Raw genomic sequence first — 72,089 nt, 5'->3', positions numbered from 1 at the left:
TGAAATGCTTCTTGATGTCTGAAAAGAGAGAACAGCATTAAGTATGGAAGAGATCTTCCTATCAGGGAGAAAAACTCTTTCATTCAAAGTATCAACATTGAACCCTAGATACTCCATATTCTGGCAAGGAGATAAGGAAGACTTTTCCCAGTTTACTAGCCACCCTAACGACTGAAGGAAGGCTATGCAAGAGTCAAGATGGGAACTCACTAAGCTTGCAGATGAACCCCAAATCAGTAAATCATCCAGATAGGCTATGATATTAATTGATTGCATTCTCAAAACTGCAAGTACTTCTGCCATGACCTTAGTAAACAACCATGGTGCTGAGGCTAATCCGAAGGGGAGAGCATTAAATTGAAAGTGTCTTACCTCTCCGTCCAGCAGGACTGCAAATCTGAGGAATTGCTGCGAGGACAGGTGGATAGGAATGTGCAGGTAAGCATCTTTCAGGTCCAGGGATGCCAGGAAGCAGTCCTTCTGTAAGAGACGAATCACAGACAAAATGTTGTCCATCCTGAACCTTCTGTATGTTACTGACTTGTTTAGACCCTTCAGGTTGATAATGAAGCGGAAGTCCCCTTGAGCCTTTTTGACCAGAAATACTGGCGAATAGAACCCCTGGCCTTTCTGACATGAGGGAACCTCCCTGATTACCTTCTTGTGGAGTAGAGATTTTACCTCGTTCTGAAGAGCAAGCTGTTTTAGCCTGTTTGAAGGTAAGGGAGTGAGAAGGAATCTCTGAGGAGGCGTGACATCGAATTCTATTCTGTACCCTTCTAATACAATGTGTAGGAGCCATGGATTTGTTCTGTAGAGCTGCCATGTCTCGAAGAAGTGGGAAAGTCTTCCTCCCACTGGGAGCCTGATGTCATTGTCTATTTGACTTGGTAATCGGGGGGTTGTTGGGCTTGTTCCTCTGGTTCCTATAAGGGGCCCATCTCCTTTTTGTGTTTGCTTTATCGTTACTCTCTGGCTTTGATGGCCCACGAAAGGGCCGTTTAAACTGAAAAGATCTCTTCCTAGTGGGAAAGTTTTTCTTTGTGTCAGCTGTTCTATCTAAGGTCTCGTCCAGTTTAGAACCGAACAAAAGACCCCCTTCACAAGGAATGCCGCAGAGTTTTGACTTAGACGAGTTATCGCCTCCCCAAGTCTTAACCCAAACTCCCCTTCTGGCAGAGTTCACTAGAGCAGTGGTTCTTGCTGTTAGCTTAACAGAGTCATCAGCGGCATCAGTAAGGTAATCAGCTGCATTAAACAAGTTGGGAAAATCTTTGAGTATCTCCTCCCTAGGTACTCCTGAAGCAATCTTGGCCTGCATCTCTAAAAGCCATGTTTTCATTGATCTACCCACTGCTGTGGATGCAACTGCAGGCTTGAAGGTCAGAGAGGAAGACTCCCAGGCTCTACGTAGGATATTGTCCATCTTTTTATCGATGGGATCTTTAAGATTCCCGAAATCCTCAAATAATAGGTCAGTCTTCCTTGACACCCTAGACAATGATGGGTCAAGCTTTGGCGGAGGACCCCAAAACCCCGAATCTTCGGGACTGAAGGGATAACGTTTGGACATAGATCGCGGCCAAAAGGCCCTCTTTTCTGGCATGTCCCATTCCTTCTTAATCATAGACTTGAGAGAGGAATGGACAGGAATAAAATGTGACTGGGGGTCCGCCAAGCTCTCGTACATTTGGTCGAGGGGTGTCAAGGATTTCTGCTCAGTTTTAATACCCATGGTACTATGTAAGGCAGAAATAAAATCTCTCATCAGTTCTGGGGAGAAGGCAAATTTCTGGGATTTATCTCCTTTTTCCCCAACTTCCTCTTCTGAAAGTTGTTCAAGAGAAGAAATCTCCCCTTCTGATAAATCGGATTCAATCACATCCTCAGCAGACCTCTTCCTCTTAGCACCGATAGGGAGAGGCAAATTCACAATAGAGCCTGCTGGGGATACTGGTGGGAGAGAGGCAGGAGGTGCATCAGAGACAATACTAGCAAGTGGATTAACTAGAGGCATAGTGACAGATGAGGCAGCAGCATCGGCTGCAGAGGAGGAAGCCATAGCAGAGTCCTTTATTTCCCTAATAGCTGTAGCCATCTCCGCTCTCATCCACCCCATCAAGTCTTTAAATACAGCAGGAGACTCATTTTTCACTACTTTATCGGTACAGGACTGGCATAATTTTCTAGAGCTGGAAGATACACGGTTATTGCAAATAGCACATCTCCTTTCAACCTTGCTGTCTGAGCGTTTGTCTTGACTGGAATGTGTCCCCGACTTATCCACCTTGTCAGACTTTTTAGGCTAAAATACAAACAAACAATAAGCCTATGTTAGCTACATAATCCTCTTAGCAGAAAAAAACCACCAACAAAACTAGATACTAGCTAAGCAGTATGCCTCGCAGACTACTTGCCAGAGAGGATTCAGAGCCAGGTTCCACAGATAATGCAGTAGAGGATCCTGCAGCGTCCTCCATGATCTCAGCCGACATCTGAGATATGGGAAACAAGGTGGCTTTTCAACTATCGGCAAAGTGATTTGCATAATTACCCCCAATCACCTGATACATTTCGTTCAGCTGGCGCTGTCCCGCCGCGGCCCCTGCCGCTAACTGCTCTGCAGCGCTTCCTGGTCACGTGGGACGCCTCTGCGTGACGACTTCCGGTTTCTCCGAGCGGAAGTTCCTGGAGCGCGCGTCTGCGCGCATAAATCTGCCGCCTTGCTGGGAGAAGCCTCCTGAATGCTGCTAGTCACATCATACCGCTCTCCCCTGGAGCGGACTATCAGGAGACCTTGCAGCAAGCCCCAGTCATCTGACCGGATGGCACCTTGAGACCTCTCCCTCCTTCACGTCCGGACAGGAAACTAGAACTGAAGGTAGAGTGAGAGACTATGCCTATTTATACTATTGACCGCCTGATTATGCAAATTTTTAAATCTTTTGCAGCTTCCTGTCCGTTGCTCGGAGGGAGACAAGTCTCATTAGGGGTGCTGTCTGAGCAGACGTACTGGGAAAAGGGACACTTAATCCACGCACCTGCCACACCCCAGATGATAACACCCCTAGTCACGCATACCGTAAAGATTTTATGATAAAAAGGATAAGAGTTTTATCATTCAAACCATACTGGTCCTTTATATCCTGTTTCATTTGTCTTCATATTAAAGGGGAACTCAAGAGAGAGGCTGTCATGTTTATTTCCTTTTAGACAATACCAGTTGCCTGGCAGCCCTGCTGATCCTCTGCCTCTAATACTATTAGCCATAGCCCCTGAACAAGCATGCAGCAGATCAGGTGTTTCAGTGGTTCAGACTTATAAGTCTGATCTGACAAGACTAGCTGCATGCTTGTTTCTGGTTTTAATCAGATACTACTGCAGAGAAATAGACCAGCAGGGCTGCCAGGCAACTGGTATTGATTAAAAGGAAATAAACATGACAGCCTCCATATACCTCTCTCTTCAGTTCCCCTTTAAGGAAAATATACCAGGATAGAAAGGACCGGTGTGGTTTGAACTATAGAACATATCTTTCCTATGAATGTCTTTATGGTATACCTGACTAGAGGTGTCGTTCTTTCTAATCTCAAAAACTTTGGGGGAGGGGGGGTGCATACACTCTTTGACATGCAGGCTGTCTAGAAATTCCCATTTGCCTGCTTAACCCCCTTCAGACACACAGCCAATGGGATTAAATTCACTGTCTGTTTGCTGCAGTCATGCTCCACAGAGCTGTGGAGTCAGTACAAAAATCAACCAACTCTTCTGTTTATGAAACCTCCAAGTACCCAAAATTACTCCGACTCCTTTGTCTAATTTTTACAAAGGCTATGGATTTGGTTCAAAAATTATCTGACTTCAACTCAGTTTATGAAACCACCGACTCCAGGTACCCAGAATTGCTCCAACTCCACAGCCCTGGTGCTCTGACTGGAAGAAGCAGGAAATTTGGGCACCCTTGGCAAAAACTTGGAGGGCATCATTATAAAAAGCAGTTACACAGTGAAATTTGCACACCCGCATCTACAATACAGGCACCCAGATTTCACAGTGTAACTGCTCTTTATAATGGCAGAGCCCTCAAATTATTGTTTCTGCATCAGGTGTCAGTTAACCACAGGCTTAAACCCCCTAAAGAGCGTACATTTGAAATCAGCACCGATATACTTGGGCACAGGATTCAGCCAGTATATGGCTGATCCTGCTTCTGCACAAGTCCGGCCCGTATTACTATTCCCCCTCCAGGCCAGGGGTGCTCGGATGTGCCTCATCCACGAATTCGGCAATCCGCGTGGTTGCAAAAAAAAAATCCGCATTCGGCCCCGCCGCATGCGGATTTTCGTCCGCGTCCACGCAACCACACGGATTTTCTGCCGTGAATGGCGTAATCACGCGTGGATTTCCGCCCGGAGGCGGAATTTCTTTTAACGTTAATAACAAAGCCCCCATACATGCTACAATCCCCCAAATTGCATGGATTATCGAGGTGATAAGGGGCAACATAACTTCAACATAAAAAAATCCCCCAAAATTTTTTTTAATGGCTTTTAAAGACAAATCACCACTGTAAATGGGGCTATTAATTGGTAATACGTGGTTTTAAAAAGGGATATACGCGTTAAGCAATCAAAGAGGTGAAGGCGAGTTCCAATGGCACTTGGCGGCGAAGGTACCGCTGGAGGAGGATGAGTGGCTGACGCCAAAAAGGCCCCAGAGAGGTTTTTGTAATTTATTTTTTTTTGCAGCAATTAGCAATGACATCGCAGCAGAGTTGTCAGTGGACACGGGCAGTGTGAACGCAGAGTGCAGTGGTGGTAGCGACTGAGTCAGGAGAAGGACTATGCGGGTGGTCAGTTCAGCAGCACAGAAGGACCACGGCAACATACTGGTAGTAGTAGTAGCAGCACAGCCAGGGCCGGCCCGCCCATGAGGCGGGGTGAAACTTTTGCCTCAGGCGGCACTTCTGGGGGGGCGGCACCCGCCCGTCCATGTGTGTGGAAGGCCACCCGAGCTGGAGGGGATAGCGGGCAGGAAGGGGGGTATTGGGCCTAGCGGCGGGGAGGGGGGTCGGACCCCCCCCTCCCTCGCCTGGGTCCCCCGTCCTCCGCTCCCCTCCAGCTTTAAAAAGGTCCGTGCTGTGGCTGCAGCTATTCGTAAGAGGCAACGGGCGGGGATTACTCACCTCTTCCTCGTTCCAGGCCAGCATGCGCTCCACTGACGTCACTTCCTGCTACGCCGCAGGAAGTGACGTCAGTGGAGCGCATGCTGGCCTGGAACGAGGAAGAGGTGAGTAATCCCCGCCCGTTGCCTCTTACGAATAGCTGCAGCCACAGCACGGACCTTTTTAAAGCTGGAGGGGAGCAGAGGACGGGGGACCCAGGTGAGGGAGGGGGGGGGGTCCGACCCCCCTCCCCGCCGCTAGGCCCAATACCCCCTTCCTGCCCGCTATCCCCTCCAGCTCGGGCAGCCCCCCACAACAACGGCTTGGGGGGGGGGGGGGGGGCGGCGGCGGCGACGATTTCTTTGAAAATTGCCTCAGGCGGCAAAAAGTCTAGGGCCGGGCCTGAGCACAGCGTCATAGTGCTGGCCAAAAAATTAAATGCACCCGGTGACCCGGGCAGTGTGAACGCAGACAGAGTACATTGGTGGAAGCGATTGAGTCAGGAGGAGGAGGACAATGCGGGCGGTCAGTTCAGCAGCACAGAAGGACCATGGCAACATACTGGTGGTAGTAGTAGTAGCACAGCGTCATAGTGCTGGCCAAAAAATAAAATGCACCCAGTGACCCGGGCAGTGTGAACGCAGAGTGCAGCAGCGGGAAGCGACTGAGTCAGGAGGAGGAGGACAATGCGGGCGGTCAGTTCAGCAGCAGCAGCAGCACAGAAGGACCATGCCAACATACTGGTGGTAGTAGTAGTAGCACAGTGTCATAGTGCTGGCCAAAAAATTAAATGCACCCGGTGACCCGGGCAGTGATAACGCAGACAGAGTGCATTGGTGGTACCGTGGTAGCGACTGAGTCAGGAGGAGGAGGAGGACAAAGCGGGCGTTCAGTTCAGCAGCAGCAGCACAGAAGGACCATGGCAACATACTGGTGGTAGTAGTAGCAGCACAGCGTCATAGTGCTGGCCAAAAAATTAAATGCACCCAGTGACCCGGGCAGTGTGAACGCAGAGTGCAGCAGCGGGAAGCGACTGAGTCAGGAGGAGGAGGACAATGCGGGCGGTCAGTTCAGCAGCAGCAGCACAGAAGGACCATGCCAACATACTGGTGGTAGTAGTAGCAGCACAGTGTCATAGTGCTGGCCAAAAAATTAAATGCACCCGGTGACCCGGGCAGTGATAACGCAGACAGAGTGCATTGGTGGTACCGTGGTAGCGACTGAGTCAGGAGGAGGAGGAGGACAAAGCGGGCGTTCAGTTCAGCAGCAGCAGCACAGAAGGACCATGCCAACATACTGGTGGTAGTAGTAGCAGCACAGCGTCATAGTGCTGGCCAAAAAATTAAATGCACCCGGTGACCAGGGCAGTGTGAACGCAGACAGAGTACATTGGTGGAAGCGACTGAGTCAGGAGGAGAAGGACAATGCGGGCGGTCAGTTCAGCAGCACAGAAGGACCATGGCAACATACTGGTGGTAGTAGTAATAGCACAGCGTCATAGTGCTGGCCAAAAAATTAAATGCACCCAGTGACCCGGGCAGTGTGAACGCAGAGTGTAGTAGCGACTGAGTCAGGAGGACAAAGCGGGCGGTCAGTTCAGCAGCTCAGAAGGAGGACCATGGCAACTTACTGGTAGTAGTACCATAACACCAAAAAATTAACCAAGGTAGGCACTAGGCAGGTAGTAACTGTCTGTATAAAGGCAGGCATAGTTAACAACAGCACATGCAGCAGCCACTTCATGTCCCCCTGTGTCCGACAATAGGGGCCCGGAACTCACCTTCCACCCAAGCCTGGTTGATTTTCAGGAAGGTGAGTTTGTCCACAGAGGCGTGGGAGAGCCGAGAGCGCTTCTCTGTGTGACCACGCCACCGGCCGCATTAAAGCATCTCTCTGAGAGGACACTGGAAGGAGGGCAGGATAGGAGTTCCAGGGCGTACTGGGAAAGCTCGCTCCAGATGTCCAGTCTCTTGACCCAGTACTCCAAGGGGTCCACGGGGCTGTCGGTGTCATTGAGCCCGCTGGATGACCCCATATAGTCAGACACCATGGTGGTCAGTCGTTGCTTGTGCTGGTTGGTGGTGGATGCTGTGGCGGGCACCTCTGTTCTGGGCAGCTGCACTGCATACAGGCTCTTGCTTAGGCTCTTCAGGTCTCCGGGGCGCCAGTTGCTGCTGCTGCTGCTGGTGGTTGTTGTTGTGCTGCTAGTGGCAATGGCAGGCACCTCTTGCTGGCTTGGCAGAGCAGTTACAGTGGGGGTGGAAGGCTGGGGGAATGCTTCCAGTAGTCTGCGCACAAGGGCCTCCTTCAACTCCCTTGTGCGTTGCTCGGTGGTGGATGGCGTCATGAAGTCTCCCAGCTTCCCCTTCAGACGGGGATCAAGCATCAAGGTAATCCAGATGTCCTCCCTTGAACGCATCTGGATCACCCGGGGGTCCCTGCGAAGGCAGCGCAACATGTGCACAGCCATGGGAAACAAGTGGGCCCTGCCAGCAAGATCTTCCTCGTCCTCGCCATTGTCCCATAACGCATGCCTGTCCTCTTCCTGTGCCATGTCGTTGTCCTCCTCAAACCACCATCCACATACAACGCCTGCTGCACTCTGCTCCTCCTCCTCCTCCTCATTCAGGTTAGGGACCTCCAACTCTTCCACTACCTGCTGTGAGCCCTCCTCTGAGCTGGACTGTGCTGCCATCTGCTCCTGTTCTTCCAACTGCCTCAGGGCTTCATCCCCACGCTCAATTAAATTGTCCATTGCCTGCTCCAGTATACAAACCAAGGGCACCCACTGGCACACAGAGGCCCGCTCCTCACTGACCATCTTGGTTGCCTCCAGGAAGGGACTTAGCACCAGGCATACTTGCTGCATCAGTGTCCACTAAGTGGCAGTAATCATGGGGACTTGCTGGTTGCTGGGGACACTTGGGTCTAGCATGTAGGCCCTAAGAGCCAGCCAGTGCTGACACAGCCGCCCCAACATGGCCAGAGTCGAATTCCAGCGAACTGGCATGTCGATGATCAGCCGGTGTTGTGGCCTTCCATACTGCTGCTGTAAGGTGGACAAGAGTGCAGAGGCAGTGGCTGACAGGCGGAAAAAGCGTACCACCGCCCAGGCATCCTGCAGCAGATCGCTCATCCCCTGGTAGGTGCGCAAGAAGCGCTGCACCACAAGATTGAGCACGTGGGCCAAGCAGGGGATGTGCTGGAGGTTTCCCTGCTGCACTGCTGCCACCAGGTTGGCCCCGTTATCGGCTGCCACATACCCCACTTCCAGGCCTCTGGGGGTCAGCCACCTCCGCTCCTGCTTCCTGAGGGCGGCCTGGACGTTGGTGGCCATAAGCCTCTCCTTCCCCAGGGTCACCAATTTTAAAAGGGCTTGGCAGTGCCGAGGCTTGGCGCTGCTGCTGCCGAGGCGGGCTTGCTTTCCGGGTGCAGAGGGAGTGTTGTGACAGGACCCTTCTGCATCCCCCCTGATCCCGCGTGGTGGCACCACTAGCTGGGCTGATGCACTCTTGTCCTCCCTCCCTTCCATCAGTGTCACCCAGTGGGCCGTAAAGGACAAGTAGCGACCTGTCCCAAATCTGCTACTCCACGAGGACCCGCTTGCCCACAGAGTAGTCCAGGGAACGGGCCACGTTTTCCACCGCAAACTTGTGGAGTGCTGGGATCGCGCTCCTGCTGAAATAGTGGCGACTGGGGACTTGCCACTCGGGGATGTCAAATTGGAGCAGCGTCCGCATGGCGCTCCCCTCCTGCACCAGGGAGTAGGGAAGCAGCTGTGATGCCATGGCCCGGGCCAGCAAGCCATTTAATTTGCGGATCCGCCTGTGGCTTGGAGGCAGAGGCTTGGTCAGACCCTGAAAGGTGTCGCTCAGCAGGGTCTGACGACGCTGGGATGCAGGGGAGACAGAGAAGAGAGACGACCACTGGCTGCCAGCCTCAATGTCTGTGTCCTGAGTAGCCGAGGTGGAAGAGCGCTTGCGTGCTACTACTGCTGCTGCTGTGGGGGATTCACGACCCTGAGGGAGGGATGATGCTGCTGCGCTGGTGGGCCTTCTGCTCTCAGGAACCCCTGCCAGCAGTGCCTGCTTCCTCTTAAACTCCGCATACTCGCGGCAGTGGCGGCTTCTCAGGTGGCCCTGGAGGGATGAGGTACCCATCTTGCTCAGACTTTTCCCACGGCTCAATCTTTTGCTGCATAACCTGCACACCGCATACCTTTTGTCATCAGTACATTCGTCAAAGCAATCCCACACTGGTGACTTTAATTTACTGCGGCCAGTGCAGTTTCTAGGCTAAAATGCACCCAGGGCGAGGGTGTAAAAATTGCGCCCCCCCCCCCCCCCCCCGAGCAAGGTATGAGTGCCCGCAGTATAGGTTAGCCAGGTCTAGTTTCACTTAGTATAGGTCTCCCCAGTATAGGTAGCCAAGAATAGGTACCCCAGTATAGGTAGCCAGGCATAGGTGAGCCAGTATAGTTGCCCCCGCTATAGGTTAGCCAGGTAGGTACCTCCAGTATAGGTAGCCAGTATAGTTGCCCCCCAGTATAGGTTAGATAGGCAGGCGCCCCCGGTATAAGTTAGATAGGTGCCCCAGTACAGGTTAGCTAGGTGGGTGCTTCTAATATAGGTAGCCAGAATAGTTGCCCCCAGCATAGGTTAGATAGATAGGTAGGTGCCCCCAGTATATGTCATTTAGGTAGGTGTCTCCAATATAGGTAGCCAGTATAGTTGTCACCTGTATAGGCTAGCTAGGTAGGTAGGTGCCCCCAATACAGGTTAGATTAGTGCCCCCAGTATAGGTTAGATAAGTAGCTGCCCCCCCCCCCTCCAGTATAGGTTAGATAGGTAGCTGCCCCCCAGTATAGGTTAGATAGGTAGGTGCCCCTCAGTATACGTTAGATAGGTAGGTGCCACCCAGTATAGGTTAGATTAGGTAGCTGCCCCCCCCTTCCAGTATAGGCTAGATTAGACAGGTGCCCCCCAGTATAGGTTAGATAGGTAGCTGCCCCCCACCATAGGTTAGATTAGGTAAGTGCCCCCCAGTATAGGTTAGATAGGTAGCTGCCCCCCAGTGTAGGTTAGATAGGTAGCTGCCCCCCAGTGTAGGTTAGATAGGTAGCTGCCCCCCAGTGTAGGTTAGATTAGGTAGGTGCCCCCCAGTATAGGTTAGATAGGTAGTTGCCCCCCAGTATAGGTTAGATTAGGTAGCTGCCCCCCCAGCGTAGGTTAGATTAGGTAGGTGCCCCCCAGGATAGGTAGCTGCCCCCCAGTGTTGGTTAGATAGGTAGCTGCCCCCCAGTGTAGGTTAGATTAGGTAGGTGCCCCCCAGTATAGGTTAGATAGGTAGCTGCCCCCCAGTGTAGGTTAGATTAGGTAGTTGCCCCCCAGGATAGGTTAGATAGGTAGCTGCCCCCCAGCGTAGGTTAGATTAGGTAGGTGCCCCCCAGCGTAGGTTAGATTAGGAAGGTGCACCCCAGGATAGGTTAGATAGGTAGCTGCCCCCCAGCGTAGGTTAGATAGGTAGCTGTCGGGGAGGGCAACCCGACCTCTCCCTCCCTCCGTGCTCCCCCCTCAGATGTATAGTGAGCAGCAGCAGCCAGGGAGGGAGCGCTGTATACAACATACCTCCCTGGCACCAAGCGCTGCTCTCTCGTCACCGGTCTTTTCCCATCTGCCTACACGCGTATACATACGCACCTTCCGGCTAAACAGGAAGCAGCGTGTGTATAAGCGTGTATGCAGAGAGGAGAAGACCGGCGATGAGAGAGCAGCGCTTGGAGCCAGGGAGGTGAGTTGTATACAGCGCTCCCTCCCTGGCTGCTGCTGCTCACTATACATCTGAGGGGGGAGCACGGAGGGTGGCCCGGGAGAGGGAGGGAGAGGGAGGGAGAGGTCGGGTTGCCCTCCCCGCGGCTCCGGCTCCCCCCTCCATTACAGCGCCCCCTACCAACAGCGCCCCGGGCGGTGGCACGCCCCGCACGGGGCTAGAAACGGGCATGACTGCGGCCCCCACTAGCAGAGGGTGCAGCGGAACAATGTGTGGTAGTAGTTGCCGGGGGTTGCATGGTGGTGGTGCCGGCTGAAGCAGTGTCCTGTCTACTTCCTCCACGCCCACTGCTGCCGATGCCCCTGCCCGACATATGGCGATATCCTTGCCTAGGCCGAGGTGACTCGTCATCCTGCTCTGACCATTCTTCCCCGGACTCAGCAGGCTGCGCATAGTTAGGGTCCACAACGTCGTCATCATCAGCAGCATCATCATAATAATCCAGCTCTTCCTCTGACTCCCCCGCCTCCTCTTCTGTCCCTACATCCCCAGACACAGACCCCTCTTCTTCATCACCAGAACTCAACAACGCTTGTGATTCTGGCCCGATCTCAATCTCTGCCACATCAGTCCCCAGTAAGTCCTGAGCTTCTTGCATCAGCAGGTTCCCAGATGCCGGACTGAGGGACAGAACGCTGTCAACCTGGGAGGGCTGCTGACCAGTGGGTGCTGGGGTGGATGTCACAACAAGCGTGGGACGTTGGCTGCTGCTGCTGCTTGGAGTGGTGCTCACAGTAGAGGTCTGGGAGGAAGTCATGATGTCCATGAATACGTCAGGTTCCATTTGCTCAACCACCACACGGGGACCAGAAACTTTAAAATATTTGGACAATGGCGTCCGCTGACTCGGCCCAGGCTTTGCTGCCCCCCTTTCTGCTGCATCACGACCACGTACAGCTGGGCGTCCTCTCCCTGGACGTGGAGCAGTCCCAGAAGTGGCTGAGGCAATTGAACTCCCTTTCCTCTCACCCCGCGAAACCCTGCCAGACATGTTGCTAGTAATGAATCACTGGATGCAGTGGGCACAGTACAAGGTCACTGTAGGATGCACCAGGCACAGTACAACGGCACTGAAGGATGCAGTGGGCACAGTACAAGGTCACTGAAGGATGCAGTGGGCACTGGATATACAACTAGGTCACTGAAGGATGCAGTGGGCACAGTACAAGGTCACTGAAGGATGCAGTGGGCACTGGATATACAACTAGGTCACTGAAGGATGCAGTGGGCACAGTACAAGGTCACTGAAGGATGCAGTGGGCACAGCAGTGGGCACTGGATATACAACTAGGTCACTGAAGGATGCAGCGGGCACAGTACAAGGTCACTGAAGGATGCAGTGGGCACAGCAGTGGGAACTGGATATACAACTAGGTCACTGAAGGATGCAGTGGGCACAGTACAAGGTCACTGAAGGATGCAGTGGGCACAGCAGTGGGCACAGGATATACAACTAGGTCACTGAAGGATGCAGTGGGCACAGTACAAGGTCACTGAAGGATGCAGTGGGCACAGCAGTGGGCACTGGATATACAACTAGGTCACTGAAGGATGCAGTGGGCACAGTACAAGGTCACTGAAGGATGCAGTGGGCACAGCAGTGGGCACTGGATATAAAACTAGGTCACTGAAGGATGCAGTGGGCACACAAGGATGTCACACTGTGTAATGAGATGCTTATATGCCAGCGAGCGAGCAGTGGGCACTGGGCACGGCACAAGGTCACTGACAGAATGAATGAACAGCGCTGGCAGAGAGTGGCGGTGCCGGCGGTGTGACTGGCTGCCTGCAAATAGTACAAGTGAAGTGTATAACTGTCACTGAAATAATATACACATGTGTAATGAGATGCTTATATGCCAGCCAGCGAGCAGTGGGCACTGGGCACGGCACAAGGTCACTGACAGAATGAATGAACAGCGCTGGCAGAGAGTGGCGTCGCCGGCGGTGTGACTGGCTGCCTGCAAATAGTACAAGTGTATAACTGTCACTGGAATATACAAGTGAACACTGCAGCTGCACTAACCTGCCTGCACTACACACAGATAATCCCCACTCCCACTACACTGACTACACTGCAGCACTGAACCTGCCTGCACTACACACAGTTTAATCACTAGACTCCCACACTCCCACTACACTGACTACAACTAACTACAGCAATCACTCACTGACTAGCTAACTGTGTACAGTATAAGAGCAGTGTTAGCAAAAAAAAACGCTTTGTTATTAACACAATAAATGCACTTGCTCAAACAACAATGGCCTGGAGATAATCCTCACAGCACCACAGTCTAGCAAGGACAGAGCTTTTCCATCATGGCCGCCGCTTTATATTCAGGAGGGGAGGGCATAGCTCCCCTCCTGTGATTGGTTGCTAGGGCCTGGCTGGGGCCCTCTGATTGGCCTGCAATCTGTCACTTCCGCATAGTTTGACGCATTTCCGCTAACCACGACTTCAGCGCCAGGTTTCACGAGCGTGAATGCGGATTTCTGTCCGCATTCACGCGAAGCCGAAGCAGATTTTCGTGGTTGAAAATCTATTCACGGCTTAGCGTGTCCGAGGCGGAATGCGTCAAAATGGTCGTGAATCCACGCGTAAGCGTGATCACGACCTGGCGGTGAGCACCACTGCTCCAGGCTGCCATGGATAGTGGGGGGATGAAATAATTCAGCTTCCAGTGATTGCTGGAGGCCAAATTATTGTGTTTTTTAAGCAACTTCAGCTCCGTCTTCTGACGTAGCCGACGTTACTCACTGAGCGCCGCTATAGACTGATTCCCATTACAGTCTAAGGCGGTGCTGGCTGCGCCCAAATCTGGCAGCGCTGAAAAGCACTGCTCTGCCTAAAGACCAGGCCATTTTTGCAAAATAGGCCACTGCAGCTTTAAGGCCTCACTGCAGGACCATACAACTCAGCACACAAGTACCGTATTTTTCAGACTATAAGACGCACCCGGGTTTAGAGGGCAAAAGTGAGGGGAAAAATAAATATGCTAAACCTGGTGCATCTATGGTCCAGGGGCATCTTGCAGATGTTTCCCCCCCAATTATGGTGTCCTTCTCCCATCGCCCTTTTTATCAACCTCCTGTTCGCCTTTGAGACTCCTTGTGTCCTCCCTCTGTGGCTCATCCTGTCCCTCTTTGTGACCTCTTTCCTGTGCCCCCCTTGTGCCCTCTTTCCTGTGCCCCCCTTGTGTCCTTCTGCCCCTTCCCCCCCCCTTGTGTCCTCATGTCTACCTCCTGTGCCCACATGTCCTGCCGCGTCCTCCTCCTGTTCCCAGTGTCCTACTCCTGTCCCCCATGCTCTCCTACTATCCTCTCCCCACGGATTTAACACACCTGATCTGATGCCACCGGTGAGAAGCTGCTGTCCTGGCATCCTCCGTGTTCCTGGTGTCCATCTCAGATATCTTTCAGCAGTCTTCCGCTCCCCCGTAAGGTAATTAAGCTGCGGCAAGTGCTCCGGGCATCACTCGCTTCCTTCCTTTAGTGCTGGTCGCGTCTATAGTGACGCGACCAGGAAGTACCGGCGGCTAGGTGGCTGATCTCGCGGTCTGCAACCACGTGGTGAGTGATGCCCGGAGCAAATTGCCGCAGCTTAATTACCTTACGGGGGAGCGGAAGATTGCTGAAATATATCGGAGACAGACGCCAGGCAGCTGATTAACGCAGGCATCAGGTCAGGTGAGTAATACCCGCAGCTCTACACAGGAACACTGCAGCAGGACACCGGGGACAGTACAGGGAGTCCCCAACATGGCAGCGGATCGGTGGTTTCTATCGACGGGCGATCGTAAGTTGGGGACTCCCTGTATTTGGACTATAAGACGTAGGGACTTTTTCTCTCAACTTTTGGGGAAGAAAATGCGTCTTACAGTCCGAAAATACGGTAATTTCCCACCCTCCCCCCTTTCTGCCCACCAACGCAGATTTCTGTTGGTGGGCAATAATCTCTCTCAGAATGTTTATTTTTTTTAAATAAATAAACCTATTTTTTATTATTTTACCAATCCCCCTCCCTCCTACAGCCAGCCAATCAGTGTGATAGGCTGTCATAGGCTTCAGCCTATAACAGCAGATCGCTTCTGTCTCTCCCAGGGGGACAGCCGTGTGACACGCAGCGCTGTACAGACTAATTAGACGATTTCAACGTCTAACATTCTCCTAGTGGCGATCAAGTAGGTATGCATGGGCATCAGCGAGTGCAATCTCCTGCAAAACAGGCCCACAGGACCTTACGCCGATCGGCGGTCCTGGGGCTGCCTCCACGCTCAAATGTCAGGGTTTTCTACCACAGAGAAATGACACTGTGTGTCAAATGCTGACACTCGTGGTGTTACAAATGCGGACAATCGGCTGTGTTTAAATTGCACACGTAGGCAGCAGAAAGGACGCTGGACTTCTACACAGACATGCAGTTCAGCCATCCTTCAAAAAGAGGACTAAGAAGCTGTAGGAGGATTCCTTTTTTTTTTTTTAATTTATGGTGATAAAAAAAAAAAAAGTATATTTTCATTATCAATAAATCTGCAAGCACTAAAACATCTGCTAGAACAGATTGATGGCTGAGAGTGATTGGGGGCCGCTCTACACACGCTGGCTTCTCGGAAGAGGCAGTTTTGATCTACCAACTTTCATCTAGCATCTGTATACGGAGCTTTAAGGTGCCTATAAACTTAAAGCTAATGGGAACCGTTTAAAAAAAAAAAAATCAGATCCTCACCTAAGGAGAGGGAGGCTCTGGGTCCCATAGAGCATTCCCTCTCCTCTCCCGGTGCCCGCTGCTGTCCTGGCTCCCCCGTAGCGGTATTTGACCGTTTCGGTCAAATACCGCTGTCTCCCAACCGAAGGGAGGCTTTGGAAAGATGGGCCGCTCTACACTGCCCTCTATGACACACTCGCCAGTGCGCCGTCCATCTTCGGGAGGACTCGGCTCCCGAAGTCCCCTCGGCATCGGATGAGAACAGAGGACCCAGCGCAGCACCAGGGCCACCGGGAGAGGAGAGGGATGGCTCATTAGGACAGAGCCTTCCCTCTCCTTAGGTGAGTATCTGCTTTTTTGTTTTTTAAACCAGGGTTTCATTAGCCTTAAACGGTTTCCCGCCGATAGACAGCAGATTCGATCACGGTGATCAAATCTGTTGTGAAATCGATGCGCAAATGCTGACTGAACAACCAATTTCCATCCAAAATCGATAGTTCCCATCCATCTGTCCGCGCTGAAGATTTCACTCGATCGCCGGCGGGTCAGGAACGTTTGTTCCAATGTCCGACAACCGACGCTAGCGGCAATACATTACCTGTTCCAGCAGCGCATGTCCCCGCTCTCTCCGCTGTCCCTTCTCCGTGGTGGACTCTGGCTGGCTTCACTTCTTCCTGTCCTGACAGGAAGTTTAAACAGTATAGCGCCCTCTACCGTTTAAACGTCCCCCAACAGGAACTAAAGTGACATCAAACAAATGACAGCGCTCATAGGCTGCAAATGAATTGTAGACTAACAGAGGCATGCAGAGCCCCACAGGGCTAAATACATGCCTTGAATGCAAATCATGTACTAGTCCTAATCTATAATTTGAATGCAAATTGATGCACATGGATGCAGCTAGCCATACGTTTACTTACATGAGTTTTGTACAGCAGGAGACATTGGCAGCGCTTCCAAACAGAGGCTGCACCCGAATTGACTACCTGCAATACATGTGCAGAGCTCCACAATTGTGGACTAAAATACACAACATGCATTCAAAACAGGTACAGCAAAGGACGTTAGCTTCAGTATAAATAATACGTGCACAAATTATTCCCTACTAGATTTTCCCACGGTGGTGACGGGTCCTATCGGGGAAGACCTAAAGTGAAGCTGGAGCCCAGAGCGGAGAAGAGACAGCGGAGGCCGGGGGGGACTCGCGCCGACCAGTTCAGGTAATGTATACTGGGGGGCGGCGGCACCGGCAGCTCCACAGATTGTGAATCGGTTTCATAGTGAAATCGATTCAAAATCTGCAGTGTAGGCACGATTCAAAATCTGTTTGCAGTGCAGGCAGCCAATAGATCCCTCTTTGATCAGATTCGATCACAGAGTGATCTATCTACTGGACGATCTGGTGGCAATCGACCAGTGTATGGCAGCCTTTAGTATGAAAGCACTATACGTCAAAACATGCTGCCAAGAGTTGGTTTGAGGCCCAACCAAAGTACCGAGGTCTGCTTCACACTGAATGGATCGAAAACGGACCCATGAAACATCAGTTTTTGATCCTTCTGTTAGCGCACGGTCAATGCAACGTGTCTATTGCGCTTGAATTTTTGCAGCCTCCCCAAACTTGTAGTCTGTTTGGCAGAAAGTGCAGAAGGGATCCATTCTAAGGGAGCAAGGTGAATGGATCCGATTAATATAGGATCCACTTACCAACGTTTGGATCTAGTCCGTCCACACCATTTTTAGTGCCAATGTGAACCGGGCCTTATTTATATTCACCACCTTCAGCCTCCAGTGTGAAAGAGGCCTCAAAACCTTTTTACGCTAGGTAATGCAATAGAAGATTGTGTATGTAAGCTCTCATACTACATGGAAATGGTAAAATTGGCCAATGGGTTGCCAATCAAAATTGGATGCATGTACCAGGCTTTAGTGTGCGCTGAGGAAATTTGGGATGTTCTGCTCACTAAATTCAACAAAGCTGTCACAGTTGCAAGCATGCACATTTTAAATTTTCTGCCAATTCTGAAAGTCAAAGCTACCTGCAGCCTGAAACGGCTTTTGTAGCAGCAGTGTGTTGTATCAATTTTCTTTTATGAAAATTTAGCTTTCCTTTAGCAATAAAACACGAGGCTCCTTGGCCTACACAAAGCGAAGTAACAATATGCAAATAATTCCAGCTTGCATGCAAATTTCATGGAGTTTGTATTCATCTTAACCCTAATACACACATCCAATTTTACCACTACCACATAGTAACTACCAATGTGTTGATAGAATTCAACATCGGTTGGCCCTCATACTACATGGAGGTGGTAAAATTGGTCAGTGATTGGCCAATCAAAATTAGAATTGGGCCAATCAAAGTACATTTGACCATCTATTCTTGCCTGTGAGGGGGCATGGAGATGTACAGTTACCCCCGATAGAGCACACAGTTCATAGACATGCAGGGCTAACTGCCACGCTCAGCATGGCTTCCCTGCAAGCTGTGCATTGTAAATACCCAACACCTATTCTCATTCGCCACACTGTATGCAACTTCGGCAAGGTACACACGCTAGACTTTAATCACCCAGTTGCTGGTTGGAAAGATTGTTTAGAAATCCAGCGTGAGTGCAGGTGTCCTCCAACCACACATGCAACTCGTTGGATCACCATCAACTGCTCGGACCAGAAATCTGAAGTTCAGAGCAGTATCGCCGAGCCTGACTAAGGGTAGCCGCCAGGTCTATGCAAGCACAGTAGGTGTTTGTAACTCACCTCCTCCGGGATCCAGACGCCGGCAGCCATTCCTCCTTCCGGTCCTCGGAAGTTCTCTATCTCTCTGGTGAGATTGCGGCTTGTCACATGACAATAGACAGCGATCTCACTGTAGAGGAAGAGCCCTACCCAGTGGATGGAGGGAGAATTGCAGCACTGGATCCAGGGGAGGCAAGTTATACGCAGGGCTGCCGCAAATCTTACAGTATAATTTCCTTCCCACTACAGGAATTGGAGGACCGCTTAGGAAGCCTCTGGATGATACAGAAGCTTCCCTCTCCTTTTCTAACTTTGTGACGCCTTAGATTCTTTTTAACTTGGTTCTGTGATTCTAGCGCCACACTTCTGTAGATCAGGAAACTGCATCGTTCATGAAGGTAAGCTATAAGTGAGGCTTTTGTTATACAGCAAAATCCCCTTCATTAGGCCTCTCTTACACTGTATGCTGCAAAACTGATGCACTTTCCAATAGCCGTGCATTTTGGGGAAAAAAAGACTCCTATTAGACCTACCGGTAATGGAGTTTCTGATTGTCATCCGGGACAACCTGAGATCCGGTCCCGCCCCGGATCTGTGGAAACACGAATCCAAGAAGATTCAAAGCCCCCGCCCACCCTCCATCCTCAGTGCGTCTGAAAGTATATAAGACTAGAAACACCAAGATGAAGGAAGACATAAAACACCAAAAAAGGTGAATGTACTAGATCCCAGTGATCTTAACTGTAACAAGAAAGGTGCGCAGTCGAGATAGGGAAAGGGTTATAATGTTTGTCCCGGATGACAATCAGAAACTCCATTACCGGTAGGTCTAATAGGAGTCTTTCTCTAATTGTCATCCGGGACAACCTGAGAGATAAACAAGAAAGTCTTTATAGCAAAAAAAGACTAACCTAGGGAGGGACCACCGCCTGGAGCACCTTTCTGCCAAACGATTGATCTTGTTGAGACAGTACATCCACTCTGTAGTGCTTGATAAAAGTTGATGCACTTGCCCATGTTGCCACTTGACAAATTTGTTGAATGGTGGCTCCTGCTCTTTCCGCCCAGGATGTAGAGAACGGGTTGAATGAGCCTTAATATTAGGTGGTAAGGGACAATTACTACACTCATATGTTATAGATATGGTCTGTCTAATCCATCTAGCAATGGTCTGTCTGGATGCCTGCTGCCCCTTATTTTTCCCTGAAAATAAGATAAATAGGCTGCTTGACTTTCTAATTTCTCATGATCTCGAAAGGTATACTAGCAGACATCTCTTTACGTCCAAACAGTGAAATTCTTCCTCCCTCTGTCCCGAAGGGTTGCCACAAAAGGAAGGAAGAATAATGTCCTGAGACCTATGAAACTCAGAGACTACCTTAGGTAGATAGGCCGGATCAGTCCTGAGCCTGACACTATCAGGGCAAATGATTAGAAAGGGATCTTTGATAGATAACGCCTGTAAATCACTTATACGTCTAGCCGATGTAATTGCGATCAAAAATGCTAATTTCAAGGTAAGGAATTTCATCTCAATCTCTTCAATGGGTTCAAAGGGTGCCTTTGTTAAACACTTGAGGACCAGGGATAAATCCCATTGTGGAAATACTTTCTGTCTTACTGGTGTAGACCTCTGTAGTGCTTTGAAGAAATTCTTTACCAACTCTCCTGCGCTAGATGCCTATCTAATAGTATTGAAAGTGCTGAACATTGAACCTTAAGGATACTAAGTGCCAACTTCATGTCTGCACCTTCCTGAAGAAACTCTAAAATTGAACTAGTCAAATTCTGATCTCTAGTTCTAGTTCCACACCAGGCTAGATAAACCTTCCAAACCTTTCGGTATATCTTCTGAGTTACTGGCTTTCTACATTTCATTACAGTGTCAATTAGCTTCTCCGAAAGGCCCTTATTTCTCAAGATTACCCTTTCAGGATCCAGGCGGCCAGTCTGAATAACTGTGGCCTGGGGTGGATGAGAGGGCCCTGGATTAGCAGATCTGGCCGAGCTGGCAGGAGAAAAGGCGGAGCCACTGCCCACCTCCGCAGGGTCGCATACCATGGTCGTTTCGGCCATAGTGGAGCTATCAGGATCATGTTCCCTCTCTCCCTTTGAAATTTCCCCAATACCTGAGGTAACAGTACTGTTGGAGGAAATGCATAGGAGAGGTTGAAGTCCCAAGGGAAGCTGAGGGCGTCCAACCCCAGAGATCTCTGGCACCTGTGCAGGGAGAAAAATTGGTCCGTCTTTGCATTCGTCGGGGATGCAAAGAGATCTACCTCTGGGATACCGAATTTGTTTATCACCATCTGAAAAACCTCCGGATGAAGTTCCCACTCTGACTGATTCACCTGATGACGACTTAAAAAATCTGCCTCTACATTGAGAGTCCCCTTTATGTGGATCGCCGACAAAGATAGAACCTGAGGTTCTATCCAGTCCAGAGTCTCTGAGCATAGGCGCCTGAGCTCGATTGATCTCGTGCCTCCTTGTTTTGCCAGATAAGCCACCGTCGTGATATTGTCGGAAAATACTAACACGTGCTTCCCTTCTATCAGGGATTGAAAAGATAGAAGTGCTTTCTGCACTGCCAGTAACTCTCTGAAGTTGGACGATTTCTTTGCAATTTGCTGCGTCCAATGCCCCTGAGCATGATGGCCCAACATCGTTGCGCCCCATCCCCAAGAGCTTGCATCTGTAAAGATCTTTATTGGTTCCTACTGTCTCCAAAGACGTCCTTTGGTTAGATTCTGAGAGTCCAACCACCAGACCAGACTGGACTTCACTACCTCTGGGATAGCTATCTGTGAGTCTAGGGAAAGTTTGGACCTGTCCCAATTTGCCAAAAGCAGAGACTGGAGATCTCTGCCGTGGTGTTGGGCCCAGGTGACCGCTGGAATGGATGCTGAGAACAATCCTAGAACTCGTATAAACTGGCGAAGAGAACTCTTTTGCTGTCCACTGCCCACCTCCGCATCATTTACTCGGCTTGGGGGGCTCCGTCTTTCCGAGAGTGAACCCCCCTTTTCCTTTCCCTTTGGGAAAGGACCACTTCCTCTGCACATTCCTATTTTTTGGAAGGTTAGAGTCCTGTTTCTTGGAAACAAACGGTCTCTTTCCCTTGAAACTCTTCTTTTTGTTAGGAAACTGCTTCCCTTTTTCTGCTGAACGGGATAATACTTCTTCCAGACCAGATCCAAACAAGAGACTACCCTCAAATGGAATAGAACATAATCTGTTCTTTGAGGTCTGGTCCCCTTCCCAGGTCTTCAGCCATACTGCTCTCCTAGCCGAGTTAACGAGAGCCGTAGTGCGAGCTGATACCCGAATCAGTTCCGTAACCGCATCCGCTAAAAAAGCGACGGCTTTAAGGACGACCGGCAAGGACGCCGCATAATCCTTAATCGGAGCACCCTTAGAAATCTGATCAATAAGATTATCCATCCAAATTCTAAGGTTTCGGGAAATACAGGTGGCTGAAATACCTGGGATGAAACCAAAGGCAGCCGATTCCCAAGCTTTTTTGAGAAGCGCATCAATTTTCTTATCCATCACATCCTTAAGGACACCTGCGTCCTCAAAGGATAGATCCGAGTCCTTAGAATATTGGGACAGGGATGCGTCAAGTTTAGGACATTTAGTCCATCTGTCAATTTCTGACTGAGAAAAGGGATACTTTCTTTTTGCTGACTTGGGAACGAACAGCGGCCTCTCAGGATTTTGCCACTGGGAAGTAATAATATCCTGTAAAGTTTTGTGGATAGAAAAAACTCTGCCCGAGGACTGACCTAACCCAAGATACACCTGATCCTGGGGAGTAATTTCCGGAACTGATTCCTTTATCTGTTCCGTGGTATATACTGCCTTAAGTAACTCAGAAGATTCCTCGGGGGAAAACAAAAATCTAGGCGTTTTTACCCTATCATCCCCCTCTGAACCCCCCGACTGAGGCTGCTCTCCCTCCTCCTGGGATACTGACTCCTCTTCCCCTTCCTCTTCTCCCTCCTCTTCCTCGTCAGCTCCAAAAATATCAGAAAAGGATTGATGGGAAGGAGTGCCGGAAAAGGGTCCTGGCAGAGACTCCTTAATTGGCTGCACCAAGGACTCTTTAAATTTTTCTAATGTTTCCTGCATATTTTTGTTAACAGTATCCATAACTTCCTTTAGGATGTTGGGAGTCTGGGAGGCCACAATAGCATCTATGCAAGCCTGACATAAATTTCTTGGGGCTTCTAAGGCTATTTTACTATTACATAAGCTACATCTTTTATATTTAGCTTGAGTGGATGTAGTAGTAGTAGTTTTAGGCTCAGATTTTGTCTGCAATAAAAACAACAAAGACAAAGTACTGAGATGCCATCCTATACATTACATTGTCAAATGTGGTAGTAGGAAAGATATCCTCCAACTGGAGGCTTACCCCACTGGACCCTGATGGCAGGACCTGCGAAGAGGATCTGGGAGCAGAACTCGCCGCTTCCGACTCACGCTGCTGCTGAGGCTGCTCTCCCCTCTGAGGCTGCGACATCTCACCGCTGTGCCGCCTGCAGGTCTGATCGGAGACGCCAGGACCACGCTGCCTCACTTCCTGGCTTTCTCCAATGTTCCTCCTCCACGCCCACGTCAGACGCCACGCGACGTCTGACCTCACTTCCGGCGTTCAATCAGCTCTCCGGATGCGCCTTGCAGAGCCGGCGTCTGATGGAGGAGGCGCGGCGTAACGGCCATACACCACGCGGAAGCCGTACACCGCTCCAAGAGGTCTGTAGTCCGCACTGCTGCTGAGGCCGCCTCTGCTCTGCCTGCTGCCGCTAAGGACCACACAAAAAAACCTCCAGCGTACTCAAGACTCACCCTCTGGTGAGTCCAGAAAACAAAAAAATGGGAGCTTTGCTTCTAAGGTGTTTCCGTGACGGAAACACAGATGAACTGAGGATGGAGGGTGGGCGGGGGCTTTTAATCTTCTTGGATTCGTGTTTCCACAGATCCGGGGCGGGACCGGATCTCAGGTTGTCCCGGATGACAATTAGAGAAAGCTTAGTTAAACCGTGTATAATGTGCACTGGCGCGCTGCCCCTGGGACCGTCTTGTTCCTCCTGCAGTCTCCCGCGCTCAGAGTGCAGGGCTACGGCAAGATGGCGCCCGAAGCCCTGTACTGGAGACACAAATAGTAGCCCTGCTCGCCTGCCGGTGTCGGAACACCGGAAGACAGTAAGGAGGCTGGAGCGGGGCTGTGGGCAATGAACTGTAGACGCCGCTGCCAGTTCATGCAATACAGTGACCAAAGTCCCGAGGCCGGGACGTCCCGCTGCTAAAAGCGGGACGTTTCCTGGGACCTCATGCAGCCTGGGACAGCGGACCCCGAATCCGGGACGCGTCCCGGGCAATCCGGGACGTCTGGTCACTCTACTCAATGCGCATAGATTTGTCTCAGATCAATACAGGGTTACAGGGTGGACTGTGTTACAGAGGAAATAGATATTTGTAAATCCCAGACTAAACAGGTAGCTTTACAATTTGGACTTAAATTCTTCCAGCAATGGAGATGCCCTGATTGGGTGTGGCAGGGAGTTCCAAAGTGTAGAGACAGCATGACAGAATTCTCTATCACCAAATGCTATTAGATCCTTTTAATCTAAAATCAAAAAGAAATTACATTTAAGGTCCCTGGTTAAGAATTTTAGTAGTCCTTTCCTTCAGCCACCGACTGTCATCTCCAATTGCACCCCGCCCCCCACCCTCTAAACAGCATGACGATGAAGTAACAGCAGCTCCACCTGCAGGGGGTGTTTACCTGAAGGAGAGTTTGAAGAGACACAAACAGTAACATCCGGGCAATGAGAGGTCTGTTCAGATGTTTGCCTCGCCCTGGGCTTTAAAGTGGATCCGAGATGAACTTTTACTCATTGCATAATTGTGTTTCTTTCCTATTGTTTATAGGGCATTCCTCAAGCCAAATACTTTGTTTTAATACTCTAATTCCCTATAAACTAAACAAGCCACGCCCACAGCTTTTCAGAGAGCCAAGGCACTATCAGACAGTAGCAAGGGCTCATGGGAGCTCAGTCTGGGCAGGAGGAGGGAGAGGTATTACTAGCCAGAGATTTCAGAGGTAGAGGGGAGGAGGGAGGGATTAGGTTTTTTTGCTCAAGATGCAGATAAGCCTGCCTCTGTGTAATGTTTACAAACAACATTGCTGCTGTCATAGTATCACAGGAAGAAATAATCATATTCTATTAAAGCGGTTTGCAGCTAGATTTGCTGTGTAAACTATGTGAACTTTAGATAAGATATATAGACAAGTTACTTGTTATAGTTAGTTTTCCATCTCGGATCCGCTTTAACCAACACTTGGACAGTCCTCTCTTCCTCTGTCCGCTAACCATTTCAGACAGCAGACTGATGACCACCGCATATATTAAAAGAAAAGTCAAACATATTTAATTTTTTAATTCCAGATTAAGCAATACTCGTCTTTTAGAAACCCGGGGCTTCATAAACCCAACAATGCCAATCGTTTCAAGGAATGCAATAACTTATTGCTTGCACATAAGTATTAACACAGCAGTTGGGCGTTTAGTTTTTTCCCTGTTTATCATTTAAAGTCCAACGCTTATAACAAATGCTGCAAATTTTATGTCTAGATAGAAGTCCGCCTGAAAAGCACGGAGGTCCCGGGACTACACGACAGAATGACTCCATGGCACCAGCGGGGGGGAGCGCGGTGGGCGGGACTGAGGGAGGCGGGGAGTCGGGAGGTGGTGTCATTTTAACCGCTGCACGATGACAGCGTTTAGGAGGTTGGCTTCTTTCAGTGTCTGATTTTCATCCGTCAGCTCTTTGTTCGGGAAAGTAGTCATTAACACGAAGGGGGTGGCGGCCATGGCTGGACGGGCGCTGCTGATGAACATGCGAATGTCGCGGATCCTGCAAGGGAAGAAAATAACCTTAGCATTAGTCACTTTAGGTTGACCCATAAGATTATCACATGACTGCGAGCTGTAATGCAAATAACCTGCTTCCCCCGTTACCGCCAGACTCGTCTGGGTAGAATGAGTCCGCCTGCTGACCTAGGAGAGTGTTTATAACTAGGGATGATCAATTGGATGCAAATATTTCCGTGTTCATGCAGATTTATGTAAATATTTAGGCAAATATATGAAGCTTGAAAATGGACCAATCAAGTTCCACCAAGGTTTAAACGGATTGGTCCATTCTGAAGCTGCATATATTTGCATAAATATTTACATGAATCTGCATGAACACGGAAATATTTGCATCTGATTGATAATCCCCATTTATAACTTACTGTTTGTGTAACAGAGCTGTAACAGGACACAATTAGCAAGAGAAGAAAAAAACAGAGTGAGGGAGGAAATGATGTCAGGATTAGCTTCATTCAAAGCTAACCAAGATGGAAATCTTCAGCCTCTGATATATGCACTGAGTTTTACAGCGGGTGGTCCAGAAGATGTCCGAGGTCTGCTTTCAAGTGAGAAACAATCGCACTGCGATTTGATCCCAGATATCGCACTACGACTGCGACAATTTCACCACCGTCAGCTGCAAAGGCATGATTGCTGTGCATTTGCGATTAGCAACATGAGCAAAAAAAAAAAAAGAAAGAAAAAACTGGTGGGAAAATATTTTTACAGTGGGAAAAAAATAGTTGCATAGTGGTCGGGGAAAAACCACATCATAAATGAAGCGCACTAATGGAAACATCTATGTGCAGTTTGCATTAAAGTGTACTTAGCGGTTTGCGAATGGATCGCAAAACGCACATGGAAAATAGCCCTGAGGCAACAGACACGAGATGGTGATTGTTTGCAGAAAGAACACATACCCATGTTAAATTGATAACAGCGCCACCTGCTGCATTAGAGATATGGCACACTACACTAGAAACGGGTAACATTGCAAGAGTTGCAGGGCCTCATCTTGGGAAAGACTAATATCTGGATTTTCAAACTGCAGGAATGCTACAGAAGGGATAAAAAATGTCATTTACACACATTTAATTTAGTTTTTAACTCAAGTGGGAAAAGCCTGTGCCGAGAACAATTACAGTAAGACATTTCATTCATTTAACAAAACAAGGACCTCTGGTACCCTCTGCCATTTACTACAAAAGCAGCCCTTAAAATTTACCTTTTCACTCTGCCCTCCCCCCCCCTCACTAGTGCGCTAAACCCGCAGCTGAACTCTAGTCTCCTACCTTTCGTGTCACTACCTCTCACTCTAGATGGTAAAACTTTGGGCAGAGTCCTTGTGTCTCCTACCTGTTCACGCACCGCCGTTACCATACACCCATATGGATCTGAGTGAGCTCTTTAGTGAACTTGACTTGCCTAATCTCCATGCTCCCCTCCAGTGACTGACTAAGCATCATCTTGTACTCATACTGTGCTGCATGATCTGGTCTTTCTTGTATTGTCATATTGCTGTATGTCACCACTAAATATTGTCTGTAACCTTAACCAATGACCAACGCTGCGTAATATGTTGGACCTTTATAAATACAATAAATACATAAATATAATAAATGTTATACATTTAAAAAGTGTAATTCCACTTTTAAAAACAAAAGTTTGTTTTCTTAAAAAGAGAACCCGAGGTGGGATTTAATTAGGTTAGTGGGGCACAGAGGCTGGTTGTGCACACTAAGACCAGCCTCCATTGCCCCATGGTGTGCCTCCAGGACCCCCCTGCGCGCCGCTATACCCCCCGCAGTGCTAGCGACACACAGCGTGTCGCCAGCACAATGTTAACCTATGCGCTGTCTGTTAGCGCCGCTCCCCCGCCTCCTCCGTATCGGCGCTACCCGCCCGCGTCCCTTCCCTCCAATCAGCGGGAGGGAAGGGACGCGGGCGGGTAGCGCCGATACGGAGGAGGAGGGGGAGCGGCGCTGACAGCGCATAGGTAAACATTGTGCTGGCGACACGCTGTGTGTCGCTAGCACTGCGGGGGGTATAGCGGCGCGCAGAGGAGTCCTGGAGGCACACCATGGGGCAACGGAGGCTGGTGTTAGTGTGCACAACCAGCCTCTGTGCCCCACTAACATAATTAAATCCCACCTCGGGTTCTCTTTAAAACAGAAAGAATTTGCAATCATAATTCAGTTGGAGTGAGCTCCCGAGAGGTCTCCCAGCGCATTACTGCTGAATATATGCAATATAAGACAATACAGGAATACATGCAAACCAGATCACGCAGTTCAGTTTAGCACAACATACTGCTTGTATTTTTGGCACCCGTTTATTTCACATTGTTTATGGCCCATAAACCTTCAAGACTAGGAGGGTCATATGCAATTCACTTTATCTCCTGCGTTTTCTCCGCACCGGCATAGACTACTGCGGTAAGTGAATATATTTCCCCCCCCCCCCCCCCCACTGGATGGAATGCTCACAGCGCATCCCAGCACTACTTATGCTTCTTACCACAACCACTAGCAACATTTATGTCTGTCACTAGATGCCGATACCCACAAGCGCCCTCTTATAACAGGTTGCTTGTCAGTTCATTTGCTATCTGTATCCACAGCACTACTAGCGCTTTTTGACAACTAGTGTTCCTGTTTTCCTTATAGTTTTAATCCTGCCTGTCACTAGATATAGTTACTCTTACAGTGCTTTTTGACACACTCTATAACTCATTCCCCCTATAGCTTGCAATATTATGCTCCTATGATTACAGTGCTCTACAACACAGTTTGTGCTCCTATCTTATACCATAGTGCTAGGCTTTATATTGTGTTATATCATATTACAATGCTTATACTACCTTTCAGCACTGCTTTATGCGAATCCTCCTACCCTATATTACACTCCAGTGGGGGTAGGGGTAGCTGATTTAGCTCTCAAAATTGACATATTCATGGGTGTTTTTATGATTAATCTGATATATAGATTGAACGTAGCAATTTAGCAAATATACAAACTTAAAGGTACAGCGACATAAATGATTTTAAGTTTATACAGCACAATATTTTTATATAAGAAACCACATCTGTAGATACAGCTGATGGTTCACTGGTGTATCAGTTTGCTACGCAATATATAGGTCCGTACACACGACGGACTTTAGGCAACGACGGGTCCGTCGTTGCCTCCCGCTGGGTGGGCGTGCCAGCGACAGTCCGGCGTGTGTACGCTCTGTCGTCAGACTGATACGGCTGTTTCTGAGCGATCCGCCCGGCGGATCACTCAGAAACAGCCGTATCAGTCTGACGACAGAGCGTACACACGCCGGACTGTCGCTGGCACGCCCACCCAGCGGGAGGCAACGACGGACCCGTCGTTGCCTAAAGTCCGGCGTCAGACTGATACCCACAAGCGCCCTCTTATAACAGGTTGCCCGGCGGATCACTCAGAAACAGCCGTATCAGTCTGACGACAGAGCGTACACACGCCGGACTGTCGCTGGCACGCCCACCCAGCGGGAGGCAACGACGGACCCGTCGTTGCCTAAAGTCCGGCGTCAGACTGATACCCACAAGCGCCCTCTTATAACAGGTTGCCCGGCGGATCGCTCAGAAACAGCCGTATCAGTCTGACGACAGAGCGTACACACGCCGGACTGTCGCTGGCACGCCCACCCAGCGGGAGGCAACGACGGACCCGTCGTTGCCTAAAGTCCGGCGTCAGACTGATACCCACAAGCGCCCTCTTATAACAGGTTGCCCGGCGGATCACTCAGAAACAGCCGTATCAGTCTGACGACAGAGCGTACACACGCCGGACTGTCGCTGGCACGCCCACCCAGCGGGAGGCAACGACGGACCCGTCGTTGCCTAAAGTCCGGCGTCAGACTGATACCCACAAGCGCCCTCTTATAACAGGTTGCCCGGCGGATCGCTCAGAAACAGCCGTATCAGTCTGACGACAGAGCGTACACACGCCGGACTGTCGCTGGCACGCCCACCCAGCGGGAGGCAACGACGGACCCGTCGTTGCCTAAAGTCCGGCGTCAGACTGATACCCACAAGCGCCCTCTTATAACAGGTTGCCCGGCGGATCGCTCAGAAACAGCCGTATCAGTCTGACGACAGAGCGTACACACGCCGGACTGTCGCTGGCACGCCCACCCAGCGGGAGGCAACGACGGACCCGTCGTTGCCTAAAGTCCGGCGTGTGTACGGACCTTATTTGTCACTTACTGTGATATACATCTCTGGCTACATGACAGCCAGCAACTGCTATTTATGCACTTTACTACTATATAATTGATTAACCTCTGGTATATTATTATGTATGACTCTATTAATGTTTATAATAATTTTTAAATAGTATATTGTGCTTGTGATGGTACTTTGCATTTTATAATGTTATTATGTGTGTATACATGGAGCACTGAGCGCCTCTCTTTGCCATCTGTAGGCACTTTTAATTGGCCTGAGGAAGTGGGCATGGACCCACGAAACACGTTGCCTGTGCTTAACATTCTAATAAACTTCCTTACTTAACCTTTTTGGGACCGGCCACCTACCCCCCCTTAAGGACCAGGCATTTTGCGCGGGAAGGGGGTGCGCGCGTTTTGGGGAGGGTCAGGCGGCCGGATCCCGTCTGTGGCTGGCTGGTTTTGTGTCCCCCCCATGGTGGCCTGGGCCCCCCCTTCTGCCAGCAGCCTTCACTTACCTTCCAGGCTCCAGCGATGAGCCGCACGGGACCCTCTTCTCTGGCCGGCATCTCCGTTCTGTCTGACGATGAGTTCCGGGTCGCGGCTTGATGACGTCATCAAGCCGGGACCCGGCGCTGACGTCAGACGGAGAGGAGATGCAGGCCAGAGCGGAGGGGGGCGCCGATCGTCGCAGGAACGGCAGGGAGGTGAGTGGATCCTCTTCTTTACCCCCCTGCCGCCGCAGCTGTCAAACTGATCACTACGATCCGACGGCGATCGTAGTGATCACGTGATCAGCAGCCATACGCGATGGCTGCTGATCACTCGGGGGAGATGTCGCTGTCATATGACAGCTTAATCTCCCCCTCCAGGTGCGCACGATCGCATCGGGAGCGGAAATTGCGGGCCGGCGTAGATTCTACGCCGCATCAGGCTAGAACAGCCACAAGTGCGGCGTAGAATCTAATGCACGTGGTCCCGAAAAGGTTAAAGTGAGTTTGTCTATGAGGTAAGCCACCTCAATTTTTTTCATTTTATTGATTTTAAATTGTTTTATGTACATTGGGCACCTCTTTACCTTCTGCTGTACATCTAACGAGGAGTTCACAGGGATTTCTCCATTTTTAAAATGCACTTATTGAATGGCAGTTGCTCCATCCAACTGCCAAAAAAGTGTACGGTGAGCAGGGAGGCTGGTCAGCATCTTGCATGTTTAGAGAGATTTTTCTAAACATGCCCAGCGTTTTTTGGGGCTTTTTTCTGGAGCAGATTTCAAATATTGTTACAGTAAAGCTGTTACTGAACAGCTTCTGTACCAAAAACGCCTGGAAAACCGCTCTGATCTGCTGTTTTTCAGAGTGGTTTGAGCTTTTCCTATACTTTACATTGAAGCAGAAATGCATCTGCAAACCGCAAAAATGCTGCAGGAGCCATGTTTGCGTTGTACTAAAAACCTCAAACCGCTGGTGTGCGCCATCCCATTGAGATACATTTGCCAAGCGTTTTCACAGGCGGCAGAGGTTTTGAAAACGCTACCAAAATCGCTTGGTGTGCACCAGCCCTCAGGGAGTGTCTTTATAAAGAATAAAAGCCTTGCTGAGAATCCCCTATGGAGAGATGGACTAGCCCAAAACCTGTTGGTTCTGTCAGATTTCTACTACTTACTGTGAGTGACAGCAACATAGGAGAAAAGTAATTTGTGGCTCCTTTTACTCTGTAAGAAACCTACTTTGTATATGTTTATATGTATTTTACATTTTAAAAATTTTCGCAATAGTGGTCCTTCAACTGTGTTCTCACCACTATCTGAACTCACTGTCTCCCTCAGCTCTAAATCACGTCCCACTACATGCCCCCTCTAGTTGTATGTGTTAAATTACACTGTACCCATCCAGGATAGAGATTAGATAGATATATACATATATACATGTAACGGCGGCTTTCCCAATATTCAAGTATAGTTCCATTTTAAAACATTATAAAAGCTTTGTTAGGTCTTGTATTGTGTATGGCCCTCCAGTAAAATGTACAGAGCTAGTATGGTTGAGGTGAGTCAGCGAGAAGGTTTCAGATAGGTTGTAGTAATATGCCCATACTATTTGGCCAATTAGAATGCTTCAGTTGTAGAGGGTGCTGTGATTGGAGAACTGTTCTTATTGGACTTTCTCGCTGGCTCACCTCAACCATATTAACGCCAAATCTACCTTTCCTCCCACATCGACAGTGCATACCTGTGATTGTGATTAAACTTCTGTACCAGCTTCCCGCCGTCTGCCAGTCGGATCTGAATGTTTGTGATGGGCTCGGACTCGTCCAGTGAGATGGAGGAGCTGGCTCTGGCCTCGTTTTCTGCTTGTTGGGAAGGCGAGCCAATGCTCAGGACATTAGGAGCCGTGCTGGAGGGGAAAACGTGAAAAACAAAAAGTGTTGGAGAAAACTGGGAATGTATTGTTTGTCAGATTGTGTGAAGTCCTTCTTAGGCCTACCTGCCCAGTTTCTGGCCCTCGCCAGTGAAGGCTTTGAAAGACATTTTGGGTTTCACAAAGTCCTCGTCGCGGTGGTCCTCCATGTCCAGGTTGACCTGACCACCCTGGGCGAGTCTGCGCAGTTCTGCTGGGATCTCCCTGTACAAAAAAGTTCTGGTTAATGCGGAGCCTAACTCTTGCACAGCACACATCGGAAAGTCTTTACTCAACATATAGTTACATAGTTCGGTTGAAAAAAAGACATCCGGCAAGTTCAGCAGGAAAAAACCAACCCAAAAAAAACCCCACCATCTTGAACCCGCACATATGCCTGTTGATCCAGGGAAAGGTGAAGAACCTTATAAGGCCTTGGCCAATTAGCCTTAAAGTGGAAAATTCTTCCTGACTCTAAATGGCAGTCAGATAAATCCCTGGATCAACTCTCCCGCAAATTAACTAAAAATTATAGCCGTGGATGCCCTTCAAGGCAAGGAAAACATCAAAGCCCTCTAAATGAAGATACATAGTTCGCCATAACTACTTCCTGAGGTAAGATATTCCAGATTTTAACCACTCTCACTGTGAAGGACCCCTTTCTAAATAGATGGCAAAAACTATTTTTCCTCCATACACAGATCATGTCCCCTTGTCCGTTGTACAACCCTAAGAAAAAAAAGCTCACCTGTCAAGATTTTGTATTGTCCTCTGATGTATTTATGTATGTTAATCAGGTCACCTCTCAAATCACCTTTTTTCCAAGCTAAATAAGCCCAGTCGGTCCAACCTTTCTTGGTAAGCGAGATCTTCCATCCCTCTGATTAAATTTAGTTGCCAGTCTTTGTACTCGTTCCAGAAGGTCAATGTCTTTTCTATAGTGAGGTGCCCTGAACTGTATTCCATATTTCAGATTTGGCCTCACAAGTGACGTTTTATGCATCCCAGAATTCGATCTGCTTTAGCTGCTGCTGCTCTGCATTTTTATAGTTGCTAAAGAAATCCAGTGCTGTTTTCTGTGTTCCTTTACCTTGATACAAGTATCGAATTAGGTCTGAGTAGCTGTGAATAGACTGCAGGAGCATCACTCTCCTCATACAGTAAACACTGAGGATAAACCTCTAGTGCTCCCTGCAAGGTAAAAGCCAGTCCTACCATCCATCTAAACCTCAGGGATCCATCGCTCTCTCCCTCGAAAACACAGCGAACAAGGATATTGGCTGGGAATTATCTCCTTCAATTTTTACCTGCAGGCGCAGTAGTGGCTCTCCGCTATACGTTACATTTCCCATATTTTCACAGATTGAAAATAATTTGCTACCCAGTCTACTTCATTTTCACGGCTGTAGTCTCCTCCATGCATGAGTAAGACCGCACCGCACAGCCACCAGTGGGATCACGCCTGCGCAGTAGCATGGAGGCATTCGCGCATGGAGAAAAAAAAAGCAGTGCACAAGCATCTTCATGCTACTGCGCAGGTGCCATCCATACTTTCACGCCTGCGCTCATACAGAGAGGGGAGCGCGGCCCCACTCCATCGAAAATTGTGTAGAGGGTCCCAATACAGAGCAGGAGGGGCGTAGCAAGATCAGGTAAACTTTTAGGGCCCATTCACACTTGAAAAAGGTTTTGCGTGGGTGATTTTACTGCACAATCACGGTAAAATTACTGTACAAATCTGTGTTTGATAAGCGACCGCGATTGCAATTGCCGCTAATCGCAAAACGCCCACGATCGGCACCAGTGAGATCACTGCCATAAAGTTACTGAATGTGAATGGACCCTAACTATCCATAGGCTTCCCCCTATTGAGGTAAGCTTCTGTTTTTTTTCTTTTTTATGCTGACTACAGATGCCCTTTAGAGGACTACTTCCATGAAAGTGTAAAATCTAAAATGCATACATATAGAATGTACATTTCTCCGAGAGTAAAATGCACGTAAAAATGCATGTAAAATCATTTACCCCTTACCCTCTGCGTATGACAGTAATATTAGGTGGTAGGCCCTTACCCTCAGCATATGACAGTAATATTAGGTGGTAGGCCCTTACCCTCTGCGTATGGCAGTAATATTAGGTGGTAGGCCCTTACCCTCTGCGTATGACAGGAATATTAGGTGGTAGGCCCTTACCCTCTGCGTATGACAGGAATATTAGGCGGTAGGCCCTTACCCTCTGCGTATGACAGTAATATGAGGTGGTAGGCCCTTACCCTCTGCGTATGACAGTAATATGAGGTGGTAGGCCCTTACCCTCTGCGTAGGACAGTAATATTAGGTGGTAGGCCCTTACCCTCTGTGTATGACAGGAATATTAGGTGGTAGGCCCTTACCCTCTGCGTAGGACAGTAATATTAGGTGGTAGGCCCTTACCCTCAGCATATGACAGTAATATTAGGTGGTAGGCCCTTACCCTCTGCGTATGACAGGAATATTAGGTGGTAGGCCCTTACCCTCTGCGTATGACAGGAATATTAGGTGGTAGGCCCTTACCCTCTGCGTATGACAGGAATATTAGGTGGTAGGCCCTTACCCTCTGCGTATGACAGTAATATGAGGTGGTAGGCCCTTACCCTCTGCGTAGGACAGTAATATTAGGTGGTAGGCCCTTACCCTCTGTGTATGACAGGAATATTAGGTGGTAGGCCCTTACCCTCTGCGTAGGACAGTAATATTAGGTGGTAGGCCCTTACCCTCTGCGTATGACAGGAATATTAGGTGGTAGGCCCTTACCCTCTGCGTATGGCAGTAATATTAGGTGGTAGGCCCTTACCCTCTGCGTATGACAGTAATATTAGGTGGTAGGCCCTTACCCTCTGCGTATGACAGTAATATTAGGTGGTAGGCCCTTACCCTCTGCGTATGGCAGTAATATTAGGTGGTAGGCCCTTACCCTCTGCGTATGGCAGTAATATTAGGTGGTAGGCCCTTACCCTCTGCGTATGACAGTAATATGAGGTGGTAGGCCCTTACCCTCTGCGTATGACAGTAATATGAGGTGGTAGGCCCTTACCCTCTGCGTATGACAGTAATATGAGGTGGTAGGCCCTTACCCTCTGCGTATGACAGTAATATGAGGTGGTAGGCCCTTACCCTCTGCGTATGACAGGAATATTAGGTGGTAGGCCCTTACCCTCTGCGTAGGACAGTAATATTAGGTGGTAGGCCCTTACCCTCTGCGTATGACAGGAATATTAGGTGGTAGGCCCTTACCCTCTGCGTAGGACAGGAATATTAGGTGGTAGGCCCTTACCCTCTGCGTAGGACAGGAATATTAGGTGGTAGGCCCTTACCCTCTGCGTATGACAGGAATATTAGGTGGTAGGCCCTTACCCTCTGCGTATGACAGGAATATTAGGTGGTAGGCCCTTACCCTCTGCGTATGGCAGTAATATTAGGTGGTAGGCCCTTACCCTCTGCGTATGACAGGAATATTAGGTGGTAGGCCCTTACCCTCTGCGTATGGCAGTAATATTAGGTGGTAGGCCCTTACCCTCTGCGTATGACAGGAATATTAGGTGGTAGGCCCTTACCCTCTGCGTATGGATTCCAGGAACTGTGCGTTGCTGGGATCCTGGTAACTGCGCAGCTCTCCCTCGTCCAGGCTGAATCCATTCTTCCAGAGCTTCAGCACCACATGGACCTGCAAATCAAGGGCTCACAATGTTATTACAGGGGCTCCATGCCTTACAACTTAGATTTATTAATTTTTATACTGCACACTCACAAAAAAGGAGTGGGGAAACTAGGCTGAGAAATTGTAAAAATTCAGATACGCCTTTATGGAGATGGAGGCTCTGGATCTCATAAAGCCTTCCCTGTCCTCTCTCAGTATTTGGGTTCCAGCACTGGCCCCAGTGCAAATTTTCCGCCTCCGGGAGCCCTTGGAGTGCTTCCGCAGACGGGCCTTTTGTTTTTATGCCTGAAAGTGTACCCAAGATGGGGTGGGGGGGAAAATGTATATATACCTGGGGCTTCCTCCAGCCCCCTCCAGGCTTGTCACTCCCACATCCGTCCTCCTCCGACTCCTGGATCTTCTGAAACTGACCCTGAAAAGGCCTCCAGTTGGGGCCAGCAGGTGCAGTCTGGCCGCGCACAATCCATCGCACTCGTGCACCCAGGAGTGTTCTGCGCAGTAATACTATGCAAGTACAGAATGCTTCCAGTCATGTGAGCGTGCATGGCCATACCGCGCAGTGCGGCAAGGACTGGAGGACTTTCCGTGGCCAATTTGAGAAGATTCAGGAAGTGGAGGAGGACAGCGAGGGGGCAGCAATCCTGGAGGGGGCTGGAGGAAACCCCAGGTATGTATATAAAAAGGAAAAAAAAATTATTTCCATCCATCTCAGGTTCTCTAATGTTTTCTCCCACAGATTTTTTTTTCCTATATCCAAAGTGGATTTTTTTTCTGTTTTCAGCATTTCCTCTACACTACACTTTTTTGGCTTTTCGAAAAATTAGCAAGTCAAAATGAGCTACCTATGTAAAAGTTTAGGAGCACACTTGTATATACAGAATGGAAAATGTAGTGGGGTCAGGATCTACAAATTAGTCCTTCACGATCTACCAGTAGTTTGCGATCTACCTAATGGGCACCCCTGCTCTACACAGATCCTGGTGGTACACCTGGTCAGTGAGGCACTTCCTCTCTGCAGCTCCACTGTAAGACACCGGGGCTGATGCTGAATAGAGTGTCAATGAGATTCAAATAATTCTGGCTTGCATGCAAATGTAATGCAACAGTGTGAAGCTTGGAAAAGGGCCAGGACAGGAGTGCCTTTGATTGGTCTAGCTGCAAGCTTCCTACAATCTGCATTTAAGCTGAAACACCTTGCACTCTAGTGCTGACGGGTCCCGCTGTGAAATTAAACCTGGTACAGACTTTAAATTAGGATTGGTCAATCACAGACCAATTTTATCACCACCGTAGTATAAGAGGTTACCTGCGCAATCTGCTCAAGTATTCAATATCTGTCGACCCACATACTACATGGAGGTGGTAAATAGGTCAGTGACTGGCCAATCATAATTGAAAATGTGTACAAGGCTTAACTCTTGATGAGGTTAATGCAGAGCACAGATGTTATTTTATCTTCACTTGACACAATTAAGTAAACATTCTCTGACTGTGCAGAAACTTCTGCTAATGAGTCCTGAACTGAAACACTGCACTGAATATTTTGTCAGAGTTTAAAATCACTTTCATTATCAAACCCCCAACACAAACAAGTTTATACACCTGAATCATTTTGGCACTGAGGCAGGGGTCACACTTGTCGGCTTTCGTGCACGATATCTGCACAGAAAAACTGCTTTCAACTGAGAACTCATGTTAATCAAAGGGCTAGGTCACACTTGAATGCAGATTTTGCGCACAGAAAAAAAAAACCTGACATCTTGTGCATTTTGTCAGTTTTCTGTATGAATGACTTTAGCTGCTGTAAGGCAGGGTTCACACTTGTCTTTCAGTTTTCTGAAGTATAGAAAACTGAAAGACAAGTGTGATCCCTGCCTGAGGGTCCTGCCACACTGGATCTGTAGTGTTCTGTTATAAATGGACAATGCAATGAGATTTCTATGGTACGTTCTTATTGGGTAAAGGTGCTGCAGGTCCCGCCGGGTAATGCACAGCATGCTATGTGTTTACTGGACCAAAGTGTGTGTTTACTGCAGCAGTGAAGCATACTTTATTGTCCTGTATGTTCCACTGTTTAGTTGCATCGCAATTTAACACACGGTGCAACTTTTCGGCACCACTGCAGTGTCATTGTAACACAACAAGCACAGTGTTGAAGGACCCTAAAAGGCAGATGGGGCAGCAGATTTGAAAATATAAAATTTATTGGAAATCTGTGCAGCTGCTTCTGCCTACCGGGCCCTCATGTCTCCCCCATGTAAAGTGTTACCCCCCCCCCCCACCCTCCTTCCCAGACCTGTGGGGAGTATTGCAATGTACCATCATTTTGGCTCACCTGTCCGCCAGTGCACCCCCCCCCTGTGCCTTTCTCCTTTGCTACTGGGATGCCTGTCTCCCGTGACTATGCTGCATGTACATAACAGTCGGTACATAAGGCAGAGTCACATGCACAGACACCCTTAGCAGCAATTAAGAGAGGACACAGGACATCGGAGGAGAGAACCAGAGCTCAGGTGAGCCAAGTACACACGGCACACACATTACGGATCTGGGGGGGTTGGTTACACACAGTGCCAAAAACATTTCCTGGTACAACCTCCATTGTACTTGGCAGAATAAATTATTCTGAAAGATGTCTGAAGACCACTTAGGATTGGCTGGCACGGTGTCTTTGTCTGTATGGGTATAAAAGGGAGCCTACACCCTATAGCACTAGGTTCATGATGGGGCTGGTTTTTTTTGATAGCACACTCTGCCCAGGTCCCCTGAACCTGAGATGCCAATCAGAGCATGTAGGGCCCCTCAGGACTATATGTGAACCTATCTGATCGAGCTGAAAGACATCTGGGGTCATATGCAATATTCACTTTTTCTCCTAGTAGATAATTATTAATCTTCAATTTAACTTTTTAGCACTTTGCAATGGAAACAGTACCAAAACATAGGTGAAAAAGTACTGTCAAAATTATTTTTGACAGTACTTGTTCATTTTGTATGCATTTATGTATTGGTTTGGTTGCTGGTGATGTAAAAGGTATTTTATTTACACGTTGTAAAAATATCACCTAAAAGAAAACTCAGGTGAAAAAGTGAATTGCATATGGGCCCTGGACATTTGACCATCATTCTGTCCCTACTTATTCATTAAATGCTATCTTTTACATCTAAGTGCTGTCCTCGAGTTATTTTATGTGCTCTGAGACTGCGGACCTACTATAAAGTGCCTTGGTGACATATAGGAGCTTTGTTTGCATGTTTTGTGAATGAATAACAAAGCACCATATGGTGAGGACTATACAGGAGAAGCCCCATCAGCCCACTAATGTCAGGGCATACTTACATCCTGGCCTTGCTGCTGCTGCTTACGCGCTGCCACCACATAAGCAGACTCCTCCTCAGGGGCAGCCCCCAGCCGATATCCACCTCCAGCAAAAGGCTGCAACAAAGAACAAAAGGCAGCAGGTTAGGATGAAGGTGGGCTTGAAATAAAAAACTGAAGAGAAAAAAAAAATAGCAAACTAGAATCTATAGAAAAATTAAACTATGTTAGTTGCCTGGCAGTCCTGATCTTTCTGCCATCAGTAGTGTCTGAATCACACACCTGAAACAAGCATGCAACTAATCCAGTCACACTTCAGTCAGAAACATCTGATCTGCTGCATGCTTGTTCAGGGTCAATGGCTATTGGTATTAGAGGCAGAGGATCAGCAGCACAGCCAAGCAATCTGCATGGTGTAAACAAATAAAAATGGCAGCTTCCATATTTCTTTCAGTTCATGTGTACTTTATGTGGGTGATCTCTTTGGCTGCAGTAGTGTCTGAACCACACACCAGAACCCACCATGCAGCTAATCCAGTCAGACTTAAGTGAGAAACATCTGATCAGCATGCTTGTTCAGGGGCTATGGCTGAAAGTATTAGAGGCTCAGCAGGACAGCCATGCAGCCTCCATATCGCTCTCAGTTTAGGTGAACTTCTGGGAACCTGAAAAATAAAGTTTCCCTCACCTGGGGCTTCCTCCAGCCCCCGGAAGTCCATTAGGTCCCACTGTGCAGTTCCGCTCTGAGCCAGGCCTCCGCTCTCCCCTCCATAAGATTTCAACCTGCTGCTGGGTCGGGAGCTTCTGCCTGGGCACGCCACTTGCGGTCCCGTCGCCGGGAGCACTCTGTGCTTGCACAGTTACATTTTTTTGAAATGCGCAAGTGCAGAGCACCCCCATGCATGGGAGCGGGATCACGAGAGATGCGCATGCGCAGAACATCCCAGCCGTGGGTCAAGATCTTGCGGAAGGGGAAAGCGGAGGCCTGGCTCAGAGCAAAACTGCACAGTGGTACCTTACAGATTTCTAGAGGCTGCAAGAAGCCCCAGGTAGGTGAACCTTTATTAGATTCCCTGATATATCCTTTAACGATTAAAGCACACCTTAAGTGTAATATAGATGCTGACATGAATACAATGCACATTGCCTGCCTGTCCTGCTGATCCTCTGCCTCAAACCCTTAAAGGGAACCTTAACTGCCGTGGAAAAATAAATTCACTTACCTGGGGGCTTTCCCAAGCCTCCTGCAGCCGTCCTGTGCCTGCGCCGGTCCTTCGGTGCCCTCCGGTCTCCCTCCGCCGCTAAGTTTCGTTTTCGGACGACTGCCAGTCGTCCTCGGGCCTCTTCCGCATTCCTCGTCGTAAACTGCAGTAAAGCGCGTCCGCATGACGCCAAACACGTCATGTGTATGACTCCAAACGAGTCATGCGGACGCGCTTTACTGCAGTTTACGACGAGGAATGCGGAAGTGGCCCGAGGACGACTGGCAGTCGTCCGAAAACGAAACTTAGCGGCGGAGGGAGACCGGAGGGCACCGAAGGACCGGCGCGGGCACAGGACGGCTGCAGGAGGCTTGGGAAAGCCCCCAGGTAAGTGAATTTATTTTTCCACGGCAGTTAAGGTTCCCTTTAACAAGCATGCGTGTACCGATACCAAAACTAGACCTGGCTTTTCACAGAGGGGCCCAGATTTCCTAATACAGGTACATACCATATTTTTCCCAAAGCCCAATGAGGCTACCCCACCCCTGTAGCTGCAGGCAGTCCAGCGTTGGCTCCCCCAGAAAAGCCTGACAAGCGCTGATTTATTTACCTTTCCTGGCTCCAGCGGGGGCGCTGTTGCGGGTCTCTGCACGGAGATAGGCGGAAATAGCCGATCTCAGTCTGGTATTCTCTACTGCGCAGGAGACTTGCGCCTGCGCAGTAGAGCGGGCCGACAGTGATCGGCTATTTCCGCCCATCTACGATGCGGAGAGCTGATACTGCGCCTGCGCTGGAGCCAAGAAGGTAAATATTTACATCCCCGCTGTTCGGGCAGCTTCATCTCCGCCGCCGTGGGACCGAGAAGAACGGGGGAAGCCTCGATAGGATCCGGAGGCTTCCCCCACCCCAGGTGAGTACCCCCCAGGGGAGATTTTTAAAGTTACAGTTTTTAACAGTATTGGCCGCTAAGCTCCTCTCCCACAATCCTTGCTGCAGGTACTACTATCCCTAGTTTTATTGACCCATCACCCTGATAACACATCAGCTAAACACCTAATAATTAACATTGTATGTTCAATAGAGATACACTGTCCTAATTTCCGTTCATATACTTGCACATCTGTTACTGTGACAGGTGTAACTTTCTTGCTTGTGTTCCTGCATATTGTGGACACCTGTACAAATTTCAGGCCTTCAGCCCAAACTAACAGGATTAATCGTTTAGGCTGAGGAAAACGTAACAATCGATTGTAGGTTCGATTCATCATCTGTGAAGAAGTAGATCTGTCAAGAAGATGCAAACTTCCATCCTGGAGGAGTCTGAGTCAGTGGTTTCCGAAACTGAGGCGTCGGATGATTTTGGTACCCACTCCATAGACCTGCAAGGGCTGTGGAGTCAAGGACTGAGCATTTTTTGGGTACCTGGAGTCAGAGTCATGATGTTTGTATCGACTCCAAAGCCCTGACACACACACACACACACACACACACACACACACACACACACACACACACACACACACACACACACACACACACACACACACACACACACACACACACACACACACACACACACACACACACACACACACACACACACACACACACACACACACACACACACACACACACACACACACACTTTTTTTATATATTTTTTATTTAAAGTCATTGGGAACCTGGATTAAAAAATACAAAAAGAAATACTTACCTAAGGAGAGGGAAGGCTCTGGGTCCTTTAGAGCCTTCCCGCTCCTCTCCCAGTCCCTGTTGCAGCGATAGCTCCCCAGAAGCAGTATTCTATCAATTTGGATAAATACAGCTCTAATCCACCTCAGTGGGGGACTTTGGAAGTCTTTCGGGTACACGAGTGCTTTCGAAGACAGGCCGCTCCATACTGCGCATGCCCTCTCTCGCACTCACACGTGCGCAGTATGGAGCTGCCTGTCTTCGGGAGGTCTCGGCTCCTGAAGACTTCCGAAATACCCCACGGGGGATTTAAACGGGGGAGCCAGCGCTGCATCGAGGGCACCAGGAGAAGAGAGAGAAGGCCCTATTGGACCCAAAGCCTTCGCTCTTCTTAAATAAGTATGCGGCTTTTTTTTCTGCATTGAATCCCAATGACTTTAAATAAAGTCTGTCTTTATATATTCATGAGACACACATGCCTACTATTTATAATTCTGTGTCCTACTGGTCACATATTGTCATTTTTGGGAAGTACCTGACTGTACTTCAGACTATTGGTTGAACCTGAGGAAGCAGATACCTTGTTCATTGTAAAGCGCGTGCACATGCAAGTTTAAAGTCAGCTGAGGCAGTCGATAACTTCCACCTCCGGCATGTGTACAGCAAGCCCAGACCATAGCCTGGCAATCGATAAGCCAGGAAGAATGAGTTGGCCAAACAACGGTCAATGCCTTTGTTCACGCTGCTCGCCCAACCCGCATTGTTACATTACGTACATGCAGTTCTGCCAGCCCTCGGCCTACCGCATAGCAACAGAACACGTCGGCAGCTGCACAGCAAACTTCCTGTCTGTACAGCCTCAGCCCAGTGAGGTCTCCTGAGGAATCGGATCCTGATCTCCGTTGGACAACATCAATTCAGCATGTGTGCAGACCTTTTAACGTCTCATGCCACTACACAAGGTCAGTGAGAGGCTAGCACATTTCATGCAATTTTTAAGCAGCATGCAATTGGGCCAACCAAAATCAACAGGAAGTTAATTTGATTGGCCCAATTACAAGCCGCATACAATTTGCATGACATTTGCATACAATCTGACCATCCGCATCACACTGACCATCTCTGCTTTCCGCCCGTTCACAATTTCGTGATTTTATTAAAGCAGTCAGTTCCATTTCCACCTTTTTATAATTTTGAATCATTTTTATCTCAACTGGTCAACACTTTTTTACATTTTTTTTTACCTCAGATCCCTATCAGGGCTGGGGCCCACAAGCAGCGATTCCTGAGCCATCGGCAAAGCGACAGGAGAGTGGAACCCTATGAGGGCGATTCCACTGCAGCAAGTTAAATCCCAAACGTGCTGCCTGTAGCCTTTTGTGAGCGATCGAAGGAATGTGGAAACACTGTGCAATCCTTTAAAATTGCTAGGAAATCGCTTGGTAAAATGATGCACAAACTGCAAAGGCTAGTGGGTCCTGGCACCGAAATCCCTACGAAATTCAGCCAATTCTATTTTCCATTTTTTTCAGTAAAAATAATGATGTATAGAAAGAAAAAATAAAGCAAAAAACTAAATAAATATCCTATTGGACGTGTAGGCAAAATCAGATACAGAAATTTAAAAATACAGAAATAGAATGATTTGGAAAAAAAATTGATCACACATGTAAGGTATATCTGTTTGATTTTTAAAATTATTGATGAAGCGGAAAAAAAAATCAATCAATTGGATTTCTCTGCTTGAAATTGCCCCCCCCCCCCCCCCCCCCCCAAAAAAAAAAGAAATAGTGACTCTTGTATGGCCAACTTTTCCCCAGACTAAAATGTGATCCCTGCCTTAGGCCGGACTTTAAGACTGATCATTTCACATCTAGTCATAACATTACTCTACACAGCATGATACTAGTGATGTAATGAGGCTGAAGTAACCTGAACTGAACATAATGGTAAAAATACTCTGGTATAAGCAGACCCGAACTCTTGCACAGCACACAATGAAAAGTCTTTATTCACATTTAGTTACTAAAGAAATTCACTTCTGTGTGTTTGTTGATGCAGATGGACCTATCTAATGAGTTCTTATCAACTGTGAATAGACTGCAGGAGAGCTTTGCCTAGGCAGCTCTCCATAGAGTAAACACTGATGCTTAACTCTTTCAGTGCCTTCTGCAGAAGTGAATCCAAGTAAAACTACAGTTTTCTTTTAGGATTTCCATGAATTGTACTGAATTTTCCCCCCATAAAGGTCACCATGCTGTGGCTAATATTTTACAGCAGAGGGGAAGGTCTGAGTTTAGTTCCACTTTAATAATCATAAAAGATCTAAAATTATTTTCCCACACCCTCAAAAAAAAACCAAAAGCTAGAAAAAGTTTACAACTGACCAAATGTTGAATATGTAAGGAACCACTGCTGGCACCCTTTTGAATGTTGCCTTCAAAGTGCACCTGAAGTGAAAATAAACTTAAGATAATGAATTGTATGGGTAGTATGGATAATAAATAGAACATTAGTAGTATAGAAGAAAGTCATTTTTATTTTCAGTTGTATAACGTTAAGTTTTAAGATTGCATCCAACACTGCTGCTGTTTAGAATCAACACTGCTTTTTTCTTTCTTTCTTAAAATGATACCGAAGTAATGATCAACTTTCCTGCAGTTTAACCTCATTAGAATCCTCCTCTCACTCAGCTGTTTAGGCTTCTATTCACTGTTCGGGAAACAAGTCTGAATTTGACAAGGTGTCTACAAGCTCTTTTGCATAGATACGTTTTTTTAAACCCCAAACCGACCGCCTAACGATTTACGTTAAGTCCTGTAGCTGCAGATTAGCGCAAATGTGCGCACATCCCCATTTGAGTGAGGGAGCTCCGTTCCATAAACTACCTGCCAGCGGCGATAGTTGCTGGCAGGTTGTTAGGGGGGAGAAGCGGCAGTTTACCGCAGCGCTGCAATGGGGACAGCCCTGCCACTTGGCTGTCCCCTGGAGTCTCCGAGAAAGCGATCACTCTGATAGGCTAATGCCTATGAGAGGTGATCGCTGTGATTGGCTGTCGGCGGGAGGAATAATTTAAAAGTAAAAAGAAATATAAAAGATATAGTTAAATGAACAAAACTTAACAGCTGCGATAGCTCTGTTGGTGGCAACAAAAGGAGGCAAAATTTATTTGTGTGCCAAGTTGTATGGCCCTGCAGCAAGCTGTTAAAGCTGCAGTGTGCTGAATTGTAAAAAATAGCCTGGTCACTAGGGGGGTGTAAGCCTGTGGTCCTCAACTGGTTAAAGGATACCTGTAACAACCCAGGGAAGAAAAAAGTAACACTCACCTAAGAAGAAGGAAGGCTCTGGATCCCTTAAAGCTTTCCCGGCCCTCTCTTTGCACCCTCATTCCACCGCCGGGCCTCCTGTTCCAGCGTCTGACTGTAACGTTCCAGACCCCGAGGGCTGCCTGGCCAATCAGTGCCTGGCAGCGCTGAGGGGTGGATCGGGACTCCCTCAGACGTCACGACGCATGTAGCGAGCCTATCATGTAGGCTCGCTACATGATTTACATTTTTTTATTTTTTTTAATAACAGTGCTGCGCTGCCCCCTGGCGGATTCTAATAGATTGCCAGGAGGGTTAACGTACTTCCAAAGAAAAGCAAGTGTGACTCACATGTGGGGGAACGAGGAGACAGAGGACCGGGAAGGCCTTTGCTATTAGGCAAGTATGTAAATTTTTTCCCTGGGTGGTTATTTGTTTCCTTTAACTCTTGCTAGACTGGAAAACAGAAAGGGACTTCTGATAATTTCTTAGTAGGGTTAGTACTATATGTGTATACGTTTATCTCATGTCACTTTAGTAAACTTTAAACTACAGGAAACAAACTTCCCAGTCACTGACATGATGAAGTGGCTTTTAAGGGGACCTACACTGAGAGGGATATGGATGTTTCCTGTTAAACAATACCAGTTGCTTGGCAGTCCTGCTGATCTATTTGGCTGCAGTAATGGCTTAATCACACACCTGAAAAAAGCATGCAGCTAATCCAGTCTGACTTCAGTCAGAGCCCCTGATCTGCATGCTCGTTCAGGGGCTGTGGCAGAAAGTATTAGAGACACAGGATTAGCAGGAGAGCCAGGCAACTGGTATTATTTTAACCTTCCTAGCAGTAACCCCGCACAGGAGGATTTCTCAGGCCCTGCTGGGCCGATTTGTATAATTTTTTTTTTTGGGCTACACGCAGCTAGCACTTTACTAGCTGCGTGTGAACGCCGATCGCCGCCGCTCCGCGCCGATTCGCCGTGCCGACCCCCCAGACCCCTTGTGCAGCCTGGCCTATCAGCGCCAGGCAGCACTGAGGGGTGGATCGGGACTAATGATGACGTCATCCCGCCCATCGCCATGGTGACGGGGGAAGCCCTCCAGGAAATCCCGTTCTTTGAACGGGATTTCCTGATTGCAGATCGCCGGAGGCGATCGAAGTCAGTGGGGGGATGCAGCTGCATAGCGGCTATCATGTAGCGAGCCCTCGCTACATGATTGAACAAAAAAAAAAAAAACTGCTGCGCTGCCCCTGCCTGTTTTTAATAGACCGCCAGGAGGGTTAAAAGGAAAAATCCATATCTTTCTCAGTTTAGGCTTCCTTTAAAGGACAACTGTAACAACAGGTAGATGGAGGCTGCCATATTTATTTCCATTTAAACAATACCAGTTGCCTGGCTATCCTGCTGATCCTCTGCCTATAATACTCTTAGCCATAGACCCTGAACAAGCATGCAGCAGATCAGGTGTGTCTGACATTATTGTCAGATCTGACAAGATTAGCTGCATCCTTGTTTCTGGTGTACTTCAGACACTACTGAAGCCAAATAGGTCAGCAGGGCTGTCAGGCAACTAGTTTTGTTTAAAAGGAAATAAATATGGCAGCCTCCGTAGTCTTCTCACTTAAGTTGGTTCATGACCAATGTCATCACATGCTGTAAATTTAGACAACTGTCCGTGGCTCTAGCACACTCCTTTTTGAAAACCCTAATTCAGAGTTCCCCCAACCCTATCCTGAAGGCCCACCAACAGTACATGTTTTGCAGAAAACCATAAACATGCACAGGTGGGGTAATTAGAGTCTCAGCAGAGCTGATTACTACCTCTGTGGATTTCCACAAAACATGCACTGTTAGTGGGCCTTGAGGACAGGGTTGGGGAACACCGCCCTACTTGCATGACTGTTAGGATCAGTCACTGGTCCACAACAAGAATGCAAATCATGTGTCTCCACTCTGCTGGTTTTAGTCATGTGACTCAATCACAAGCATGCACGACAGCTGGAGTTTTTGAAATTATAGAAAATGGCAGCTTCAATATTTTTTTCCTCTTTGGATTTGAAAGATTTTGTGAAAAACTTTAAACTCTATTCCCACCAAATCATATATGTGAGAACTTATTTTCTTGCATCACATTGACTTAAACACGCTTCCACAAAAACTAAACTTTACAAGAACATATGAAGTTCCCCCAAAAAATTGGCAAAGCAAAAGAACAATATTTGCTCACGACTCACCGATCGGCTGGTTTCCCCCGGACTCTTAGAAGTCCTGTCGACAGCAACAGCGCCATGCTCCTTGGCACCTTTAAAGAGGTCTTCCACCAGCTCATTGGGGCTCTTCTTCCTGGGCGGTCCCACAATCTGCTGGCCGCTCCTCTCTGATCCCCCCGCGTAAAATCTGCCATAGAAAGAGCTTGAGTTATGCCAAAAACAGGACAATCCTGTGTGTATATGAATAAGCCATCTATAAAGCAAAATTATTTATTATACTACTGTTTCACTATGTTACATAAAACGTCCTGTTTGAAGAATGGAAAACTCTGGTTAAACTGAACTTAACTTTGTACAAACTTACATATGGAGTTAAAGGCCTCCCTAACAAACTTAAAAGCGGACCTGAACTCAGATCTTCCTCTCTGCTGTAAAAGAGAACAGCATAATATTTAACCACTTCCGGGTTTCGGGTGGTTTGGCTGATCTGTGCTGCGGGGGCTCTTCAGCCCACAGCACAGATCAGATAGCAGGCAGGGCGAACAGACTTCCCCCCCCCCCCCTTTTTCCCTACTAGGGGGATGTCCTGCTGGGGGGGTCCGATCGCCGCCGCGCTGCTGTGCCTAGCGGGGGGGGCTCCTCAAAGCCCCACTCCGCAGCGCTATTCCTCCCTCTGCCTCCTTCCCTCCCTCCCCTCTTCATTATGGGCTGCGCAGGACGTAAATCCTTCAGCCTTCAGCCTATCAGATGCCGGCGATCCCCGGCCAATAAGAGGCCGGGGATCGCCGATCTCCTCTACGGCGCTGTTGCGCAGCAGCACCGTATGTATGTAAACAGCGGGGAAGATCTTCCCCGTGTGTTTACATTTACCCTGCGAGGCTCGCAGGGTGTTCACGGAGACACCCTCCGTGAACTGACATGGAACGGCCGCTCATACGAGTGGCCGTTTCCATGGAAACCGCTTCAGGATCCAGGGGCGAACTTATGCGTACGCAGAATCTTGAAGTGGTTAAAGAAAAACATTTGTTACAGCTAATACAAATCCTGAAATAAATCTGCAGTGCATCCATTTCCTGCTTTCCTGGAAGCAGACATAGGATTAACACCCTGTGTTTACAAATTAGCTGCTCTGCTGTGGCAGCCAGCTGACACAGCTGAGAGATCAAATGAAACTTGTTAGTCATACATATGAGTTGGAATTAGACAGGCTAAACTCTCTAAATACACACATTTCTCTATGATTCAGATGCGCGCAGCGGAAAACTGCAGCATGTGTCTTTTTCCCCCCACATGCAGCCTATTGATCTCAATAAAGCTGCAATTGTGCATCTGAAATCGTCTGGGGGGAATGGCAGTGAGTGTAAATAGGCCCTAAAGGTTATGAACCTCATTCAGGAATCATTGTAAAGTGTCTACCCAGCAGGTTATTATGAACTGTCCTCTCCCTGGGAAAGATCAACAATCGGCGTGCCCTGATCTGTTACACATGCCTTGTCTCTGTATCAGGATAACAGAGGTAATTCCAGGCACTGTTCTTTATTGCTGTCCTACCAGCCACACAATTCAGCCTGTAACAAAAACCTTTCCTCGAACACAAAAGGCTATTCTTCCTCCCCGACACGCCCCGCGCAGAGAATCCGAGCCGCACGCTCTGGAGAATACCAGACTGACTCACTCGCTAGGCAGGATTAAAAGGGACCCTAAATCCAAAAAAGATTTTCACTCAAATGGGGCTTCTACCAGCCACCTGCGCCGTCACTCACCGATCCTTCGCAAAGGCTAAGTTTCGGTTTTCACCGACTGGCCAGATGATGGCCATTGCACATGTGTGCCCCCTGGCTGTGCACGTCCTCAATCACACTCCCGTCACAGTACTAGATTTCTGAGTACTGCGCCTGCGTAGGACGCTCCCAGCGACGGGAGGGTGATCGAGGATGCACGTGGCCAGGGCTGCGCCAGTCTCTCTCACTTATTGTGGTGCACCGAAGGTATCTGAGCCGACACAAGGGCAAAAGCATGTTACCGCAAGCCATGCTTAACGCACGATGCTTGGGGTAATGCAAGTTTAAGGGCGACACACAAATACAGTGGCTTGCAAAAGTATTCGGCCCCCTTGAAGTTTTCCACATTTTGTCACATTACTGCCACAAACATGCATCAATTTTATTGGAATTCCACATGAAAGACCAATACAAAGTGGTGTACACAGGAGAAGTGGAACGAAAATCATACATTATTCCAAACATTTTTTTACAAATAAATAACTGCAAAGTGGGGTGTGTGTAATTATTCAGCCCACTGAGTCAATACTTTGTAGAACCACCTTTTGCTGCAATTACAGCTGCCAGTCTTTTAGGGTATGTCTCTACCAGCTTTGCACATCTAGAGACTGAAATCCTTGCCCATTCTTTGCAAAACAGCTCCAGCTCAGCCAGATTAGATGGACAGTGTTTGTGAACAGCAGTTTTTAGATCTTGCCAAAGATTCTCGATTGTATTTAGATCTGGACATTGACTTGGCCATTCTAACACATGGATATGTGTTGTTTTAAACCATTCCATTTGCCCTGGCTTTATGTTTAAGGTCGTAGTCCTGCTGGAAGGTGAATTTCCGCCCCAGTCTCAAGTCTTTTGCAGTCTCCAAAAGGTTTTCTTCCAAGATTGCCCTGTATTTGGCTCCATCCATCTTCCCATCAACTGACCAGCTTCCATGTCCCTGCTGAAGAGAAGCACCCCCAGAGCATGATGCTGCCACCACCATATTTGACAGTGGAGATGGTGCATTCTGAGTGATGTGCAGTCTTATTTTTCCGCCACACATAGCGTTTTGCATTTTGGCCAAAAAGTTCCACTTTGGTCTCATCTGACCAGAGCACCTTCTTCCACATGTTTGCATACGGGACCGATTCCCCCACCTGAGCTGTAGATCTCTGCAGCTTGTCCAGATTCACAATGGGCCTCTTGACTGCATTTCTGATCAGCGCGCTCCTTGATTGGCCTATGAGTTTAGGTGGACGGCCTTGTCTTGGTAGGTTTACAGTTGTGCCATACTGCTTCCACTTCTGAATGATAGCTTGAACAGTGCTCCGTGGGATGTTCAAGGCTTTGGAAATCTTTTTGTAGCCTAAGCTTGCTTTAAATTGCTCAATAACTTTATCCCTGACCTGTCTGGTGTGTTCTTTGGACTTCATGGTGTTGTTGCTCCCAGTATTCTCTTAGGCCCAGTGCACACCAAAACCGCTAGCAGATCCGCAATACGCTAGCGGTTTTGGGAGCTGATTTCAGAGCGATTCTAGGTATGTTTAGAGAGGTTTTCTAAACATACCTAGCGGTTTTGCGTGCGTTTTTGTGTAGCAGATTACACATATTGTTACAGTAAAAGCTGTTACTGAACAGCTACTGTAACAAAAATGCCTGGCAAACCGCTCTGAACTAGCGTTTTTCAGAGCGGTTTGCGTTTTTCCTATACTTTACATTGAGGACGAAACGCTTCCGAAAGCCGCAAACGCGCAGCAGGAGGCGGGTTTGCGGCTTGGCAAAAACCGCAAACCGTCGGTGTGCACCATCCCATTGCAATTCATTAGACAAGCGTTTTTAGAGGCGGATGCGGCCGGCGGATCGCTCCAAAAACCGCTCGGTGTGCACTGGGCCTTACACAACCTCTGAGGCCATCACAGAGCAGCTGTATTTGTAATGATATTAGATTACACACAGGTGCACTCTATTTAGTCATTAGCACTCATCAGGCAATGTCTAAGGGCAACTGACTGCACTCAGACCAAAGGGGGCCGAATAATTACGCACACCTCACTTTGCAGTTATTGATTTGTAAAAAATGTTTGGAATCATGTATGATTTTTGTTCCACTTCTCACGTGTACACCACTTTGTATTGGTCATCACGTGGAATGCCAATAAAATCGATTCATGTTTGTGGCAGTAATGTGTCAAAATGTGGAAACCGTCAAGGGGGGCGAATACTTTTGCAAGCCACTGTGGTGTAAATCAAAGATCGCTGTGAGCCACAGCGTGCATGCGCGGACCAACGGGAATCCCAGTAACGTACTTCCTGCCCAGCAAGTGTAAGTACATCACAACCAAGCCAAAAATATGCAGTGCGTGGTACTTTTGCAACAACAAAGTCCAATGAACGTACAGTATGCCTCAACATAAGCATTACCTGGTTGCGGCATGTGAGAGCCACATAGGAATATCATTGCTTCACGGTGCGATCATATTGTCTTTCACGCCACAATGCAATGGACTATCTGTAAAAGGGCTATTATACCTGAGGTATCCAATGGGACAAGCACATACCTGCGTGGTACCTCATTACGTAGAAGAACCTAATACCCTAGGATGAAAGCATCACAAAAGTCAACGGATTACTGTGGCATTTTCAGGTCTCGTCAGAGGTTATTTTTCTTAAAGTGGACCTGAACTCTTACTCAGGACATAAGGAAAACAGAGAAATGCACCCTGTATGTATTGAGAGATTAGCCTGTCTAACTCCCCCTTTATCTGTAAGTAATCATAAGTGTAATTTGATCTCTCAGCTGTACCAGCCGACTGCGTTGGCAGAGCAGCTAATTTGTAAACACAGGAGGTTAACCCTATATCTGCTTCCATGAAAGCAGGATGTAGACAATGCAGAATTATTGCAGGATTTATATCAGCTGCCACAAAGAAATGTGTTTCTTTAAAGGTTATTATGCTGTTGCTTATGTTTTAGAGCACAGAGGAAGTTCTGAGTTCAGGTAAGTTTTAACGGGTAAATTGAACCTGCAGGGCAAAAACTGTGCCCCAAATAGTCGCTTACCTCAGTAGGATAATCCTGAGACTTTCTCCACCTCCCTTGCCTCCAATGATCCAGCACTGTGACCCCCCCCCCGGACCCCCCGACAAAGGCCTGGCCGCAGAGTGAGTGCGGCTGCGCTCCCGTCCGTGAACAAGCATGGCGACCTATGGCCTTCTCAGGAGCATGGAAGATTGGTGGTCTGGAGGAGGACGAGGGAAGCCTTTGGAGGAACTTTTCTCTTAAAATTTACATGTTTACTTTAACCTCCTCCAGACCTTGATTGAAATCTAGGCCGTGTTTATGTCCTTTTATTCCTGCCAGGGCGTAGATTTCAATCATTCCTGCCGCACACTGCTGGCACGCTGACAGCAGAACTTCTGTGTATCGGTTATGGCCTATGATACCGGCCAATTATATTAGCGCCTGTCCCCGTGATTACTGTGAGCCAATCACAGCAATCACTGCTCTTAAAGAGATTCTGAAGTCTCCTAAAAAGGAGGTTTTTACTTTAAACACCTCTTTACCCTAATTGTCCCTCCTAAAACCACCCCTAACCCCCCCCCCCCCCCGGCAAAATCCACGACTTTCTTGGTCATGGATTTTGCTGCTCCGGGAGGCAGAGCTTTCAGCCGCAGCTCTGCCTCCATGCACAACAATCCGTGCGTATCTCCACCTCTCTCCTGCCCCCCTCAGTGAAGTGTTTCACTTAACTGGGGCTTCTGTCAGTCCCTTGCAGCCTTCCTGTCCCACGCCGGTCCTCCACGATCCACCACCAGCTGCTTTCACTACTGTTGACGCAGCGATTGCGCCTGCATGCCCCACGTAGCTTTGTGTTCCCGCCTGCACTATTAGCACAGGAAGCTATTGCGGGCTGGAACACGAAGGAAGATGTGTGGCTCGGGGCACGCAGGTGCAGTTGCCATCGTCTTACAAGTCGACAGCAACGAAACTAGCTGGCGGCGGGAGAAAGGAGAATTGTGGAAGACTGATGCGGGACAGGAAGGCTGCAAGGGGCTGGCAGGAGTACCAGGTAAGTGAAATTACAGTATTCAGTTCCGCTTTAAGCCAAATGTTTCAAGTAGTGATTACGGGGACCAGGCGGGACAAGAATAGGAACGGACATCGCACAGAGTTATGTGGATCCAGCATGATCATACCTCTACCTTGGGTCAGGGTAGCTTTTATCAGATAAACAAGAGGTCTACATCAGCAGTTTTCAGACAACCACCTTAGATTTTACCCTGAATACATGAAAAGCTGTACTGCTCTACAGTGAAATTCCAATAAAATTGATTCATGTTTGTGGCAGTAATGACAAAATGTGGAAAACTTCAAGGGGGCCGAATACTTTAGCAAACCACTGTATTTCTATGACAGCAAATACACTTTGAAAGTCTGACCTTTGACCTTCTTCCTCCTCCTCTTCCTCTTCCTGCGCATGCACCAGATCCCGGAAGGACGTCACTCTGTGGTCACTGCAAGCAAAAGCAGAATGAGTTACCTTACAGACATGAGCTGCTGTGCCTTATTACATAATGTAAAAAAGGCGTAATTCATATAAGACATTGCATGTATACACAGCACCCCTGCCTTTGTTGCCACCATTTAAAAAACAGATACAAATCGAGAGCTCCCCCTAGAGGCACTTTTGTTGGCTGAGAATCACAGAACAGTTACTCCTGTTATAGCCTGATGAAGTGGGCGAATGAATGCCCATGAAACACGTTGCATTTTTGGAGTTTACGATTAAAGAATTTTTGTACCAGGTACTGATTTAGTCTACTGGGGGAGGCAAGTCCACCACTACCTCCCTCATTAAACTCCTCTTAACTATTTCCATTCTAATCTGGCGCCTACATTCAAAGATTAACTGTCTGTTGCAGCCATGTTTGCTGCTGGTGCAGAATGGACAAAGGCCAGGGATCAAATGAATGGCAACGCAATGTGCAACGTGGAAAATAATGCATGCAGGACTTTTTAAAAGGACCACTCAAGCGAAAAATGTAAGCAGTTCAAATCTGTATGAACGGACAGGTTTTGGAATAGTCCATCTCCTCATGGGGGATTCTCAGAGTTTACTTTCTTTTCAAAAGTAATTCCTGATTGGCAGTTAAGTCTTACTATTTTGGCAGTTGAATTGCAGTACATGAAATGCTTTTGAACACAAAACCAAGAAAAAACAAACAAAACATCTTTAGTTTGCCTGCTCTTTCATATACAAAAATCTGACATTTCCCAGATCAGTCGTTTTCTGCTGCCATAGTCCTCGTTAGTTTTATGAGCAAGCAAATTTTGACTCAGATTTTTTTTTTTTTGGATACGTTATCTAGTGAGACCTGTTCCTATGTGGCGCAATTCGCTGTTTTCCTGCATGCAAATTTGGATCCAAAATGACAGCCTTCTTCCGATTTGCGTGCAGGAAAAAAAAAATTGCATCTGCAGAGTTTTTCACAGATCACATGTGAATCCCCACTACCATGCATTATCACAGCAGGAAGATTCAGAGGTCAATTTGTAAGTTTAATACTCACAGGCAGCACGGTGGCATAGTGGTCAGCACTCTTGCCTTGCAGCACTAGGTCCCTGGGTTCGTGTTCCAGCCAAAGCGATATCTGCATGGAGTTTATGTTCTTCCTGTGTCTGAGTTTACCTTGGGCACAGGGCTGAACGATTTATAATTTTTAGACCGAAATCGCGATTTTGGATAAGATGATCACATGATCGTCAAAGCTACATTTTTTGAGGAGCAGTGGGCAACGCTACAATATATTCAGTTTGCCCTGCCACGGCCGCACGCTGCTTGTATAACGGTGTTGTGCAGGTGGTGGTGGTGGTGTGTGTGTGTGTGTGTGTGTGTGGGGGGGGGGGGGGGTTGGCGGCGAGTCAGCAGCTCAGCAGGCAGAGGAGGAAGAATACATAGGTTACCTATTTCGCCCGCAACATGGTTTCGGTTTCCATGGTTCCCTTTGCGCCCGGTGAACTGCAGTGGTGAACTGCAGCGTCACTTTGGGGAAAGCGCCGCTGCCATCCACCAGGCAGGATTGGAATCATGTAAACTACGATGCCGGCTAAATAGGTAATTTATGTATTCTTGCCTCCCTTCCCTGCCTAGCTGCCAACTAACCCCACCACCATCCGCACAACAGTTACCAGGGCTGTGGAGTTGGTACAAGAATCACCTAACTCCGACTCCTCAGTTTATGAAACCACCGACTCCAACTCCAGGTACCCAAAATAGCGCTGACTCCTTTGTCTAATACTTACCAGGGCTGTAGATTTGGTACAAAAGTCATCCGACTCCGAATCCTTGACTCCAACTCCACAGCCCTGACAGTTACACAAGCCATGGGTGGCCGCGGCGGGGCCAAAATAGGCTGCCTTTACCGGGGGACCTGGCTAACCTACACTGGGGGCACCCATGCCTGGCTAACCTATACAGGGGGCACCCATGCCTGGCTAACCTATACAGGGGGCACCCATGCCTGGCTAACCTATACAGGGGGCACCCATGCCTGGCTAACCTATACAGGGGGCACCCATGCCTGGCTAACCTATACAGGGGGCACCCATGCCTGGCTAACCTATACAGGGGGCACCCATGCCTGGCTAACCTATACAGGGGGCACCCATGCCTGGCTAACCTATACAGGGGGCACCCATGCCTGGCTAACCTATACAGGGGGCACCCATGCCTGGCTAACCTATACAGGGGGCACCCATGCCTGGCTAACCTATACAGGGGGCACCCATGCCTGGCTAACCTATACAGGGGGCACCCATGCCTGGCTAACCTATACTGGGGGCACCCATGCCTGGCTACCCTATACAGGGGGCGCCCATGCCTGGCTACCCTATACAGGGGGCGCCCATGCCTGGCTACCCTATACAGGGGGCGCCCATGCCTGGCTACCCTATACAGGGGGCGCCCATGCCTGGCTACCCTATACAGGGGGCGCCCATGCCTGGCTACCCTATACAGGGGGCGCCCATGCCTGGCTACCCTATACAGGGGGCGCCCATGCCTGGCTACCCTATACAGGGGGCGCCCATGCCTGGCTACCCTATACAGGGGGCGCCCATGCCTGGCTACCCTATACAGGGGGCACCCATGCCTGGCTACCCTATACAGGGGGCACCCATGCCTGGCTACCCTATACAGGGGGCACCCATGCCTGGCTACCCTATACAGGGGGCACCCATGCCTGGCTACCCTATACAGGGGGCACCCATGCCTGGCTACCCTATACAGGGGGCACCCATGCCTGGCTACCCTATACAGGGGGCACCCATGCCTGGCTACCCTATACAGGGGGCACCCATGCCTGGCTACCCTATACAGGGGGCACCCATGCCTGGCTACCCTATACAGGGGGCACCCATGCCTGGCTACCCTATACAGGGGGCACCCATGCCTGGCTAACCTATACAGGGGGCACCCATGCCTGGCTACCCTATACAGGGGGCACCCATGCCTGGCTAACCTATACAGGGGGCACCCATGCCTGGCTAACCTATACAGGGGGCACCCATGCCTGGCTAACCTATACAGGGGGCACCCATGCCTGGCTAACCTATACAGGGGGCACCCATGCCTGGCTAACCTATACAGGGGGCACCCATGCCTGGCTAACCTATACAGGGGGCACCCATGCCTGGCTAACCTATACAGGGGGCACCCATGCCTGGCTAACCTATACAGGGGGCACCTATACCTGGCTACCTTGGGTGAAAAACTATTGTGTGTACAGAAGATTTGAAGAAAAGCATGAATCGAAATTGCAATTTGACAGAAAAATGGCAATTCAATCTTTTCCTGAAATCGTTCCGCCCCACCCGGGCACTCAGGTTTCCGCTCACATCCCAAAAAGCATACAGATAAGTTAATTGGCTTCCCCTTCAAGAGACTGTAAAAAAAATTTCAGCCTTATTTCTCTATCCTATAAGTTCCTATACCTGTTCTAATGTGGTATGTCTTACTGCAGACTTTCCTAGTTGCACAGTGGCTGTATTATCTCTGTTATATAATCTAATCTTTCCTCTGACGGCTTTGTCTGGCTCAGGCACTCAGGCTGGAATGTGCAGCTCTGCTTGTGATAGGATATAAGCTATTCACACCCTCTCCACGCCCCCTGCAGGCTCTGTGTGAGTCACAGACTGAGCTCCTCTGAGCCTATCACATTCTGGTAACAACCACGTCTTTGGTTTGTAAACACTGCCTAAAGCTGGCAATTACAAGCCAGGATTGCAGCAGGGAGTATGGTATGCTTTTTATTGTAAGAATTTTAGAATACAGATTCTCTTTAAAAAGGACTTCGAGGCCAAAATCTTCCCCCAAAACGTAAAAAAAAGTTAACTACCTGCATGACTTTCTAAGGCACGGAGCACGCCGTCCGCGCCGTTCCGCCTGGTCCCCTCTGTTCAATAGCCCCCCGAAAGGCTGCGACCCCACGGTCCGGGTCGGTATCTGCAGCCTGCATAAAGATGGCCGCCGGAACTGGCCACGGCTGCGCAGTCCGCATAGCCGCTACTGCGGCTGCGCAGCTCTAGGGTCAACCCCCGATCCACGTAACAGGCAGCGTGGATCGGAGGGTTGGGCCTAGAGCTGCGCAGCCGCAGCAGCGGCTATGCGGACTGCGCAGCCAGCTCCTGCGGCCATCTTTATGCAGGATGCAGATACCGACCCGGACCGTGGGGTCGCAGCCTTTCGGGGGGCTATTGAGCAGAGAGGACCAGGCGGAACGACGCGGATGGCGTCCTTTGCCTTACAAAGTCATGCAGGTAGTTAACTTATTTTACGTTTTGGGGGCAGATTTTGGCCTCGGAAGTCCTTTAAAAAGTGACCCTAGACCAGACCTGGGCAACTCTGTGCGGCCCGGGCAGCAATACTAGCCTCCTCCCTACCTGCAGAGTTGCGAGTGGGTTATTAGCAGGGGATAAAACTCGCCTACTCGCCGTTTCCTGAGTTTCCATGCCAACGTAACACGCTAGCATATCACACACTGGTAGCTGGTGTACAATATGCTGCCACGTCCCGACAGTGTGTCATTTGACGCCCTGTTGCCATGGAGACGCAATGCTGGAATCTGCGAGCAGGTGAGTTTTAACCCACGCTCGCGACTCTGCAGGGAGGGAGGGAGAAAGAGAAATATACAGAGCACATGGGCCATAGTTCCCCCAGCGCTGTCCTAGACTATGATACATACAAGATGTTGGTGTTATATGAATTCTAAATAATAATACTCTCCTCATAGTAGAGGGAAGGGAAGCTTCTGGATGGTCTGGAGTCTTCCTTTCTTCTCCTCAACCTCACCATCGCTGGCAGGTTTGCCTCCGCGCTCCCCTCACCGTGCATGGGGCCGTACTGTGCATACGCGAGAACAAGCTCGTCAGATATGTTCAGAGGGTCCGTGCATGGCAACAGTGGGCTTGTGGATAGATCGGGGAGCCCGAGGACCACCCAGCTGCTTACCTCTACTTAGGGATGTATTTAATGTAAAAAAATTTGCCATCTTACAGGTTTGCTTATGTGAAGTGCAGGCAACAGCAGGGAAGAGATTGGGTAGAGCAGATAGCACACTTTTTGGTGTGAACAGACCTAAGGCAGTAATTTGTGAGGAACAGCGTAGCCACACCAAGTTTACATTTCCTGGATGACAAAATGTCTCACCTGGGCCCAGAGCCACGGGACGTAGAGCCCGGCAGAGGCTGTGGCAGGGTCACTATGTCATCGTCTCCGCCATCTTCATAGAAGCTCGCCAAAGCTAACTGCACACAAAAAAAAAAAAAAAAAAAAAACAGTGGAAGCTCAGATAAACAAATAAAATAGATTCATACAATGTGCTGATATTGTGCATTCAGAAACGTTTCATACTATTTCTCTCTGTTATGTTCGAGCTTCATTTATTTTTTTTCTAAAAGTTTTTCCCTATCAAGCAGCACATAAAACCTACAGCAGGGCTAGAGCTGACTAGTTCAACACTGTCCTGTTAATCTTGCCGCTCCTGCTGCCCTCTTCTGTAGAGATGAAGCATGTACAGCCTCCTCCCCTCCCTGGCATCCATAACATACGATTCAGTCACCACTGCATAATCGTGGCCAGTTCCTCTACCATAGACACTAGATGGCGCATGCATGCGTTTGGCCAGAGTAAGCATTAAGAGGAGTGGGTCACCTGTCTTACCAAAGCTCTTCCTGGTTGCAGAGATGACACTTGACTTGATAGCAGGGCTGTGGAGTCAGAGCAATGTTTGGGTACATAGAGTTGCAGGTTTCATAAAGTCGGAGGATTTTTGTAATGACTCTACAGCCCTGCTTAATAGTCAACTTTTCCCATCTACAAATGCTGAAATTAGCACCCTTTCAATCAGGTGCCAACCCAGAATTTTCATTAGCTCAAGAATATAAAACACAGGAAAATATATATCTTCTGTGTGCCTGTGACAAACATTACTGACAGTAGAGAAGGGTAAAGATGCTTAACAGGTCATCATTACTTTGTATGGAAAGTGAATAAATATAAAGAGCAGCAGTGGATTCCCATAGGACTTAAAATTACAGGACAACTGAAGTGAGAGGGATACGGGGGCCGCCAGTAATTTCCTTTTAAACTACACCAGTTGCCTGACTATCTTGCTGATCTATTTGGATGCAGCAGTGTCTAAATAATACCAGAAACAAGAATGCAGCTAATCTTGTCAGAAACACGTGATATGCTGCATGCTTGTTCAGGGTCTATGGCTAAAAGTATTAGATGCAGAGGATCAGCAGGATAGCCAGGCCACTGGTATTATTTAAAAGAAAATAGAAATGTTTAAAATGGAGGACAGAAAATTCCATTGATCACAGTGAACAAACAGGACATGAGAGAGTAGACAGAGATTAAAGAGAAGACTACACAAAAGGCAAGTATGACCTGTGTATGTTTATTTTGACTTTATTTTCAGTTTAGGTTTGCTTTGATGGTTACAGACACTTCGGTTGATGGGCCATGTTAAACCAGCAGTACAGACATGTAAAAACTGAGGTATATGAGAGAGGAGGATGCAATTTAAGAGGAATTGCGGGTGTGGCCTCATCTAACAGGTGGCAGCCAGTACTGACAGCAGGTAGACAGGAAATGCAAGGAGACAGTGGGTGGACCAAATGATTACTCAACTGGGAGATCTTGTCTGTGACTCACAATGAAGTCAACAAAACACTGTCCCTATTTCCTTCTCTCTCCTGCTGGAGAAATGAAAGTGAAGCCTTGATGGTTGTTTCATCAAGAATGCAAAGTAGCCTAAAACAAATGTAAAGCAGTGGTCACAACCACCAATCAGGTTTCAGCAGTTCATTTAACCTAAGATCCTGACTGGCTGCCGCAGATCACTGCTGCATTTTTGCTTCAGGTTTCCTGCCCTGGTCCTTATGATGCTATTGGTTGCGAGAGGCAGCACAGCGCGATACTGAGTTAGCAAAACCGTGAGGGATACCACTACCCCAAAAAACCTTGAGGCACCTTTCTCACCCATTACTAGCGGCGCTTAACCCTGCGCTGCACCCTGGCTAGTGACGTACTCCCTCCTGCGCAGGAAGTATGTCACTAGGATTCTCATTGTTCCATGCATGCGCACTGCAATCCCGTCATTTACACAGTGGGCTCATTCACATCTAAAAACACAAATGCAAACATTTAGCGTTTTTGTTTGCTTTTTTTTTTTTTTTAGCGCCTCCCGGCGCTCCACTGCACGCTGCGTTCTTTGTTAAAAGCACTTTTGTAAGCGTTTTTCCAGATCGGTTTTTAAATTCACTCCCTGACGCAAGTCGGGAAGTGAACTCTTTGACCCGGAAAAGAATACAATGTATTTATTCTTCCATTGAGGCAAAGTCGCCTCAAAAATGGTACAGGCACCGCTTTGCTGAGCAGATCGGAAACCAACTGCTCAGATGTGAACTCTCTCATAGGGAATCATTGCACAAGCGTTTTTAGGGCTTAAAAGAAGGGCAAAAACGCCCTTAGTGTCAGCGAGCCCTTACTGCGTCGCCCATTGACTTGCATTGCTGCATAAACCATGCGGTACAATAATGATGCAGCAAAGCGCTGCAGACATTGCATTGGGAATGCTGCAATTTGGATGCTTCCAGCACAACGCGTGAACAGTGCAAGTCTCCATAGACTTGAATGGCCCTTGCGGCAAGGACACGTAACGAGGGGCGAGGTAGCACGTAAGTGTAAAAGGGGCCTAAAAATTACATACTTGTCCCAATAACGGGGAGCTTCTGGAGAGTTTAGAGGCTTCCCCATCCTTCTGGTGCCCACCACTACTGCACAGGACCCTCTCCTTTGCATCAGCGCTCCCATCTGAGTGCAAGCTCCTCTGTACTGGTTACCTGCAGTAGAACAAAGCCCCTTGGTGCATGGAGTAAAAAGCCCTGCACCAGCGACATCATTCTACTGGGCAGTCTCAGACCGTACTCATGCATGTCCAGTACAGAAGAGTATGTACTCGGGATGGGAGTGTGACCATGAGAGCATATTTGTTATTTAGCTTGTTTTCAGATTATTTAAATATGCTTTAGGCCCCATTCACACTTAAAAACGCAAAACAACGGCGATTTTTTCCGGCGTTTTGCAGGAGTGATTTTTCAGCGATTTCACGTGGAAAAAAAAAATCACTGGACACTGCAGCGATTCTGCCGCAATCGCGTTTAGTGCTTCTATGGCACTGAAACGCAATCGCCGGAAAATCGTCTGAAAATGGTGCAGGCGACGCCTTTGCGTTTTTGCCCGTTTTTGGGCAATTTGCGGCGATTAGCGCAAATCACCCAAGTAAGAACGGGCCCATAGGGTTTCATTATGCTTTTAAAAAGCGCTAGCGTTTGAGCATTTTGCCGAAATCGCGGCAAAACGCTCTAGTGTGAATGGGGCCTAAAGTGGACCTGAACTCTCCCACAGGAGAGAAGGAAACAGAGAAATACACCCTGTATGGATTTAAAGTACACCTGAACTCTTGCACTGGACAGAAGGAAAACTAAGTAATGCACCCTGTATGGCTTTAGAGAGTTTATCCTGTTTAATCCCCTTCATTTGTGTCTAATCACAACTTGTAATCTGATATCTTCCAATGTCACATGACTGCCTATGGCACAGATGGCAGATAAAGGCCATTTGAACGCACAGGAGGTTAACAATATGTCTGCTTCCATGAATCAGGAAGTAGAAACAGTGCTGCTTTAGTTTAGGATTTGTATCAGGTGTAACAAATGTTTTGTTAAGGTTATTATGCTGTTGCATATCTTTTAGAGCAGAGAGGACGTTCAGAGTTCAGGTCCTTTAAAGAGTTTAGTCTGTCGAATTCCCCCTCACCTGTGTCTATATCACAAGTTGTAATTTGATCTCTCCCCTGTGGCAGCCATGGCAGATAAGTTCATTTGAAAGCACAGGATGTTAATATGTCGGCTTCCATGAAAGCAGAAGCACTGCAGAATTATTGCAGGATTTGTATCAGCTGTAACAAAGAAATGTTTTTTTCTTTAAAGTTTATTATGCGGTTGTGTATCTTTTAGAGCAGAGAGGAATATCTGAATTTAGATCCACTTTAAATATATAAAAGGTTGGGTGATTGATGTATACATACAGTGGAGGAAATAATTATTTGACCCCTCACTGATTTTGTAAGTTTGTCCAATGACAAAGAAATGAAAAGTCTCAGAACAGTATCATTTCAATGGTAGGTTTATTTTAACAGTGGCAGATAGCACATCAAAAGGAAAATCGAAAAAATAACCTTAAATAAAAGATAGCAACTGATTTGCATTTCATTGAGTGAAATACGTTTTTGAACCCTCTAACAATAGAAGACTTAATACTTAGTGGAAAAACCCTTGTTTGCAAGCACAGAGGTCAAACGTTTCTTGTAATTGATGACCAAGTTTGCACACATTTTAGGAGGAATGTTGGTCCACTCCTCTTTGCAGATCATCTTTAAATCCCTAATGTTTCGAGGCTGTCTCTGTGCAACTCTGAGCTTGAGCTCCCTCCATAGGTTTTCTATTGGATTAAGGTCTGGAGAGTGACTAGGCCACTCCATGACCTTAATGTGCTTCTTCTTGAGCCACTCCTTTGTTGCCTTTGCTGTATGTTTTGGGTCATTGTCGTGCTGGAACACCCATCCACGACCCATTTTCAGTTTCCTGGCAGAGGGAAGGAGGTTGTCGTTCAGTATTTCACGATACATGGCTCCGTCCATTTTCCCGTTAATGCGATTAAGTTGTCCTGTGCCCTTAGCAGAAAAACACCCCCAAAGCAAAATGTTTCCACCCCCATGCTTGTCGGTGGGGACGGTGTTTTGGGGGTCATAGGCAGCATTTTTCTTCCTCCAAACACAGCGAGTTGAGTTAATGCCAAAGAGCTCTATTTTGGTCTCATCAAACCACAGCACCTTCTTCCAGTCACTCACAGAATCATTCAGGTGTTCATTGGCAAACTTCAGACGGGCCTGCACATGTGCCTTCTTGAGCAGGGGGACCTTGCGAGCCCTGCAGGATTTTAATCCATTGCGGTGTAATGTGTTTCCAATGGTTTTCTTGGTGACTGTGGTCCCTGCTAATTTGAGGTCATTCACTAACTCCTCCCGTGTAGTTCTAGGATGCTTTTTCACCTTTCTCAGAACCATTGACACCCCACGAGGTGAGATCTTGCGTGGAGCCCCAGAGCAAGGTCGATTGATGGTCATTTTGTGCTCCTTCCATTTTCGAACAATCGCACCAGCAGTTGTCACCTTCTTTCCCAGCTTCTTGCTAATGGTTTTGTAGCCCATTCCAGCCTTGTGCAGGTCTACAATTTTGTCTCTGACATCCTTGGACAGCTCTTTGGTCTTTCCCATGTTGGAGAGTTTGGAGTCTGCTTGATTGATTGATTCTGTGGACAGGTGTCTTTTATACAGGTGACTAGTTAAGACAGGTGTCCTTAATGAGGGTGACTAATTGAGTAGAAGTGTCTAACCACTCTGTGGGAGCCAGAACTCTTAGGCCACATACACACATCAGACCATAGTCTTTTGAAAATGAAAGATCACAGACCAATCTTACCACCCTTCATGTAGTATGAGAGCCATACTCTACACAGTCGTTTCTATGGAGCTGAACTCCACATCAGAAAAAAATCTTTGCAAGATGCTGCACACACAGATTCTGTACAGACACAAAAGATCAGTATCTGCAAAAGATCTGTTCCTGCCAAAAATCCATTCCTGCAAATTGCAATGATAATCTATGAGATCTGCAGATCATCATACACACATGATTTAACTGACATTCATCTGCAGATCAGAACCACCAGGATGGATTTTCAGATCTGCAGATGATTGCTTGATCTGCAGATGAATGTCAGTTAAATCATGTGTGTATGATGATCTGCAGATCTCATAGATTATCATTGCAATTTGCAGGAATGGATTTTTGGCAGGAACAGATCTTTTGCAGATACTGATCTTTTGTGTCTGTACAGCATCTGTGTGTGCAGCATCTTGCAAAGATTTTTTTCTGATGTGGAGTTCAGCTCCATAGAAAAGACTGTGTAGAGTATGGCTCTCATACTACATGAAGGGTGGTAAGATTGGTCTGTGATCTTTCATTTTCCAAAGACTATAGTCTGATGTGTGTATGAGCCTTTAATGGTTGGTAGGGGTTCAAAAACTTATTTCGGTACTTATCCGTTAGCCGGGCGCATCCGGCAGGTGGCGCTAATTACTATTCCTCCTCCAGGCCGACATGGATAGTAGGGAAAGATGTAACTCTGGTAGAGTTTTGTCGCCACCTAGAGGATGCGCCCGGCTAACGGATAAGTACCCTTATTTCACTCAATGAAATGCAAATCAGTTGCTATCTTTTATTTAAGGTTATTTTTTCGATTTTCCTTTTGATGTGCTATCTGCCACTGTTAAAATAAACCTACCATTGAAATGATACTGTTCTGAGACTTCATTTCTTTGTCATTGGACAAACTTACAAAATCAGTGAGGGGGTCAAATAATTATTTCCTCCACTGTACACTCAGAGTATAGCTAATGAAGACAGCATGTGTCTTTTCTTCATGAGAGATTTAACCACGGATGATACATGAACAATCTCAAATACAGTGTTCTCCCCCAGGGCTGTGGAGTCGGTACAAAAATCTTCCAACTCCGACTCAGTTTATGAAACCACGACTCCAACTCCAGGTAACCAAAATGGTCCCGACTCCGACTCCTTAGTCTAATATTTAATAGGACTGTGAATTTTGTACAAAAATCACCCGACTCCTCAGTTTATTAAACTCCGACTCCAACTCCGGGTGCCCAAAATTGCCCCGACTCCAACTCCGACTCCACAGCCCTGTTCTCCCCAGGCCCTTTTAGCCAGGAACTCCAGCCGGCTGTCATCGGCTCCTCTCCTCCCTCTGCTGTAAGCAGAATTATGCAGAGAAGCGCCGGCCCAGCATTCTCTCATCTCACCCCACTCGGCTACTTTTTCATGCCACCCGGCTGGAAAAAATTTCTGGGGAGAACACTGAAATAGTTTACCCCATTTTGAATCCCCACCAGAGAACTATCATAACGGAGTTTGTATGTTCTCCCCGTGTCTGCATGGGTTTCCTCTGGGCGCTCTGGTTTCCTTCTACACCTCAAAAACATACAGAGAACTTTGTTGGCTTCCCCATAAATTGGCCCTAGACTACAATACATATATGACTATGGTAGGATTAGATTGTGAGCTCCTCTGAGGACAGTCAGTGACATGACTATGTACTCTGTAAAATGCTGCAGATGTCAGTGCTATATAAACACATAATAATATGGTAGGGCAATAGACTATGTACTCTAAAGTGCTGCAGACATTAGACTGACTAGTGATGGGCTCACAAGTACATAAGTAGCCGAATTTGTGATTCTAATGAGACTTAATAGCCTCAGGTGTGTGGCTGGGAGAGAGGGGGTTAATTACCCAATGTCCGGTGCTTCTATGCGTATCACGCTCGGGTGCAATGGGCCGAAGGAGGAAGTGTGCAGTAGTGAGTCATGGAAGCACCGGACACCTGGGTAATTTACCTCCTCTCTCCCAGCCGCACACCTGAGGCTATTAAGTCTCATTAGAATCACATATTTGGCTAGTTATGTACTTGTGTGCCACACTAACTATGACTATGGTAGGTATTAGATTGCGAAATCCTCTGAGGACTATGTACTTTAAAGTGTTGCGGACAATATCAGGGCTATATAAATACTAAAAAATTAACAATAAAGTTGCGCTTAATTCAATCAATATGAAAACTCAGATTTGACAGGAAATGGAATTTACAGATGTGGAACACCACGTGTACAGTGGGCAAATCTGCTTCAGAAAATGCAGACTAAACAACTGGCTAATCAGCGGCTTAAGAATCTTATTAGGGCGGACTGGACAAAGGTAGTCAAACGGCCAGGATATTTCTCCAATTATCAGTGGAGCTGGCTCCTAACCATTTCCTGCTGCTCCTGGATTGGACAGACTGGCTCCAGAATGCCAAATTAAGTTCTTTATACCTGGATTAGACCCTGTAAACTCTGTTCTCGATTGAAAACAAATTTGTATGTATATTCAAAAAATGACTTGCTTATCTCTGCTCTTTAGCCATTACATAGTTATCACACAAAATAGTGCTAACACTCACTGCATAGTTTTCACTACTTAGTGAGTCAGTGACCACATCAAGCATGTGGCCAGTGACGTCTTAAGCTGACTTACATCCCAGTCACTAATGGACTAAAGAGCGAGATGTGGGGCTGTGGTGAGGACATGTATGGGATGAGATAATGAGGGACAGTACAACAACAACAACAAATAACATTTGTAAAGCGCTTTTCTCCCGTGGGACTCAAAGCGCATAAGCATGGCTCTGACCATCGTGGTACAGAGGAAGAATTTTATAAATCTGGAAATGCCAGGCTAAACAGGTGGCTTTTCAGTCTGGATTTGAATAGCTCCAGGGATGGTGCTGTCTTTACCGGGTGTGGTAGGGAGTTCCAAAGAGTAGGGGCAGCATGACAGAAGGCTCTATCTCCAGATTTTTTGAGGTGCACTCTAGGAGTGACCAAGTTTATAGAACTTGCTGATCTGAGGTTGTGAGAGGTGTGGTGCAGCTTCAGCAAGTCCTTCATGTATCCAGGGCCCAGATTGTGCAGGGATTTGAATGTCAGCAGTCCAATCTTGAAGAGTATTCTCCATTCTACTGGTAGCCAGTGCAGTAAGCGAAGGATCGGTGTAATGTGACAGTGGCGCGGCTGGTTTGTTAGCAATCTGGCAGCAGCATTCTGCACTAATTGCAGGCGACGCAGGTCATTTTTGGGGAGGCCAGCATAAAGGGCATTGCAGTAGTCCAGCCGTGATGTGATGAAGGCGTAGACTAGGGTTGGAAGATCCTCTGGGGGAATCAGATGTTTAATCTTTGCAATGTTCTTCAGATGAAAGAAGGAAGATTTAACTACAGATGAAATTTGGTTTCTGAAACTCAATTCCCCATCGATTAGTACGCCAAGGCTGCGCACAAGGTTGGAGCTGTTTATGTCTGAATTCCCAATCCTGATTGGTGTTGCTTTAGGATAGAGCTGTTTTGATGGCGAGTGCTGGCTTTGGACAAACAGGACCTCAGTTTTGTCAGCATTCAGTTTCAACCAGTTCTCCAGTTTCTCCTACCAGACAGTAGGAGAAACATGCAGATTATGAGTGATAAGATATAATGGGGGCACAGCAGGGACAAGGGAAGGGATACGCCGGGGCACAGCGGGGACGAGGGAAGGCATACGCCGGGGCACAGCGGGGACGAGGGAAGGGATACGCCGGGGCACAGCGGGGACGAGGGAAGGGATACGCCGGGGCACAGCGGGGACGAGGGAAGGGATACGCCGGGGCACAGCGGGGACGAGGGTAGGGATACGCCGGGGCACAGCGGGGACGAGGGTAGGGATACGCCGGGGCACAGCGGGGACGAGGGTAGGGATACGCCGGGGCACAGCGGGGACGAGGGTAGGGATACGCCGGGGCACAGCGGGGACGAGGGAAGGGATACGCCGAGCACAGCGGGGACGAGGGAAGGGATACGCCGGGGCACAGCGGGGACGAGGGAAGGGATACGCCGGGGCACAGCGGGGACGAGGGAAGGGATACGCCGGGGCACAGCGGGGACGAGGGAAGGGATACGCCGGGGCACAGCGGGGACGAGGGAAGGGATACGCCGGGGCACAGCGGGGACGAGGGAAGGGATACGCCGGGGCACAGCGGGGACGAGGGAAGGGATACGCCGGGGCACAGCGAGGACGAGGGAAGGGATGCGCCGGGGCACAGCGGGGACGAGGGAAGGGATGCGCCGGTGTTCTGACAAAATAGCCTACCTGTCGAATGAGCCTACATTCACAATTAAACGTATAGCAGGAGGGTTAGGGAAGGGGATAGTAAAGTCTATGGGATGTAGGTTAGTTCGACGACATAGGTCACATTGTTGTAGCACCGGGCCACCGTGAGAATGAGGGAAGGGTTGCGCCGGGGCACAGTGGGGATGAGGGAAGGGATACGCCGGGGCACAGTGGGGATGAGGGAAGGGATACGCCGGGGCACAGTGGGGATGAGGGAAGGGATACGCCGGGGCACAGTGGGGATGAGGGAAGGGATACGCCGGGGCACAGTGGGGATGAGGGAAGGGATACGCCGGGGCACAGTGGTGATGACAGTGCGGTTCTCTCTCTGCTCTCTCCTCTTCCGGTTCCCAGCCTCCCCCGGGTCGCCCCGCTCTCTCTCCCCCCGGTACCTGCAGGTCCCAGCCAGCGGATTCCAGAAAGAAAAGGGCCCGTTCCTCTTCCGAGCCGGTCACCAGCACGAATTCCCGCACCGCTTCCTCTTGCTGGGTCGCCATCTTCACAGTGCAACTGCTCTGACATTCCCCCGGAAACACAACTGCAAAACACAACGTTCCGCCCTGTAACATCTACACAGTGCTGCTGTCCTAATAATAATAATGATAACAAGATAATACAATATTTCCCATTTTGGACAGTCCCTCATTTTGGAGCAAATACAGAATGTGCCTTAGTTGACCCTACTTAATGACTTATGAATAGGGCTGCAAAACCATTGTATTATTTTATTATTGCTTTATTAAAAAATGATGGATACTTTCTAGCATTCTTTTTGTGACCTATATATATACCTATTCTATATATTTTTACCATGAGAGTAAATTACTTCCCCCCCCCCCCTGCAGAAACAGGTTTAAAATTAAACAAAAGGCTGTCCTTATTTCCCATTCCAAAAAATTGTGAGGTGTGGTGATGGTATTGTGTTCTGCATAGACTGGAAAAAGGATCCATTTTAACAAGTACAAGGTCAAGTTCCCTAAGCACATAGGCTTATTTTATGACTTTTTTTGTTGTTTTGCATACACTTTCAAAAGGATTTCATCTAAGGTGAAATGTCGCATTGTGCATTACGCAAGTTCATGCAGCGCACACAGTGAAGCATATGGTACATGAAAAGTATGCTTCACTGCATCTATAAACGTATGTTGTCAGATACCGTACAACATGACTTGTGCTAGGCCAACAGATTCTGCCATACTAACTCACCGATTTGAACATACATTACAACATAATTGCATATGCCATGCAATTATATTGTCTGACGTAACTCACATGATGAGATAGGCATGGGTATGTACAGTTCCTAGCACACAAATAACTATGCTGTGTTCCCTTTTTTTCTTTCTGTGTCTGTAAGAGTTAAAGGGGCAGTTTAGTGAAAATTATTATTTTCCATTAACCCCATATCAGTTATTTAATATGGAGAGCATACATTTCTCCATAGACCTTGTGTTAAAAAAAAGTAGATGATAACACTAATTCTCATTTATAACGGCTGGCTCACTCACTACAGAGAGCCATGCTGTTCTCACATGTAACTAGCAAAGTAATTAGATAAAACAGGCTGCTAATTAGTTACTTACTTACGGAGAAACATATGCTCTCCTTATTAAATAACTGATACGTGATTAATGGACAACCATAATTTTCACTAAACTGCCCCCTTAAATATCAGGTATGTAAGTGGCTGACTCATTCCTGACTCAGACAGGAAGTGACTACGGTGTGACCCTCACTGATAAGAAATTCCAACTATATAACACTTTCCTAGCAGAAAATGGAGTCTGAGAGCAGGAAAGAGATAAAAAGGGTCAATAGTTCATAGATTTTAGCTTTGGCATACTTCAATGAATGTGTCATTGAGCAAAAACAATAAAACAGTTCAAACTTTAAAAGTAGATTTAAACATAATATAAAACTGGAATATCTTAAAAAGTCATTTTTAGGAGAAGGAAGATAGATACAATCATTTATTTCATTAGTTTATTTTCGCCTCGGGTGTCCTTTAAGCAGGCGAACGCACACATAATGCTTTGTGCGCAATGTGTGTTTACCACAGCATTAAAGAAAACACCGACACTGCACATCGAATGCAATTCCCTATTGCCGACAGTCAGCTGCTCTCAGATTTACTGGCGGAAAAATGCTGCTGTTTGTGACCCCGGACAAGTGTGACCCCTGCCTAATGCTGGGAATACACGTTTCGTTTTTGCCTTTGTTTTAGCCTTCGTTTCGATTGTGCCTTTTGTCCTTTTCGTTCCCGAAATAATCGAACGTACGGTTAATATCACCACCCACGGTTTCGTTTTTTTTTTCGATTCTGATGGTTTCGTTTTTCCAATAATCGAAGGCTGCAAAGAAACGAAACGAAAATCCCTTTTTACAGGGACGGACTAACATAAACGAACATATAATCGATCTGAACAGCCATCAAGCCTACCAATGACTCGATTAGATGGATAAAGAGAGATAATATCAAACATGTTCGATCACTAGTTGTTCATTTTTGGGGTCTTAATCGAAACTATAATGAGATTATGACTATTTTCACATACGTTTTCAACACTCGATTCGTTTACTGAACGAATCGAAGGCTAAAACGAAGGCAAAAACGAAACGTGTATTCCCAGCATTAGGCTAGGTTCTCACTGGGACGTTGCTGTAAGTTGCGTCAGATAATATAACCACATAGCAAACGTGATTATGTTGTAATGGTATGTTTACATTGGTGCTTTAGTGTGGTGAAATCTATGCATTGATATTTGCAGTGACGCATACTTTTCAAGAGCAGACGGCAACCACTGTACAAACGAGAAGCCCCCCTCCACGCACACCTCTTTCACCTGCACTCTCTGCTGCATTTATGGCAGTGGTTAGCTCTTTCGCCTTGCAGCGCTGCGTCCTCTGTTCAAATCTCAGCCAAGGCACAGTCTGCACGGAGTTTGTATGTTGTCCCTGTGTCTATGTGGGTTTCCTCCAAGAATTCTGGTTTCCTCCCACATCCCAAAAAAACATACAGATAAGTTAATTGGCTTCCCCCTAAATTGGCCCTAGACTACAATACATACAGTACACGATATAGACACATGACTATGATCGGGATTAGATTGTGAGCCCCTTGGAGGGACAGTTTAGTGACAAGATACTATGTACAGCACTGCAGAAGATGTTGGCGCTATATAATACAAAATAATCATTTAACTGTATGCTTGATGATGCATGAACACTTTTGAATAAAGCTGTACTGTAACTGAAGACATACAGTTTGTAAAAATACGCTTCTGCACATGCGCACCGCCACTGCCATAATTTTTCAAAATCCCTGCATCGCCATAGACTTACATGACTTCCGGGCTGCCAATGATCACTGCGTTTTTGTGTAGCAGATTACAAATATTGTTACAGTAAAGCTGTTACTGAACAGCTTCTGTAACAAAAACACCTGGAAAACCGTTCTGATCTAACGTTTTTTAGAGCGGTTTTCCACTTTCCTATACTTTAACA

General features: G+C 48.0%; 1 protein-coding gene across 2 annotated transcripts; it reads right to left on the bottom strand.

Annotated features, from left to right (window-relative positions):
* Positions 1-24,872: 24,872 nt before the first annotated feature.
* NSFL1C (NSFL1 cofactor) lies at positions 24,873-69,115 on the bottom strand. 2 transcript variants are annotated; one of them, XM_068263821.1, is made up of 10 exons: positions 68,978-69,115; positions 58,847-58,944; positions 53,580-53,654; positions 47,408-47,570; positions 44,254-44,316; positions 38,994-39,089; positions 35,550-35,659; positions 32,045-32,182; positions 31,790-31,954; positions 24,873-25,364 (listed from the first exon to the last, which is right to left on the bottom strand). In XM_068263821.1, exons 1-10 carry the CDS (start codon positions 69,080-69,082, stop codon positions 25,202-25,204), a joined length of 1,176 nt encoding a protein of 391 aa, XP_068119922.1. In that variant the 5' UTR covers positions 69,083-69,115; the 3' UTR covers positions 24,873-25,201. The 2 variants fall into 2 exon arrangements, with proteins under 2 accessions (XP_068119922.1, XP_068119923.1); XM_068263822.1 differs by lacking the exon at positions 44,254-44,316.
* Between the last annotated feature and the right edge of the window lie 2,974 nt (positions 69,116-72,089).

Source organism: Hyperolius riggenbachi, chromosome 12, assembly GCF_040937935.1.
Source record: "Hyperolius riggenbachi isolate aHypRig1 chromosome 12, aHypRig1.pri, whole genome shotgun sequence".
In the NCBI taxonomy this organism is placed as follows: domain Eukaryota; kingdom Metazoa; phylum Chordata; class Amphibia; order Anura; family Hyperoliidae; genus Hyperolius; species Hyperolius riggenbachi.
This window is presented reverse-complemented; position numbering and strand designations above follow the sequence as displayed.

Coding starts and splice junctions, on each gene's coding strand:
- NSFL1C (XM_068263821.1), bottom strand. CDS start 69,082: ATGGCGACCCAGCAAGAGGAAGCGGTGCGGGAATTCGTGCTGGTGACC. Junction 47,571..53,579: donor GAGGAGGAAGAAGGTCAAAG/GTCAGACTTTCA, acceptor TTTCTATGGCAG/ATTTTACGCGGGGGGATCAG. Junction 44,317..47,407: donor CGGGGGAAACCAGCCGATCG/GTGAGTCGTGAG, acceptor TTTTCACTTCAG/GTGCACTTTGAAGGCAACAT.